The sequence below is a fragment of the Capsicum annuum genome, chromosome 1 (genome assembly GCF_002878395.1).
Source record: "Capsicum annuum cultivar UCD-10X-F1 chromosome 1, UCD10Xv1.1, whole genome shotgun sequence".
Classification (NCBI taxonomy): Eukaryota; Viridiplantae; Streptophyta; class Magnoliopsida; order Solanales; family Solanaceae; genus Capsicum; species Capsicum annuum.
Window position 1 is genome coordinate 28,055,809 of NC_061111.1, and position 72,089 is coordinate 28,127,897.

General features: G+C 34.8%; 2 long non-coding RNA genes across 4 annotated transcripts; both read right to left on the bottom strand.

Moving 5' to 3' along the window:
* Nucleotides 1-6,912: 6,912 nt before the first annotated feature.
* LOC107870317 lies at nucleotides 6,913-29,141 on the bottom strand. 3 transcript variants are annotated; one of them, XR_007052646.1, is made up of 6 exons: nucleotides 28,588-28,900; nucleotides 17,640-17,699; nucleotides 14,052-14,271; nucleotides 12,606-12,978; nucleotides 11,771-11,963; nucleotides 6,913-7,280 (listed from the first exon to the last, which is right to left on the bottom strand). It is a non-coding gene; the product is annotated as an uncharacterized LOC107870317 (long non-coding RNA). The 3 variants fall into 3 exon arrangements; XR_007052648.1 differs by lacking the exon at nucleotides 14,052-14,271 and having other exon boundaries at nucleotides 28,588-28,899; XR_007052650.1 differs by lacking the exons at nucleotides 11,771-11,963; nucleotides 12,606-12,978; nucleotides 14,052-14,271 and having other exon boundaries at nucleotides 28,588-29,141.
* A 12,185-nt stretch (nucleotides 29,142-41,326) lies between these two features.
* LOC107853472 lies at nucleotides 41,327-42,823 on the bottom strand. The gene is made up of 3 exons (XR_001669773.2): nucleotides 42,729-42,823; nucleotides 42,241-42,298; nucleotides 41,327-41,621 (listed from the first exon to the last, which is right to left on the bottom strand). It is a non-coding gene; the product is annotated as an uncharacterized LOC107853472 (long non-coding RNA).
* Nucleotides 42,824-72,089: the final 29,266 nt, after the last annotated feature.

The following is a 72,089-nucleotide window of genomic DNA, read 5'->3' on the forward strand; positions in this document are numbered from 1 at the left end:
TAGTTTTGTAACTGACTGAGAGTATTACTGATCGTGACATGACTGAGATTATTCTGTAACTGACACTGGCTCTATGTAATCAGCTAAATTATCGGGTATTAAATACCCCCAGAACTCTATAGCATAAAAGTAAAGCATCACATGACCTTGCATAGCATAGAAATGTACACTTGTTCATAATGCATCTATAGAGGCATTTTATCAAACACTTGAATGGTATGAACTAGTATACATGCTAACATGATATAATCCCACTATTTAATTCACATGAACAACTCATCAAAGACTTGGAAGGCATTGTACATGCACATAGTACTAATCAACACATAAGCATCACAATTTCAAGGCTTTAACATAAATTCACATGATACTACCTACATAATAATTGTTTTTACATAAATCTTGCACTTAATCATGGTATAGAAACCCAATCAACATTATAATCATGAATACACTTTAATCCAAATCATAAAAGTCATGAAATTAATTTACTTAAAGTTTAAAAGAGCTTCTTGGACTCCAAGGGTGGAAGGGACCCTTGGATGAACACTTAACATACCTTGGTATTCAAATTTACGAAGAATGATAGAGTGTTCTTGAAGGCTGACTCTTGAATTGAAGATCCTAGGGTTTGCTTCTTGAGAAATTTTGATAAAGATGAATGGATTTTGCCTCTAAATGGGCTTAATCTCGTGTTTTGGGGGCTGACATGAGGTGGTAAAATACCCAATTACCCCTGAGGATGCGACTTTTTAATGACTAAAAACTGATTTAGCGATGCACAAACCGATGCACCGCGTCATTGGTATCGATGCGATAACTAATGCACCACGTCGAGTCTACATCGGTTCACTAGAATCTGCACTGGGAGTTAGGAAAAATCCTCATCAATGCGATGGGCGACATAGTGTGTTGAGATTCCATCGATCCAGTGGTTTGAGCTTTTAAATGTGTTTCAAACGAAGTCCAAAAATCTGAAACTTGTTCGAGAATACCTACTGATATTCTTGATCATGATTCAATCTAAAAATCATTACTTTAAGGTCATGAGGGTCGTGAAAGAGAGTTGCCAACCTACGAAGGCTATAATAATAAGTCTAAATACTTAGCTAAAATTTTCTAAGTCTGGGACCCCTTAATAAGCTTTAAAGGACTAAGCTAAGCTTAGGATTTTGCAGGGTCTTATAGTCCTTTAGCAAGACAGTGTAGACTTCTTTTCAATCCTACTAGTAGTAGGTCTACAGAAATATTTCAATTAGTACACATAGATGCTTGGGGGCCTTACAAAGTTGTTACTCACCATGGAATGAAATACTTTCTTACTGTGGTTGATGACTATTCTAGATGGATCTGGACTTTTCTTATGAAATTAAAGTCTGATGTCGCTGTATTACTTAAAAAATTTATTGTCACGATCAATACTCAATTTGGTACATCTGTTAAGAATTTGACATCAGACAATGGTAGTGAGTTTTTCAACAGATGTTTTCATGAGTTATTTGAGAATTATGGAATTTTGCACCAAAGTTCTTGTCCTTACACCCCACAAAAGAATGAGGTGGTTGAGAGAAGACATACACATATCTTAGAGACTACTAGGGCTAATAAATTTCAAGGACATCTACCTGCATCCTTTTGGGGTGAGTGTATTAAAGCTATTATTTATATAATCAATAAAAACCCCTCTACTGTATTGAATCACAAGACACCTTATGAATTGTTTTTTCAAAAAACTCTTTCATATGATCATTTAAGGGTCATCGTTTGTCTTTGTTATGATACTAAATTACCTAAAGGTGAGAAGTTTGAAGCAAGGGCAGTAAAATCAATTTTTCTTAGCTATGGAGTGTCACAGAAGGGGTATAGACTCTTTGACCAAGAAGATAGAGTCTTCTTTATTAGTAGAGATGTGGTGTTCTTAGAACATAATTTTCCTTTTTTAATTTTTTCCTCAACATCATGATCCCTCTTTTATGCATCCTATACATTGTGATCCCTCAGTAGACACTTCTACTATTCCATTAGTTATTTCTACAGAACCCCTACCTGTTCCTATAATATCTCCTGTTGCTTTATTAACACAAGGTACTAGTGTTGTTCCTTATATTGAACTTTCTCCATTACCCACTACAACTTTATTAACGCAGATACAACTGAATGCTATGAGGTCAACTAGAATATCTAAACCTCCCATTTGGCAAAAAGACTATGTTCTTCCAAAAGCTCATAATTGTTTGTACCCTATTGATAATGTTGTATGTTATTCAAGTCTTTCTCCTGCCTATCAGTCCTACATTGCTAGAATCTCTTCAGATGTTGAACCTCATTCATACACTAAGGCAGTCAAGGATATTAGGTGGGTTGAGGCTATGAAAGCTGAGATTACAGCTCTAAAAGCTAATAATACTTGGATAATTGTTCTAGTTCCTCCCCATAAAAGAGCTATAGGTTGTAGATGGGTTTACAAGATCAAATATAAAGCAGATGATAGTATTGAGAGATTCAAGGCCAGGATAGTTGCCAAAGGGTATAGCCAGACCGAGGACATTGACTATAAAGAGACTTTTTTCCCAATTTTCAAAATGGTAACTGTAAGATCAGTTCTCTCTGTTGTAGAAACCAAGAACTGGGAAGTTCATCAGATGGAGGTTTATAATACTTTCCTTCATGGTAACTTAAAATAAAGAAGTATATATGACTTTACCACCAGGCTTTGCTTGTACTTATAAGGTTGGTAAGGCATGCAAGCTATTGAAATCTTTATATGGCCTTAAACAGCCCTCTAGACAATGGAACATTAAGTTGACTTCTGCCCTTATTTCTTTTGGATTTTCTCAAAGCCATTTGGATTATTCACTTTTCACTAAACATGTTGATGGACATATTATGGTAGTTCTTGTGTATGTAGATGATTTACTCATTACTGGTGATCATATTGACTTGATTGAAGAAACTAAAGATTCTTGTAGCTTGCTTTTAAAATCAAAGACCTTGGTCTTCTTAAATATTTTTTGGGCATTGAGTTTGCTAGGACTAGTAAGGGCATACTTATGCATAAAAGGAAATATACTTTAGAGATCATTTCTGATTCAGGTTTAGCAGGGGAAAACCTGTTCTTGCACCTCCTGAATTACATCACAAACTTACTTCAGTTGAGTTTGATGCCCATATTGGTGGTGATTCGGCAAACTCTTGGTTACCTGACCCCACCAGTTATCAAAAGCTTGTTGGTCGACTGTTGTATATTACCATGACCAGGCTAGATATTTCCTTTGCTGTTTAGAATCTTAGTCAATATATGCACTCTCTAAAGTTATCTCATATGAATGTTTCTCTTAGAGTGGTAAGGTATCTCAAGCTAGCTCCTGTACTTGGGATCTTACTTTCTTAAGCTGGTTCTCAACTTCAGGCCTTTTGTGATGCTGACTAAGGGGATTGTCCCAATATCAGAGGTCTATTATTGGTTTTATTATCAAATATTGTGGCTCTCCTATTTCTTGGAAGCCCAAGAAAAAATCTACCATTTCTAAAAGCTTTGCCAAGGCAGAGTACAGAAGTCTGGCTTCCACAGGTGCTGAGCTAGTATGGTTGGTTGGCTTATTCAAAGATCTTGGTGTCACTGTTACATTACCTATTTCAGTACATTGTTATAGAAAGTTTACTATGCAGATTGATGCCAATTCTGTGTTTCATGAGCAGACCAGACACATTAATATTGACTATTACTTTATTCGAGAGAAGTTACAACTTGGTTTGATTGAGACAGTGTATCTTGCTTTTGATCAGCAACTTCCTGACTTGCTTACCAAGGGTCTTACTTGTGTCCAACATCAGTTACTAGTATCCAAGATAGGCATGAAGAAAATCTTCATTGCTACTAGCTTGAGGGGGGATGTGAAAGTATTAGATAAGTGCACTAAGGTGCCTTGATAAAATAAATACATAGCTAAGTTTATATAGAAGTTAGTTGCTGTTTTAGCTGTTATTTGCTGGTATTAGTGGAGTTCGTTAAGAATCTTACAACTGTCAATTAGTTGGCACAGCTACCACTAGTGAGTCGGTTAGTTGGGCAGTATATATAGATATATGAGGGATCAAATATTTGTAACTGATTCATTTTCTGATTAGAATGAAAAAATCTTAGTTGTTTCTCTTTCTCCTCTTTCTTTCTTCTTCCAGTTCACCATAGAATATGTAAGTTTCATGTATTTTCTTCCGCAATTATATGAAATTTATCATTCTCTATGAAGCATTCATTACAAATATAGGTATAAAAATATAAACATCTAATACAGGAGCAACAAAAAGAGTTTTCTCACTTTGTTGGAGGCAAAAAAGATAGTATAAAGGAAAAAGACTCAAATATATCATCGAATTTTGAGAAAAGACTCATCTATGTCGTCCTTTTAAGTTTGGTTTATTCATGCCATTACCGTTACAAAAAATTCTCATTCATGTCATTTTTTTAACAGTCTAGTTTGATAGTTTTTGGCAAAATCATTTTGTACATATGGTCAACAATGATTCATCCACCTCATTAATCAAACGAGCCAAAAAAAATTAAGAAAAAAGGCTCAAATATGTCATTAAACTATCAAAAATGACTCATTTATACCATCAATTAAAAGTTTGGCTCATTCATGCCATTGCCATTATAAAAACAACTCATTCGTGCGCTTACTTTTTAACGGTGGATTTTCAAAAATAGCTTTGTCATATGTCATTAATTAAAATAAATCAATATTAATTTAAAAATATCTTAGACGCATTAAAAAGAACCGATCTATTTAATATAATCCGAGCCACACCAATTAAAGTATTTTTTTCTACAATAACAACTATTGTTCTGATCAGAAAAAATAGTGATTAGTGTATATCCTTTGACTCTTTCTTGTTGATCCTAAATCATTATAAATATTACGCTTAACATAAGCCTCAAAAGTTTCATCCTACAATAACTTTCTTTTTATCCTACTGTAACTGATTTGTTGTAATTCTAGTGACTCCAATATATACTCCAAAGTTGCAAGATAAGAAACTAATGAACGATTAGGGAAAGCAAGAAAAAGAAGGAGGCGAACTATTAGAACTTCTTCATTCTCCCATCATGAATTAGGGGAGTATATATTGTTGAAAAATTATTTTCAAATAATGGCTTAAAAGAAGTCTGTTGTCCTAATTATTACGTCATTTATATGGGATAACTTATTTCATTATTCTGGTATAAATGATGGAACAAATAATCCTGATACTAACTAATTTCATATATTTTAAAATTAATATAGATTTATTTTAATTAATAATGTGGACCTCTGATAAAAGGCCATATGACAAAACTGTTTTTCAAAATTCACCGTTAAAAATTTAATCGCATGGATGAGCTGGTTTTATAACGGCAATGACACAAATGAGTCGAGCTTTTAATTGATGGCATAAATGAGTCATTTCTGATAGTTCAATGACATAATTGAGTCTTTTCTTTTATTGTAATTAATGACATGATCCTCTAATAAAAGACCACGTGACAAAGCTATTTTTGAAAACCCACCGTAAAAAAGTAATGTAATGGATGAACTAGTTTTGTAACGACGATGACATGAATAAGCTAAACTTTTAACTGGTGACCTAGATGAGTCATTTCTGATAGTTCAATTACATATTTAAGTCTTTCTCCTAGTATAAAATATGAAAGTTATTTTTTCTTAATTGTTATTGCTGAGAATATGAATGATTATACCGACACTTAGGTTCTTTAAATACCCATCACTCGAGAGGTAAAAGGTGAATTTTTAGAGATAAGAACAGTTTTATCAGTAATTTACCAGTTAAGTACGAAGGAAAATAATAATAAATACCAGGTGAAAAAGGTGAAAAGGGAAAATTGTAATAACATCATCATAACAAGGAAGAAATCTACTCAGTTCTGAATTATTTCTAGCTTTTCTTGTTTTAAAAATGGGAAAATACCAGAAGACTCGTAAAAATATTCTAATTTTTCATTAAGATAATTTAAATCAAAATTGTCGATTCTATGAAAATATTAAGCAATTAATAATACTTTACTATATCCATTAATCAGTACATGATTCAATGAGTGTGGGAACAAGTAGTGATTGGATAAATGAATTTAACTCGTGCCGAAGGAATTAAAAATACTTTAAAAATACAAGAGGGAGTGGTAAACAATTTATTCGAACCCTAGGTTCCTTCTAACCATGAAGGTGGCCCAGTCCACCGGCCAGCCACCATTGGTGGTGGGTCAATCTTCTCTCTACCACTTTCCTCCTTTAACAATTTCTTCTACTCATATACCGTCTTCTTCTACTTCGCACGATATACCTTCCGACATGAATATTAAGCGTTTAGATTGCTGTAGGGTGTTCAGTGCACAAACATTAGAATCCAAATTTGTGTTGCCTAAGGATGTGGAACCAATTCCAGTGAAGCCTGTGTATACCTACAGTTGAATGGACTGAACCGAGGTCAAAAGGATGAAAAAGCTTGAATTTTTGCAATACGCCATTGTTAGTAAGTTTGTCCAGGCGTGGTCGTACCTTGATGACTTGAGGAAAAACCTTCCAATGCAGTGTGACATTAAAGGAGATTGTAAAATTGGCCTGATGTGTTAATAGTCATATATTAATAAGACGTGTCTTGGTGGAAGATTTTATTAATAGTTTGTCTAAAAATGTGTATCAAATAAAAAACAAACATGTTGTTTCTTTTTCAATAAGGCCTCTAATTTATAATCCCAATTTCAGGGTGGATGAAAAATTACTCAAGCTGTAACTTGGGTTTTTTTCCGGAATCTATTACCCACATATTTTGTTAAAGAGTTTTTTTTTGTGGCTTCTCTATTGGGAAGCCTCTCCTGTTGGATATGGCTGCGATTCATAAAATTAGACCCAAATGTACAAGAGTGAAGGTCCACGTGGATCTTGCTGCAAATTTGCACAAGTTCATACATATGGTCATAGTTGATGAAGCTACCGGAGAAAACGCATGACAAATGTTAAGAGTGCAATATGATGCCTTGCCTAAATATTGCAAGACGTATAGATTACAAGGACATAATGAAGAGGGGTGCAGAAAGTTGAACCCTAACTTGAGGAATTATTACAAGAATGATGAAAATAACAGGGAAATTGAAGTGAATGATCATGCAACTGCTCCAGCTGCATCAACACCTTATGGTTCCAACAATTACCCTCCAAGAACGGTATCTTGTTTCAAGGTAGTTGGTGATCTGGATGAATGGACAGTGGTGGAGAGTAGAAAGTCTACAATGGAGATGAAGACTGTCAACAAAACTGCAAGTAGCTCAACAAAACCAACTCAAGAAAAGTGCTTACTTCCAATAAATTCAATTCCTTACAGGAGGATACAAAAGATTTGGCGTAGGAGATTAAGATATTCAACATACTCATGCTGTTTTCATCCCAACAAAGAGAAATCCCACATCAGCAACACAAAGAAGTGGGTACAAAAGGCATTTCATAGCACCTAAGGGGTAATTAATACGGTTGACATGGAATTGATGGAATAAGAGGAACACAAATTTGAGTCACAAATATAAAAAGATATTTTATAGATATGTCAGGCAGGGCATACCAGGTGAAGCAGCAACAAGTTGGTAAGGTAGCATCATAAATCAGTCAGGCAAGTAGAGAAGTTAGCAACAAGGATAATCAGCTACAATGTTAGATTACAAGCCCTTCTGATTACTTATTTTACCCTAGCAGTTGCCTATCAATGGAACAGGTTGACTACCGTGTTCCTATCTGGCTAAAGCAGCAAGTAAATTTGCACATTGATGTTTAGGTGAAAAACACCCGGCTCAAAGAGGCTTGAAAAACCATGACATGTACCTCTACAGTATTTAATCCCAACTCCACTAAAGCAATTAAGCCTCAACAATCAACAAATTACAAGACTCTTGTAATCTAGGAATTAAACTCTAACTCCTATATCTACAAAAACACAAACCTTCCCAAGGTGAGTGTTCCCAAGTCTTCGAGTTCCCAAACTTGAAGACAATGCTCCTAACTCAGTTTATACTTTACTGAGACTAGAAAACAATATAACTCAAGAACCAACCTGATACACAAAGTCTAAGACTCCTTAACTCTAAGTACTAGGAACAACTTCAACTTTGATGCTTCAAGCTTTGGAACTTCACTGATAATTCGTTGATGTGTTTCTATCTTTTTAAGTGCATGAGTAACGAAATAAGTTACTCCGTTGATATATAACAACTCTTCAAAGAGTCTTTCAACGTCCTTGGTCTTCTACTTTGCTTTGAACTCTTTAATTCAATAGAGTTTGTTGTCAACTAAAAGTCCTTCTTCGAGTACAACTCCTTGCATTGATAAAACTCCTTCTTCAACTTGATCTCCTCGTTTAAGTGAAACTCTCTCTACAGCTTATCAATAAGGTGTTGCATTCAACTACAACTTCTTTTTTCTCACACGTGAGTATGATTTCATTGAGAAGGCTTATCCATTCCTGACTTTAAGCAAATTATTCTGTGTCATCCAGTGAGATCAACTTCTGTCTTCATGTGTTTGGAACAGCTTGAGTAACATGTTTTATTTATATGTCAATCATCAAAACTTTATTGATCTAACAAATTCCCCCTTTTTTATGATGACAAACTTTAAGTCCCTGAAACACTTAGTCAAGAAACAACACTAAAAAAATGATACTGATTAGGCATTAGGTTATAAACATTGAACAACTCATTTTTCCCCTTTTGACATCATCGAAAAGCTGATTCAAGATATACCTAGACCAAAACAGGCATTGGATAACTCATGGCCACTAGGACTATCACTAAAACAAGCAGAACCAGAAAGGCAAGACAATTCATGCATAAGAGTGCACAAAAACTGAGTTTAATCAAGCAAAAGAAGACATATTATTCAAATCACCAACATATGAAAACAAATAATCAATCCAAAAACAACTAGATAAAACAAAATATAATCCTAGGGCTTTAAGAGTTGGTGAAGGTGGAGGGAACAAGAACAACTAGGTGGTTCGGTGGTCACTGTAAGCACGTGCACGAGTAAGATCAGCTAGAAGGGAATTGATTTTGGCAAGAAGCAATATTTTCTCAGCCTCATGATGAGCCAATGCATCACTCTTCTTAGCAAGAACGCTCTGGAGAGCATCAATCTTAGAAAGAAGCTCCTCTTTTTCACTATTATGAGCAGTTCGAGCAAGGAGGATTTCAGTTTTAGCAACTTCCCAGGAAGTAGACTGACCTTTTCTCAATGTTTTACGTTTCACTGTTTTTTCTAGAACCAATTCCGCCAACATATTTTTCAACCATTGCACAGGATTAGCAGGACTCCCCATTAGTCCAGAATTTTCCTTAATTTTAAAGTTGGGTTCTCGCTGAACCATGCCATCTTGATTTTCATCAGAATCTGAGGAATCATAAGGAACAAGTTTTATAACTCGTTTCTTGACAGGAAGGATAGACTATGACTGATCCAACTATGAAGAAGGTTTAACTGTAGAATGCTTCACTGATTTGCCTAATCTTATTGAACCACACAACACTTCTGGAGTGAAAGAGGTAGGGGTAACAGGAGTTGCAACCCGCCTCCTTTTGCTGATTTGCAAAAAAGTAGGAGAGAGGTCTGAATGTAAATCATCGAAAAAAGATGAAGAGAAAGTCATTGAGAAGGAAGTGGAAACACACTCTTAATGGAAAGAAAAATAGCAGTGTGAGAGTTGATTGGTGAGGGAGTGATATATAAGATGTAGCGATGAAGGAATTTTAGATGAAGTAGATGTATAATGGGACAACGGTTGCTGTATTTTAAACGAAGATGGACTCTAGAGACTTGATTGTTACAGAGGCAATTAGTTCGGGGACCAAATAAGCTTAGCTGTTCCATCAGGCTAAATTTAAAAAGATTAATGGAGATCATACCTGGTGGATTTCAAAACACAGCTAAAATCACTTATATGAACTAGTATTTCTGCACAATTAAATACATAAATTTGTCAGTTCATTCAAAACTCTGGAATTAGGACACACAATTTAATGTGCAAGACTAAATTACTCAATATTTTAGCTAGGTCATAAACAAAACTAAGATTTCTAATCAATCGTCGAGGGGAGTTCATGCAATCTTAATCATCCCTAACTCTAATCTGTTCTTTTCAAAGTGCTCTCTACTCAATGCCTTAGTAAAAATATTTGCTATTTGGTCCTCAGTAGAATAAAACATAATTGATATAAGACCCTTTTCAACGTTATCTCTAAGAAAATGGTGTCTGATATCTATATGTTTAGTTCTTTTATGCTGCATAGGAGCTTTAGCAACATTGATGGCACTTGTATTATCACAAAAGATAGGAACACAACCTACATCCATAGCAAAATCCATGAGTTATTGCTTGATCCACAACAATGGGCACAACAAGAACCAGCAGCAACATACTCACAATGGACAAAACTACTGAGTTTTGTTTCTTAGTGGACCAGGTAATTAGACATATCCAAGAAAGTGTATCATACTAGTAGTGCTTTTCCTGTCCACTAAATACCCTACATAGTCAACATCAAAGTAACCTACCAACTTAAAATTTCTCCCTTTAGGGTACCACAATCCAAGATCAGTGGTTCCCTTGAGATATCTGAAGATCCTCTTCACATCCTTTAGATTAGACTCCTTGGGATTTGCTTGAAACCTTGCACACAATCCTACATTGAACACAATATCAAGTTTGCGTTTTGGGAGATATATCAGTGACCCAATCATCCGTCTAAACAACTTTTGATCCACAGATGGACCTGTTTTATCCATATCCAACTTAGTAGTAGTGGCAATTGGTGTGCTGATTTCCTTGGCTTCCTCCATGGAGAATTTTTTGAGAAGTTCTCTCACATACTTTGTTGATGAATCAGGGTTCCAGAAGGTGATTGTTGAATTTACAGGCCCAAGAAAAAGGTTAGGTCTTCCCATTATACTCATCTCAAATTCACAACTCATGAGTTTGGCAAAGTCATGAGTCGTGTCGATGTTTGTTAATCCAAATATGATATCATCAACATATACCTGCACTATCAACAAATCTTCCCATTAGTCTTTAAAAACAAAGTGTTGTCAATTTTACTTCTAGTATGTCTATGCTCCAACAGTAATTTTGAAAAACGTTCATTCCAAGCTCTTGGAGCTTGTTTCAATCCATACAACGCCTTATCAAGCTTGTACACATAGTCAGGAAGTTCCTTACATTCAAAACCAGGAGTCGGTTTCACATACACATCCTCTTTAAGAATCCTATTCAAGAATTCTCTCTTAACATCCATTTGGTACAATATGAATTCCTTGTAAGCAGCAAAGGCCACAAGAAGCCTGATAGCCTTAAGTCTTGCCACAAGTGCAAAAGTCTCATCAAAATCTATGCCTTCTTCCCGATTCTATCCTTGGACCCACCAATCTGGCTTTGTTCCTTGTAACTGTTCCATGTTCATCAACTTTGTTTCTGTATACCCACTTAGTTCCAATCACAGTTCTGTCTTTTGGAGGTGGAACTAAGTATCAGACCTTGCTTCTTTCAAAATGATTGAGCTCTTCTCGTATGGCTATGATACAATTAGCATCAAGGAGTGCTTCATATACCTTTTTTAGTTCAATCATGGACAAGAAGGCTTTGAAGGCACAAACTTCTCAATCCTGATCTTATGGTAATTCCTGAAATGAGATCGGTGAGAATATTTTCTATAAAATGAGATCTTTGATAGATGTACCTTTTTTGGATCAATTTTTAAGAAATGATAGGATCGCCATGAATAGTTTAAGCAGGAGTAGATGGTGATTCAGTTCCCCTGTCTGAATGCCTCCAGTTCCCTTTGTTGAGGTGCCTCCAGATTCAGTTTCTCCAATCGATAGACCTGAATGTGCATCATGTTTCATTGACTGTTCTTCAGAGTCACTTTCTTCCTGCATGTTAGTATTAGCATAAGATTCATCAAATACCATATGCACACTTTCCTCAACATAATTTGTTTTGTTATTTAAGACCCTGTAAGTTTTTCTATGAAGCGCATATCCTAGGAAGATTTCCTCATCACTTCTAGCATCAAATTTTCCTAAATTATCTTCCCATTGTTATGAATAAAACACTAGCAGCCAAAGGTTCTTAAGTGAGAAATATTAGGCTTTATTCTTTTTAGTAATTCATAGGGGGGCTTCTCTAGAATAGGCCTAATCATGCATCTATTTATGATATATGCAGCAGTAATAATTACTCCAGCCCATAGATTTCTTGCAAGATTTCCTGCAAGCATCATTGTTCTAGCCATTTCTTCCAAAGTCCTATTTTTTCTTTCTACTACTCCATTATGTTGAGGTGTTCTAGGAGCAGAGAAATTGTGATCTATACCATTTGTGGAACAGAATTTTAAAAATTTTGCATTTTCAAATTCTGTGCCATGATCAAATCTCATGGAAAGTAGGAAAGTGCCTAGCTTCTTTTCCATTTTCTTAATGATTACGGAGAAGACATCAAAAGCATCTTCTTTGGAAGCTAAAAAGAGTGTCCAGGTAAACCTAGAATAATCATCAACAATTACAAGGACATACCTTTTTCCCCCTGTACTTTGAATTCTCATTGGTCCACAAAGATTCATATGGACCAGGTCGAGGCACTTGACATTGCTGACCTGGTTCTTTGATTTGAATGAGGACCTTACATGCTTCCCCTTTACACAAGCACTGCAAACCTTCTCATCTTTGAACTTAGTTTTGGGCAAGCCCAACACTATGTCTTTGGAAGAAAGTTTGTTTAATTATTTTAGACTTGCATGTCCAAGTCTTTTGTGCCATTGGAGGGGATCATTTTCCATCACGCTCAAACAAGTTAGCCTTGTTGCTGGTATGTTTACTTTGTACACATTCTTCTGTATTTTTGCAGTAAGTACCACCTCCTTTGTATCTGCCCTTTTGACTTCAACACCTGCAGAAGTAAAAATGACAGTGTTACCTTTATCACAAAGTTACGATATGCTAAGAAGATTGTGCTTCAATCCTTCCACAAGGTAGACATCTTCCAGTGCCTTTGATTTAGAGGTCCCAATCTTTCTAACTCTTGTAATAGTTCCCTTTTTGTCATCACCAAGAAACACTTCCCCTCCACTTATTTTGGAGAGTGAAAGGAATTTTTTCTTATCACCAGTCATGTGTCTTGAGCAAGCACTATCGAAGTACCAGTGCTTCTTGCTTCCTTTCACTTTCTCCTGCAAAAGAAATAAGGGGTTACATTTTAGAACCCAGACAAGCTTGGGTCCTTTTATATGAGGAATAGGGTGGATCAGATTTCTTCTAGCCCATTGAGGCAACAGGTTGTGCAAACTCTTCCTCTGACCAGATCTGTTATTTATTTTATTTCCCTGGATTTTCATGAAGTCAGATTTCATAGCCAGCATTGTGATCCTAGATCTGCTCTTAGCGGCAATAGGACATTCAGTAGTATGATGATAATGGTTGCCACATATATAGCATAGATTCTTAGTGACATTGTGAATCTTATGAAAACCTAATCCAGCCTTTTCATTGTGAGTTTTTTCACTCAATTGATGAACAATTCTTGAGGAATTTGTCCATCTGGTAGCCATCTCAAGATCCAGTTTTAGTTTTGAAATTTGTTGACTTAACTTTTCTCCCTTGTTCTTTTCATCATTGCATTCTTGTTTGACCATAATAAACTCAGCCTCAATTTTCACTTGTTCAGCATTTTTCATTATTTTTTCTTTTTTTCAGAGAGAGTCAGTTTTAGGATTTCAAATTTTAGAATCAGATTTGAAGAACCAAGTTGACTGACTTGTTCCTTAAGAGTGTCATTTCTTTTTCAACATTGTTTTTGCAAGTTTCCATACCAATTAGATCAAACTTTAGACTTGCAAGACTGTTGAACAGCTCATCCTTATCAGAAGTTACTTCTTGGAAGTCATCAATTAAAGCACTCTTCAGAGAAACAAGTTTTTCTTTAGATAATAGTTGCAACTAGTTTTTAAGTTCAAGAACACTTACCTCAGAGGTGCTATTTCTTCTTCCATGTCTGAATCTCCAATGGCCATGAGAGCAGTTTCATCAATCTCTTCCTCATCTGATTGATTCTTCTGAGACTACTCCCCAAGTAGCTACCATAGCATATTCTTCTTTTTCTCTTTTCTTAGCCTTTTCTTTCAACTCCTTCTCAAATCTTTCTTTTCTCCATTCAACTTCCCAAGGGTCTGACCTTGCTCCTTTGCTGCTGAGTTATGGTGGACAATTTATTCAAGCTTCTAGATCTTTTAGATTCTTACAATTTTAGGTTGAAGCTACTGATTGTAAAAATGTGCTGAAAGAAAATTGGAGGTATACTGGTACAGAGGACATATTTGTTAGCCTGAAGCGGAAGATGAAGAACGCAAAACTTACACTAGCCAAATGGAGCAAAGGAAGGTTTGGAGATATTTTTAAGCAATTAATTATCAGGGAAGAAATTGTGATGATAAAAGAAGACTTGTTTGAAGAACTTCTCTCTGCAGAGAACAAGATGGTATTATAAAAGGCTAGGGCTGAATTAAGGAAGTATCTACATTATGAGAAAGAACACTAGAGGCAAAAAACAGGAATACAATAATTTTCTGAAGGTGATAGGAACATTCAGTTTTTTTCATAACTTGGTAAATAGTAGAAGGAAGAGATTACATATTAATAGAATTGAAAAAAAATGGAGGATGGGTTGAAGGACATGAGGTAGTAGCTGTTGAAGCTATTGAGTTCTTTCAAGATCAATTCTCTTCTGAAACTAACAATTATGAGTTACATCCGGTCAGCAAAATCTTTTCCATTGTTACAAAAGAAGATAACTAACTTCTTAATGCTATGCCAATAGAAAAAGAAGCTAAAAAAGTAGTATTTAAGCTAAATGGAGATGGTGCCAATAGGCCAGATGGATTCACATGGAAATTTTACCAGAGATGCTGCAGTATAGTGAGAGCAGACATTGTTGAGGTGGTAAAGTGTTTCTTTGTAGGTTGTACTTTGCCTAAATCAATACCGACACTAATTTGATTTTATTACCGAAAAAAGAGAATGTAGTCACTTTCTCTGACTTAATACCAATTAGTCTGAGTAATTTTTTAAACCAAGATATTTCCAGGCTGATTCATGATAGAATGGAGATGATAGTTCAAAAACTTATTTAACAAAAACAATCAGATTTTGTGAAGGGTAAGAGTATGATAGAGAATGTGTTATTGGCTCAAGATATCATTTACGATATCAGGAAAAGTGGAAAGCCTGACAATATGGTAATCAAATTAGATATGGCAAAGGTTTATGATAGGATGGACTGGAGGTTTTTGATGAAAGATTTAGAAGCTACAGGTTTTGATAATTTGATGGTAGATAAGATTTGGAGGTTATAATTAATACTCAGTGCTCACTAATGGCCAGGTACATGGTTTCTTTCACACAACTCGAGGAGTTAAGAAAGGGGATCCATTATCTCCTGCTTTATTCATTATTACTGCCGAGGTACTCTCTAAAGCCCTAAGTGATTTATTTTTAAACAAGGAGTTTAAAAGTTTTGGAATGCTTAAGTGGAGTGACAGTATCAGTCATTTATCTAATGCTGATGACACCATCATCTTTTGTACAGCTGAAAAAGGGATTCTGCAAATTGTGATGAACACACTAAATGAATACGAGAAATAAAAAAAAAGTTCTTTTTTTATATTTCATAAAACTGTTGGCACAATTTTCAGGAAGTAGAGGATGTGACTGGTTTTAGTAAAGGAAAATTCCCTTTAAGTTATCTTGGATATCCAATTGGACATGCCAAGAGGAGGAAGATTGATTTTGTTGAGTTGGTGAAAAAAGTGCAGAATAAACTTCAAGCTTGAAAGGGTAAGCTTTTGTCTTTTTGTGAGAAGTATGTATTAATTAATAACGTGTTGCAAAGCATTTTCATTTATTTACGTTCTATCATTATTCCTCCCAAGTGTGTAATTCTTGACTTGCATAGAATTTTTGTAAGGTTCCTTTGGAACTTTAAGGAGGATGAAAGGAGTAAACATTGGGTAGCCTGGTCTGAGGTCTATTTCCCCAAAGATGAAAATGGACAAGGATTCAGGTCTCTATTTGATGTGTCTAAATCCCTTTTTGATAAATTATGGTGGAATTTCGGGATAAAAAAGTCAGTGTGGATAAATTTTATGTGGATTAAATACTGCAAGAGACATAGACCACAAGTAGTAGAATAGAGGGGTGGTTCACAAACCCGAATGTATATGCTAGAAGCAAGAGATTTCTCTGGCCAAGAAATCTAGTGGGAACCATGGTGTGGGAGTTCTAGTAGATGGTATGATAACTGGACTCAATTGGGGGGGCGTTAAACTATGTTTTACCTATTACTAATGAACTGCAGGAAGGATTTGAAGAGATCAATCGACTAATGCATGAAGATAGTTGGAATGCACCACTCTTGTAGCAACTGCTACCTATTGAAATTTGTGCTCATGTTATTGAGAAACTGAAGGTAAATAGGGAGGGTGGAGAATGGGATATAGATTGGTGGAGTTTGACTACTAGTGGGTGATTCAATGTTGCAAGTGCATGGAACTTAGTGAGAGAAGAAGGAAAAACATGATGTTTTCTCCGACATTTGGGTCAAAGGACTCCCATTCAAGATTGTTTTTCTATTGTCGATAGTGTATAAGAGAAGAATACCAATTGGAGAGGTTCTAATTAAAATGAAGATGATGGAGGGCATAATATGTTGATATTGCAGTAAGAAGAAAAAACATTTGAACACTTGTTTTGAGAATGTTATGACACTAAGGTGGTATGGAAAAGCCTTACAAATGGTCCTGGAATTACTGTCCCATTTTCACAGTTGAAAAATACCATTTTAAGTAGTGGCAGGCTGATTGTGCTCCAAAATTAAAGCCCATTTTCAAATTTATTCCAGCTATGGTATTTGGCATGTTTGAAAAAGAAGAAATGTGATTTATCATGGTGGTAATGTCTTTGTAGGATTTGATGATTGAACTAAAAAGAAACATTCATTTGTTTGCTACAACAATACACCTTTAGTTGAAAGGGATTCATAACAGTTGGGCTTTGATGGTACGATACTATGAGGAATACACTCCTCTTCTGGTGACTAGAGAGGTTAGATGAAATATGCCTAATGTAGGTGGTTTTAAATGTAACTCTGATGAAGCTTGTAAAGGCAAACTTGGACCTATATTGTCACGATCCAAAAATCAAGGATCATGATAGCACTTGTCGCGACAAGTCTTGACAAGTAAGCCTATCACCCAAACTAATATAAAATGAAAGATAATCCCAAAATCCAAGACAAGACTCTTAGAACAGAGTCAAACCACACATATAGCAAAAATGGGAAATACACAGCTAAAGATACCATACAATATCTCAAAACCTGGTGTAACAGTGTAAGAACTAACTAATTGGGTCACAGTGTAAGAACTAACTAATATAATCCAAAGTAAAACTATACATAGGATATCTAAAAAGGAACAATTCTATCTCAGAATACAAATAAGATATAGTCTAGAAAAGAAAAGGTAGTAGTCAACTTTGGATGCAGGGATCAACTATTACCTCGAATAAACTCCTAGTATCGCCTGAATCAACTATCGTGCGCTGCACTCGAATCTAGATCTGCACTAAAAGGGCGCAGTAGGGATGAGTACCGTCCACTTGTATTCAGTAGGTATAATAGGCCAACTGAACAAAGTAGAAAATAAAGTATAAAAAAGACACACTATGGACACGACACCTATAATTAGAAAATGTCCCAAACGGTAGCCCACACCGTCTCCTCTAATAGTTCTATGATATTCACATATACCACACACAAACACGAGAAAGAAGCACAAGTATACAGATATCAAACAAACAATTATGAAAAAATAAGTAGATATAGACAGATGTCACATCAAGATGATAATACAATACACAATGAGCACAATATATATGATATGCAATGAAGAAAAAGATGATGATGATGATGTGATACACTAAGTTGTCGCACAACCTCCATATACACCTATCGAGTTGTGCTCACGAGGTAAGACCCATGGGGGTTCGTCAATTCATATACAATCAAATCTAATACAAATATACATAACTCCTCTCCGGCACATCCATCGATAGAGAATTTTTAAAGATGTCACATTTTCTATCAAAAAAAAGTGAGTGTTTCCAGTATTTTCATAGTGGTACCAATGTCTGATGAATGTATGTGATATGAGGATATAATGCTCAAAACCAAATAGAATGAGAATTTCCAAATCCAATCAATATACAAACCACGTAAGCCAAAATCCACTCAATATTCCAACCATCCATGAACCCAATATAATCCATATGCCAATAAAAATACACTGTAATACGCCATTGATACCACATAAAATCCAATTTAGGCTTTTTTTATCAAAAAAGATACAACCAAATACACATACACAAGGCCAACGATATCATATAAGGACCCACACGATCACACAGCAAATAATGTCTCAAAATCATTAAATAACAACAATATAGGCCCCCACACGGGCACAACATAATAACAATATTATTTTCATGATTGATTACTATACCCGTAACATGATTTTATACCAATATTAACTACCAGCCTAATTTGAAGAAAGTTAAGCCATAACCTACCCCAAATGAAGAAAATCGATCTAAAAAGACTTCAATCTAGAGCTTTTTCCTCACGAACAGAATCAGAATCAACTAAAACATACAAATGTAGAATTTACACATCAAAACAAAGCCAACGATATCTATGTTGCCTATTTCTAAGTCGGGATCAAAACGAACCCTCGAAATGGATTTTTAAAAAAGAAAGGTAAAATCATAATTTTATTTTAGAAACATGTTTTCCATACTCATAGAGGTCCACAACTAAAAACTCATGCGAGAATGAGTCAAAAACAAGGCTCAAATAAAAAAACACTAAAGCTTTACTAGCAAAACCCCCAAAACTCATTTTAAAAATCAAGAATTTGAAGTTGTTTTGAAGATGAAATAAAAATCAAGAACTTGAAATTGTTTTGGAGATGAAATCGAGATAAAAATGATAATTATAAGATTAGAAACTTACTCATGGAAGAAATCTCAAAACCCCCTTTTGAATTGTCTGAATCTGAGTTCCTAAGCCTTAAAAATGGTGAAAATGAAGTTTTGATAGCTTGGTTCAAAATCACAAAAAACAAAATAAAAGTTCTTGGGAAATGGGAAAAATAGAGCTCTAAATTATAGTCAGTGATTCTATCGGAAAGACACATCAAAAGTCGTCAAAGTCGAAGCTTCCTAGCTTCCAAAATATCAAAAATACGAATTTGGGTCTTATACTCAGCAATGGTCAAAGGGTCAAAATATTGCTTAAGGGGCCAAATTTTTGCTTAAGCAACCCGGTCAAAGGGTCGCTTTCACGAACCCACCAGCATCAACAAAATCAAAAACTTATTTCGACCCCTGAAACTCATTTGGAACCCTATGAACAATGATCCAATAGTGAATTTGATTGTAAAACACATTCCGAATCCAATAAAATCATCAAGTTTATGAAAAAAAGGTCATTGACACAAATTGACACCCGGGACCCTGTTAATACTATTTCGAATCAAGGGTCGAAATGGGATATAAACGCCGTAAATCCGAACCCACCCCGCTACAAATCTAAATTCAAACTTCTGACTCAAGTGCGATATCAAATTTTCAAAAAAATGTCATTTTCACAAAATTGATCCTCTTACCCAATTTCACAACTTTTCGAATCGAGGGTCGAAATGGGATATAACAATCATAAAATCATACCAACCATGTTACCAACTTAAAATCGATGTTCCAAATCGGCTGGCATAGTCCGTTTTATCATCCGATACACAAATTAATAAATTTTGACTAAGTCAACTACAGAACCTTTATAACCACCAAAAACCACAAATTCATATAAATCACACCGAAGGATATTGAAAAACGTGGCAATCATCCCACACTCTAGAAATATCATAAAGCAACCACGGGGAAGGGTAAAATGGTCAATCAAATAGAAATAAATATTTCAAAAGAATCACCCAAAATCAAGTTATTACATCATTCACCACTAAAAATATAGTTCGTCCTCGTACTAAAGGCAAGAGAAATACCGAAAACAATAAAAAGTTGGGGATAACTACTACGCATATCAAACTCGACCTCCCAAGTATCCTTATTATGGTCGATGTCTCCACTGGACCTTAACTACTGGAAATCTCTAGAATGCAATCGTATAACATCCCTGGCTAGAATAGAGATGGGCTCCTCAACAACGGACAACCTCTCATCCAACTGAATTGAGTCCCAATGAATGACATGAGACTCATCCGGAATATAACATCGAAGCATGAAAAAAAACTGGTGAATAGCTGATAGATCTAGGGGCAATGCTAACTCATAAGTCACATCTCCAACAGTCCGAAGAATCTCAAAAGGTCCAATATACCTAGGGTTAAGCTTGCCCATCTTTCTAAATCTCATCACGCCCTTTATGGGCGACACACGATAGAATACTCGATCACCAACACTAAAACTCAAGGCACGAAGTCTACGATTTGCATAGCACTTTTGCCTACATTGAGCCGCTTGTAATACATCCTGAATAACCCAAATTCTATACAAGGACTCACAAAACAAGTCCGTACATCGAGGTCTAATGTCAAAAACCTCAAACCAACCCACTGGGGAGCAACAACACCTACCATACAAAGCCGAAATGAGCTATCTCAATACTAGAATGGTAGCTATTATTATACGCAAACTCCGCCAAAGTCAAATGCAACTCCCACTAATAACCAAAGTCCATCACACAAGTGTGGAACATATTTTCCAAAACCTGAATAGTCCGCTCTGACTGACCATGGTGAAAGATGTGCTAAGATCACTTCGGGTACCCAACTCTTCTTGAAAAGCCTTTCAAAAGTGAGATTTGAACACTGAACCTCAATCCGAGATGATAGACATTGGCACACCATGAAGATACACTATCTCAAGAAAATAGATATGGGCCAACCACTCAGCACTGAAAGAAGCCTGAATAGAAATAAAATAAGCAGATTTGGTCAATTAATCCACGATGACCCAAACATTATCCAAACCACGAAGTATGAGGCAACCCAGTCACAAAGTCTATAGTGATCCGTCCCATTTCCACTCGGGAATGGGTAACATCTGAAACAAACCACCGAGTCTCAAGTGCTTTACTTTCACCTGCTGGCAACATAGGCAACAAGCCACAAAATCTACTACATCTTTCCTCATACCACCCCATCAGTAATGCTTCCTCAGGTCATGATACATCTTAGTCACTTCTTGATAGATGGAATAGCTAGAACAATGAGCCTCCTCTAAAATTAATCTAATCTGGCCTCCAATCCTCAAAAAACCATTTGAAGTAAGTGAGGATTCCTTAGCCTCACCAATCAACACCTTACCCTGAATCATTCTCAATCCAACATCATCAAACTTATGAGCCCGAATCTGCTTCATCAAAGAAGACCTAGCCTCCACTGATGCCAAAACACACCTAGGTTTTGAAATATCAAGCCTAACTATCTGGTTAGCCAAAGAGTGAACCTATAAGGCCAAAGGCCTCTCCCAGGTCAAAAGATGTGCCAAAATAATCATGCTTGTCGACTTTCGACTCAAGGCATCCGCAACCACAATATTCTTTCTCGAATAATAGAGAATAGTAAGATCATAATCCTTAAGCAACTCAAGTCAATGCCACTACCTCATATTAAGATCTAACTGGGTAAAGAAATATTGAAGACTACGATGATCCAAGAAAACATCACAACAAACTCCGTACAAGTAGTGCCTTTACAACTTCAAAGCAAAAACGTCCACACACTACTCCAAATCATGGGTACGGTAATTCCTATCATGGGGATTCAAATAACAAGAAGTATACGCAATCACCTTAGCCTCTTGCATCAACACAAGACCTAAACCAACACCGAGGCATCACAAAAGACGATAAATCACATACCCTCTTTGGGCAAAGTCAAGATAGGAGCTGATGTCAACAAATTCTTGAGCTTTTGAAAGCTCACCTCACAAGTATTGGATCACTGAAAAGACATCTTCTTTGGAATCAACTTGGTCAACGGAGTTGCGATAGATGAAAAACCCTCAATAAAATATCGATAGTAACCTGCAAAACCAACAAAATTCTGAATCGCTATAGGAGAAGTAAGCCTAGCCTAATCACGAACTGTTGCAATCTTGGCCAGATCGACCATAATACAATCCTTAGTCACCACATGACCCAAGAAAGAAATCAACTCCAACTAAAACTCACACTTGAAAAACTTTGCATACAAATTCTCATCCCTCAATCTCTGAAGCACAATCTGTAGATGCTCCTCATGATCCGCCTCACTATTGGAGTAAACCAAGATATCATCTATAAATACAATAACAAAGGAGTTGAGATACAGTTGAAATACCAAGTTCATCAACTCCACGAATGCTGCTGGGGAATTGGTCAACCCAAAGGACATGTCCATAACTTATAATAACCTATCGAGTCTGAGAAGTTGTCTTTAGAATATCCAAAGCTCTAATCCTCAACTAGCGATACCCAGACCTCAAATCCATAGTTAAAAACATCGAAGCACCCTGAAGCTGATCAAACAAATCATCAATACGAGGAAGAGGATATTTATTCTTAACCGTCACCTTGTTTAACAATTGATAATCAATACACATACACATAAACCCATCCATTTTCTTCATAAACAAAACAGGCGCACCCTAAGGTGATATTCTAGGTCGAATAAATCACTTACCCTATAGCTCCTGTAACTGATCCTTCAATTTCATCAACATGAATGGGGCCATCCTATAAAGAGGAAAAGAAATAGGCTTGGTGCCCGACTCAACATCAATGACAAAGTCAATATCATGATTTGGAGGCATACCGGACAAATCCATAGGGAAAACATCTATGAACTCACGGACAATACGACTAGAATCCAAAGAAAGAGGTGAAGCAATACCAGTATCACAAATATAAGCCAAATAAGAAAAACACCCCCTCTCAACCAAGCAACGAGCCTCAAGAAAAGATATAACTCTCTTGGAACCCAAATGAAGCACCCCCTTCCAAGCTATCCATGGCACACCTCATGGAGCTAAAGGCACAGTCTTAGCATACAATCTAGGTTAGAATGGTAAGGAGCCAACCAATTTATACCCAAGATGACGTTAAAATCTACTATATCGAAGACAAACAAGTTTACCTAAGTCTCACACCCATCAAAAGTCACAACACAGGATCGGTACACTCGATCTACCACTACAGAATCTCCTAAAGGGGTAGATATATGAATAGGAATGGCAAGAGGCTCACTAGAAGAATCAAAACTCGAAGCATAATATACAAACACATAGGAGAAGGTTGATCCCAAATCAAATAACACAGTTGTAGATTTGAAATAGACAGGAACAATACCTATAATAACAACGCCAGAAGCCTCTACCTCTAGTCTGGCGGGTATAGCATAGCAATGTCCACGACTATCACTTTGCTGAGTAGCCCCGCAACAACCACCACGGTCACCACTACCTCTGCCCCGCATATCTCTAGTAGCACCTCTACTTCTCACATCTGAAATAGAAGTAACTTTGAAAACATGACGGGGACAGTCCTCGGCCACATGTCCAACCTCATCACACACAAAGCAAACTCTGTGGCCAGACTCAATAGAAGGAGGTATGACTGAGCTAGAACAACCATCCGAAGTTGCTGAACTAGAAGACCCACTACTTGAGCTCTGCAAAGCTTCCTGCACGGGCCAACCATGATACCTATGGAAACCTCTAGAATCCCCACCTCAAGAAGTTCAACCTCTGAACTCGACCTAATGGCGCACCTTTTTGGCGTCTCTCTAAAATCCTCAAAGAATAGTCTCAGTCATCCTAGCTTGATCCACTATACTCCGAAATGATGAAATGATGCTCCATATAGTACCATCTGAGTCGTAGCTAGCTGAAGTGAAACATCCAACTCCTTTATGAACTTCTAAATCTTATCAGACTTGGTAGCAATGATGGCATAAGAATATCTAGACAAGGCATGAAAACATGTTTCATACTCTGTAATAGTCACGTAGCCATGCTCTAAGTGATCAAACTCATCTCTCATCTGATCCCTCAGACTGTAAGACACAAACCTCTCCAAAAACACCCTTAACAAATTGATCCTAAGTTATTTATGGAGAGTCAAGAGGTTTACAACTAACAAGTGACCTCCACCAATCTCTAGCTGCATCTCTCAACTGATAAGTAGTATAAGAAATCCCATGCGACTCAAGCGAACCAAGGTTAAGCAACTTCTCAAGATAGTCAATCAAGAACTCATAGGCATCTTCGCCTATAACACCACTGAACCTAGGAGGACCTAAGTGAGTGAATCTCTCAAACCTTTTCTGATCCTTAAAAGATATAATTGTACTCGCAATAAGAGCAGACATAGTAAATTTGGCTAGCTGATACCCAACATGAAGAGGTAACATAGACAAAGGCTGAACTCCTAATCTCAGAATACCATACTCAGATATAGGCACAAAAAAGAGTGAAACACTATTTAGAACACAAGGTATGAAAGATCTGCATAATGAGGAACAAAATAAGAGAAGTTTCCTAAAGACATCTTATAGCATCTCAATGATAGATACAAACTTCGACGTACTGATCCACAATACTCTATTAGATATCTCGTTCTTACACTGTTGAGACCAATGAACCTAGCTACTTTGATACCAATTTGTCACGATCTAAAAATCAAAGGTCATGATAACATTTGTCGTGGCAAGCCTTGACAAGTAATACTATCACACAAATTGATATAAAATAAAAGATATTACCAAAACCCAAGGCAAGACTCTTAGAACAAGGTCATACCAAACATATATAGCAAAAATGGGAAATAAACAACTAAAGATACCATACAATATCCCAAAACTTGGTGTCACATTGTAAGAACTAAGTAATACAACCCGAATTCAAAATATAATAAGATGTCTAAAAAGGAACAACTTTGTCTCTGAATACAAATAAGACATAGTCTAGATAAGAAAAGCTAGTAGTCAACTCCAGATGCATAGATGCATGGATCAATTGTTATCTCGAATAGACTTCCAATATCGCCTGAATCAATTATCGTACGACATACTCGAACCTGAATCTTCACCGAAAGGGTGTAGTAGGAAGAGTACGGTCCACTTATACTCAGTAGGTATCATAGGCCAACTGAGCAAAGTAGAAAATAAAGTATACAAAATACACACTATAGGCACATCACCTGCAATCAGAAAATGTCCCAAATAGTAGCCCACACTTCTCCACTAACAATTCGACAATACTCACATATACCACACCCAAATATGAGAAAGAAGCACAAGTATACAAATATCACACATACAAGTATAAAAAAAGTACACAGAGACATATGTCACGTCAAGACGATAATACAAAATAGAATAAGCACAATGATATGATATGCAATAAAGATGATAATGACGATGATAAGATGCACGAGATTGTCGCACAACCTCCGTATACACCAATCGGGTTGTGCTCCAGAGGTAGGACCCATGGGGTCCGTTAATCCATATTCAATCAAATCCAATACCAATATCCATAACTCCTCTCCGGCACATCCATCGATGGAGGGTTTTTAAAGAAGTCACATTTTTTGTCAGAAAAAGTCAGTGTTACTAGTATTTCTACGGTGGTACCAATATTTCATGAATGTATGTGATATTAGGATGTAATGCTCACAACTAACTAGAATGAGAAATTTCAAATCCAACCAATACACAAACCATGTGAGCCAAAATTCACTCAATATTTCAACCATCCATGAACCCAATGTAATCCATATGCCAATAGAGTAGAAATACACAATAATATGCCATTGATACCACATAAACTCCAATTTAGGTTTTTTCATCAAAGAAGATACAACCAAATACACATACACAAGGCCAACAACATCATATAAGACCCCACACGGTCACACATAGAAAATAATGTCTCAAAACCACCAAATAACAATAATATAGGCCCTCACATGGGCACAACACAATAATAATATCATTTTCATGATTGATTCTCATACCTATAACATGATTTTATACCAATATTAACTACCCATCCTAGTTTGAAGAAAATTAAGCCATAACTTATCTCGAATGCTGAGAACCAATCCAAAAAGCCTTAAATATAGAGTTTTCCCCCTCATGAACGGACCCTGAATCAATTAAAACATACAAATATATTATCTATAGGTCAAAAGAAAGTCAACAATATCCATATTGCCTATTTTTGAATCGGGATCAAATGGACCCATCCTGCTTCACGTTTCATTACCCTTTTTTTTATCTTGAGCAGAGGGTCTATCGGAAATAGTCTCTCTACTTCTTCGGGGATAGCGGTATGGACTACGTACATTTTATCCTCCCCAGACCCCACTGTGTGGGAATACACTGGGTTTGTTGTTGTTGTCGTTTGGGATCAAATGGACCCTCAAAATGGATTATTAAAAAAGAAAGGTAAAACCATAATTTTATTTTAGAAACATATTACCCATATTAATAGGAGTCTACAACTGAAAACCAATACAAAAACGAGTTAAAAACGAGGTTTAAATCGAAGAAAAACCTTTTTCAAGCGTTATCGGCAAACCTCCAAAACTCATCTTAAAAATCAAGAATTTGAAGTAGTTTTGAAGATGAAATTGAGAGAAAAATGATAATTATAAGATTAAAAACTTACCCATGGAAGAAATCTCAAAAATCCCTTTTGAATCATCCAAATCCAAGCTCACAAGCCCCAAAAATGGTGAAAATGGGAGTTTGGTTCACAAATTTGGATGGAATCACAAAAAATAAAATGTAAGTTCATGAGAAATGGGAAGAATAGATTTCTAAATTGATAGACAATGATTCTACGATAAAAACGCATAGAAAATCGTCAAAATCGGAGCTTCTTAACTCCCAAAATGTCAAAAATATGATTTTGGGTCTTATACTTAGCAATGGTCACCAGGGTCAAAATGCCGCTTAAGCAACCAAATTTCTGCTTAAGCGACCCAGTCAAACGGTTAAAGATTCGCTTTAGCGAACACACTAACACCAGCAATGTCAAAAACTTATTTTTAACCCCCGGAACTCATTCAAAATCCCTATGAACATGATCCAATAGTGAAATTAGATTGTAAAACACGTTTCAGATCCAATAGCATCATCAAATTTATGAAAAAAAGGTCATTATCATAAAATTGACCTCCGGGATCCTACTAATACTATTTTCGAATCAAGGATCGATATGAGATCTAAAGGCCACGAATCCAAACCAACCCCACTACTAATCCTAATTTGACCTTCCAGACTCAATGGCGGTATAAGATTTCAAAAACATATCATTTTCACAAAATTGACCCTCGATACCCAATTTCGCAACTTTCCAAATCGATGGTCGAAATGAGATATAAAAGCCATAAAACCATACCAACTAAGTTACCGATCTAAAGTTGACGTTCCGAATCAGTTAGCACAGTCTGTTTTGTCATCCGATACATAGATCAATAGGTGTTGACCGAAGTCAACTATAGAGCCGTTATATCCACCAAAAATAAAAAATTTACATAAATCACACCGAACGGCATTGTGAACGTTGTTAATCATCCCCACACCCCATAAATCCACAAAGCAACTACGGAGTGGGGTAAAATGATCAAAGCAAATAAAAATAATTATTTGACAAGAATCACCAAAAATCAAGTCGTTACATCTGGTCCAGTGCCTTTTATATCAAAAATGACATGGAGATATGGTGTATGCTGAAACAAAGTTAACCGGTGAAGGTTATGTGTTAGAGGTTGTAGTTATTGCTTTGAGAGATGGATTTGAATATTTTGTGGCACATAACATGCTACCTATTATTCTAGAGACAGATTAACTTACTTTAAAAAATGTCTTCGATGATAGGAAGTACCTTGAAATATTTCGATGGAAGTAAAGGGAATTAATCTTATTAGGAGTGTTCCAAGAATGATGCAAGTGACACATCTTGAGAGAGGGAAAATTGGCAGTTTTTTTTTTGCAATTCAAGTTTTTTGTTTGTAAAAGCTCTATTGGTTACACTAATTATTAGGAGGTACCAAATGGAGGAAAAACAATTATCAACATAGACAAGAATCAGATACCAAATTTACGCATAAGGAAGGGTCAAAATAAAAACTTTACAGCCAGGACATCAAACAACATACAATGACAGTAGACAAAATGGATTTGTATACAGTGGATCAAAGGCAAATTGTTAAAAGTAGCATACAAATACTTTGAGCAAGGGAAGGTTAGAGAGTTGATAGATCTTGTCCCTAAACAGTGGTATCAACTCCAATCGGAGCTCAACCTGTTAAGCGATGAGACCAATTATCTTCTTTGATTATCACAAGATCTAAAAAAGGAATTAGAGTGGCTGAGCTTACCAATGATTGAAAACGACATTGTTGATATGAGCAGTGCTGAAGGAGTGTTCTTCGAGATAGAATCATGGCGCTTGTGAGAGGTTTAAGTGCCCCTTGTGATATCTACTCGAGCTTGCTGCATTGTGAACCAACGACTACTAATTGGAGTGATTTAGCCAATCTATTACCTATCAATGTCGTGATTTCACCAGAGCATCGTCTGAGTTCCATCGTTCATCAAGGACGAAGGTGATGATTCAAGTGTAGATGCAACTTCCCCCTTCTCCTTTTCTCTTCACTTTCCTTTTTCATTTCTAGAACAAATAACGCTAAAAAAATACCACCGAACTATCTGAAATAACTTTAAAATATTTTGCTCGAAAATACTAGTTCGTTAAATATTTAGTTAAAAAATACCCCTCCCTCTAACAGAATTCAGAAAAATATCAAAAATACCCCTGAACTATCTGAAATGACTCAAAAATACTCTTTTATTAAATATTTAGCTCAAAAATACCCCTCCCTTTACGAAATTCCACCAAATATGTCACCTACATTGCTACATTACTATCCACATATAAAATGTTAGTATTTTTTAATTATATGACATTCCTTTTTTCTTTATTTTTATTTTTATTTTTATTTAAAAACGTCAGTGAAACAGACAAAACTTGAGTTTTTAATTTTTAATCAAAGTAGATAAATGGTGGTTACATAATACTTTTTTTGAAAAAATTTATTAAATGTAACATCGCTATTATCAAATTTCTTTGATCATATAAAAAATAAGTTTTTTTCTGTTAATAGGTTTAAAAGTGTGAAACCCAGCAAAAGAGTCTTATTAAACTGATAAACCCATTAATTATTAGCCAGTATAAAAGTTAAAATTAAGATTTACTCGTAAAAATAACAAATTTCAAACTAAACTTCAAATTAGTTACTCAAAAGATGTGTTTGGCTTTGCTAGCTTTTACTCAAAATGTTTATGTTAAAATGATTTAATAAATACCTCATCTAATCTAAAATTAATGAATCTTTGAATGTGACACACATCTTCAAAAAGTTAATGAATGACACAATTAAAGAATAATTTATCAATATTAAGTATCATTTTACTTGTTTTCAAACTTGTTCTAAAAATAATAAGATTATTTATCAAAAGTGAGTTTAGAAAAATGAATTCATTTCAAATGATTAAACAAGTGTTAAAAGGAATTGATTTATTTTGAAAAAGAATTTGCATGTAGTAAATTCAACTCAATTATTAGTACATCAACATTTGCTAGCTTAAAAGTTGAAATTCTAGCTCCTCCTTCGAATCAACATCAGATCAAGATCAAGCAATCCCTCATCCCAAACGACAATAACAAAATGAAATTTAGAACTTTTAAAACACTACTGAAAAGGTGAAATCTAGAACTTTTAAAACACTAATGAAGTAATTAGCAAAAGATTATTTTTTTGATTTTTTCATTTCACTGCTTTACAAAAAAATAAAAATAAAGAAGAAATGAATGTCATATAATTAAAAAATACTAACATTTTATATGTGAATGGTAATGTGGCATAGTCACGTGGTTTTTTTTATCTAGGTGGCATGTTTGGTAGAATTTCATTAAAGGGAGGGGTATTTTTTAGCCAAATATTTAACAGAGGAATATTTTTGAGTCATTTCAGATAGCTCAGGGGTATTTTTGATCCTTTTCTGAATTTCGTTAGAGGGAGGGGTATTTTTGAGCCAAATTTAACGGAGAGGTATTTTTGAGCCAAAAATCTAATGAGGGGCATTTTTTGAGCTATTTCAAATAGTTTAGGGGTATTTTTTAGCCTTTTCCGTTTCTAGAATGCTGACTCTATTTAGGCAACTGATTTTGTTGGACTTCTCGGGTTTGGACCACTTTTGGGCTTAAATCCAATGTTGTAAATGATTTCCTTTATAATAAAATGGCGAGCTTTGGCTTGTTTTAGGTAAAAAAAAAGGGGGGGAGGGGGTGAGGATGACAGAAACGACACTTCAAATTAAATTATTTTTACAAAAATGGCTATGAAATTTAAATTTCACTTTCTAGCCATTAAGTTTGTTGGCTTGTTATATGCCGTTTCTACACACCTTCTATACAATTTCTATACATATTTTATACATATAAATATTCCATACGAAAATTATACAATTTTGATATACAATTTATACAATATTTGTACATTTTTTTTTACATATTTTATACAACAATTATAAAATTTTTATACACTTTCTATATATTTTTTATATATATTTTACACATACACATATTTGAGACTTATATCTTATATAGATACATATTCTATATACCAATTATATCGTTTTTTATATAATTATATTTAATTATTATTTCTAAACAATAAAAAAAACAGAATATTTTTTCAGTTAAAAATTTATAGCAAAAAAAAACTAAAATATTTTTAAAAGGGTTGAATGACCCAAATTGAAAATTATATCAATATTGTGTATGGACTGTATCAATATTGTATATGGATTGTATCTGAACTATGTGGGTCAAAATGATCCAATTTAGGAAATGGCTATAAAGTGAAAATAGTATATCCGACTGGTCACTTTTTGGAAAGATATCAAATTTGGACTTTTTATTTTAAAAAGTTTTATAAAGTGGTCCTTTTTCCTAAAAAAAATGCACAAGGAATTAAATTCTAGATTCTGCAAGTTTCGAATTTACGGGTGTAATTATTTAAGTTTATTAGGTTCCAATCATTATTGTAATTAAAAAATTTAAAAGTTATTTTAATAATTTAACTAATAAAATGAAAGCTTAATCCATTTCTAGAACATTTTTTATATTTATAAATCAATAATCGATAAGATTCAAAATCAAAACTGAACCAACCAATAAACACTCGTACTCTTCACTTTTGCTTTTTATTTTCTAAAAGTGCAGGTGATGCCTAGCTCCCTAGAAGTTCAATATGAATCCTCTTGTGATGACATGAAAGGAAGATCAATAATATTTTCACTTATTTTTTGACAAGATTTGAATCTTCTATTTATATCAATGATATAGGTACTCAACTGTTTGAGCTATTTCAATAAAAAGCAGCACCATTAACAACTAAGGTAATTTCTTCTAATAATCTAATAATAAACAAACTAACTAAAATGCTTTGATATTTTGGGGTTATTTCTTTGCCCAAGGCAGTGACTAAGCTTCATTCACATAATTCAACAGAATTTGAGAAGTTTAACATAAACAATAACATAAGTCAGATACCAGCGAAAGATAGGTTTCCTATTCATCCTTGAGATTATTCTCTGTTGAATACAAGGATTTTCTCCATATTGAAACTTCTCACTCAGAATTTGAAGGAGCAAAAGATTATATGACTAGCAGGCAGACAAAATAAGTAGCCGAAATAATATAATACTATGAGTAGCGAGCATTCCACCGAACACAATAAACTTACATAGAATTCGAATAACCATAAAAGTTTTTGGCTATTTCAAATAAGAAGTGATCCTGATGATGACTTCTTGAAAACTCAAACTTATCAAAAATAAAATTTCAAATCAATTATTCTACACCACAGAGCCTGCGACTTTCATCTGCATGAAAGCAAAAGTTCAGTCGGTACAACATACAAGAGAGCAAAATTATAGAGAACAGAAAATAGATGGTACCGATTAAGATATCAATGAAATTATAGAGAATGATGCAAAAATGAAAAGAGTGAGTTATGATCTAGAGAACCATCAAGTAGCAGATAATAAAGCAATTAGAAGAATGATGTTATGGTAATTGTATGATGCGATGATGTTGCAATAAAGTTTCGAGCAGCATGGCTTCTTTTCCACTGCAAATAAAGAGAATTTGTTTGTTCTACTTTAACTTTGGATTTCTAATGAAGATTTGTGCAGATTCTTTAATGAAAAATCTGAAGAAGTAACAAAGAAAAAAAAGTAGTTTACAGAGAAAGAGACAGAGAGAAGAGAGTAATCAAAAAAGAGTTATCATTATTCATCTTGAGTGTTAATCTGATACATATGTGATATATATAGTAGGAGAAATAGGGATCTATCTGTCCAAGTGATAATTGAGTAATAACTAATTAACCATCTAACTGTAACTCACTATGTCACAATGAACAATAATAACTGAAATCCTGAAATCTTAACTAACTGTTGCTTCTTTCTTCAACACTACCCTTCAAACTTGGTGGTTTGAAGATGTTTAAAACACCAAGTTTGGAGATCAGATCTTATGTTGAACTTTGTTAAGGCTTTTTGTTAAAACATTTGCACACTGATCATGAGTAGGAATATACATAGGTTTGATCATACCTTGTTGGGCCTTTTTCATTACAAAGTGACAATATATATTAATGTACTTATTCCTTTCATGGTACACATGGTTGGCAGCTATTTGAACAGCTGCTTTACTGTCACTATGTATCTAACTAGTAATTGAAGATGAATTCCAAGATCTTTATTAAGTCTTATAAAGTAGGTTAATTCAACCACGGTTGATCTAAGACTTCCATATTCAGCTTTAACTATACTTCTTGAAATAATAGGCTATTTCTTAGACTAACAAGACACTATAAAATCTCTAATTTTGATAGAAAATTCTGTAATAGATTTTTCTAGACACTACACATGATTCATTCTACATCACAATATGTAGTTAGGACATTTTTCCTGATTGTTGACAACAATAACCCTTGACCAGATGCTCTTAATAGATCTTATGAATCTTAGAGAAGCATTTATATGAGACTTTTTAGGTTTCTGAATGAATTGACTTAGAGTTTGAACACTGTATGAGATATCAGATCTAGTTATTGTAAGATATATTAATTTTCCAATGATCCTCAAATATAAATCATGATCGGTTAGTTCATCCTCATTTGAATTTGTTATTTCTTTGTTGTGCTAATCATACTCTCTAGTTGTTAGCTTGATAGTTGTATCCATAGGTGTATTTGCAGGTTTAGCAACATTTACGTTAATTTCAGATAATAGCTCAAGTGTATATTCCTTTGATGCATAATACATTATTTTGACCTTGAAAACTCAATACCCAATAAATACTTCAAGTCACCTAAATCCTTTATTAAGGCCTTGTAAAATGCAATTTAGTCTCTGTGATTTCATCAATGTTGTCTTATGTTATTAGAACATCATCCACATAAACAAAATCTATCAAAATACCATTTTCAGTCTTTCTTGTGAACAAAAAGTGATCATACTACCTTTGTTTAAAGTCACAGTTGATGAGAGCCTCACATAACTTGGCATTCCACTATCTTGGTGCTTATTTAAGCCCACACAATGATATAGTAAGCCTGCATAGTGATTGCACTACCCCTTACTTCTAAATCCTTATGGGAGTTGCATATAAATATCATCATGCAAATATCCTTGTAGAAAGACATTATATATATTTATTTTATGTATATGTTAATGTCTTGAGGCTACAATAACTAAAACTATTGTTAAACTCACCATTTTTTCCATAAGACTAAATGTCACTTGATAGTCAATATCTTCTATTTGACTATATTCGTTGACCACAAGTCATGCCTTGAACCTCTCTATTTCATTTGTTGCTTTATATTTCATCTTGAAAGTCTATTTGTATCCAATGGCATTTGTTATGAGGTAGTGACACTATTGTCCATGTTTTATTATTCGCTAGTGCCTTTATTTCTACTTGCATGGCCTCTATCTACCTTGGTTATTTAGATGCTTCTGCATAAGGAGTAAGTTTAATGATATTAAAAAAGATAGTAAGATAAACTTGATATTTTGGTGTAATATCAACATATACGGTGATTTTAGATAATGCATAAGGAACATTATCATGAACATTTAAAGATACAAAGTTTTTCATCCAACTAGGTGGATGTGTGCTTCTTGATGACTTTCTTTTCCCTTCAGTAGGTGTAGAATGTCTGTTGTTAGGTTGAAACTAATGAGTAGAGGTGTTATGTCCTTTATGAGTCTCAGAAGTAGTTATAGGTGCAACAGTATGAGATGTGTCATGAGTTGGTTGCACTGATCTTGTGGCAGACATAGTAGTAACAGACAGTTGAACGACCTCAGATTTAGTACTCAGTAGTTAACTAAGTGTGCTAAACATTTGGTTGCAAAGGGAAAGATTTTCTCTCTGAAAGCTACATCCCAATTTTCAAAGAAAATCTTATTAGCTAAATCATACAATATATAGCTCTTCTATGTTTCAGAATAACCCATATGAACAAATTGTCTAGTTCTAGGGATAAACTTATCTGATTATTGAACTAAGGGTTCGTTTGGTAGAGCGTATAAGATAATACTGAATAGGTTGTATTAGTAATGCTGGGATTAGTAGTGCAGGGATTAGTAATACTGGGAATAGTAATACTAGGATTATTTTTTATGCAGTGTTTGATTTGATGTATTGAAAACAATATGTATTGTTATATTTTAAAAAGAATATTTGTTTGTTTACAAAAATACCCTCAACATATTATAACTTTGTGTATTTTCTTTGCAAAACTTTATTATTCTTTTTTTTTTAAAATAAAAAAAATGAACAATATAACTAATTATTTACTTTGAAATAATTTTAAGATTTAATCATTCACTTGCAATTTTTTTTTGGGGTTATCTTTTCTTTATTTGTTTATCATTTGCTTGTTGTTCCCATTTTGTGGTGTTTTTAAGTTGGAGGGGGTACGTGTAATTTTTGAATGAGATAATAGAATTATTATTAACATAAAGTTGTGTTCGGTAGAGTGTTAAAGCTAAGTAGAAAAGTTATTTTTATTTATGAATATCCTATTTACAAAATTAAGCTAGTATGCAATCATGCAATTTATTTTCGGATTTTCATCAATAAGTATTTTTTTTAAGTTAATGGAGTAATTTTTTTATGAGTAAAATTATTTGGAGGGATATTATTATCTTGATAAATTGAAAAGAAGTAACTCACATTGAATAAATTGAAAAAGATTTAGAAAAAAATTAATGAAATTTGAGGCATTTTTGTAAATAATAATAAAATTTGTAAATAATAATAAAATTAAGAAAATAAAAAAAATATTTAAAAGAATTTGAAGGATATTTTTGTCTTTACACATATTAGTCCATGGTATTAAAACTCATGTATTGCTAAACCACCATATGGGATGTATTAGTAATACACCCTATAATACCATATAGGGTGTATAACTAATGCATGGTATTAGTAATACATAGGTCCATAATTCTACCAAACATAGTATTAAGTAATACCACACTTAATACATAGACTATTTTTTTTAATACATCCTACCAAACGACCCCTTAGGTGAGCTAATAAAGGCTTTTTCTTGTGAAATCGCTCATAAGGAGACACATCATTAAGAATAATAGAAGGAAGCCTATTAATGAGATAAACTATAACTTTAACACAGTATCCCCAGAACTTAATGGAAATTTTCCCTTGAGATCTCAAAGTTCTAACAACTTCTAATATCTGTTTATGCTTTCTCTCACCAGTATTATTTTGTTGAGGAGTATAAGAGCATGCTTTTTGATGAAATATGCCTAGATTACTGAACAAGTCACAATAGGTTGCATTGATAACCTTTGTTCCATTTTCTGTTCTAATAGTCTTAACACAAATATTAAATTGAATCTGTACAAAGGTTGAGAACTATTTGATTACAGCAACAACATCATCAAATTTAACAATAGCAAGTATATCTATGTATATCTTGAAAGAACATCGACAACAGTTGAAAAAACTTATAACCATCACCAGTAGCAATCTTATAATGCCCCCACAAATTCATATGTATTAGATCAAATGCATTAGAGATACGAGATGTACTTAATGAAAAAGGTATTCTAACTTGTCTAGCAAATGGACAAACAATACATGCTTTAACTACATTACTTATATCATTTCTTTGTTCAGGAAATAGTTTCAAAAGAGTGTTAAAAGGACACATGTCCAAGTCTCAATGTGACAACGTATTTATTCTAGTTACTTTTAGTTTGAGCTAACAAGCCAGTTCCAGCCTTCTTAATCTTGGTAGCCTTTGATTGACTATGAAATATAAGTCTTCCTTTTCTTTATCAATCTCTTTTGCCTTTCCATCGTAGAAACCTTGAAATAGACAAGAATCAGAAAAATATAACTGAAATTGCAATTATTTGGTTACCTTAGATACAAAAATGAGATAACAAGTTATATTTGAACTGAGGAACTGTAACACATTTTTTAAAGTACTCCTAGTTGAGATATCGCTAGTGCCAATGTGTGTGGCATGAGAAATATCACTATTAGGTAGACACAGTTCTTGGAGTAGTCATTTTTACAACAAACTATTTGTTCAACAAATCAACCATAGATGTCATGTGATTAATGGTACTTGTATCAATAATCTAGTATTGTGAACCCTTTTCCATTAGAGTACCATTTTTAATTGATACATTGAATGAGATAGTTGAGGGAAAAAAGGGAATAGACTGATTTTGTTCAAGTATATTACAGATCTATTGATATTGGTCTTTAATAAACATTGGTGGCATTGCATATGTTCCACTTGTTGAGCTAGAACTAGGAAGATTGTATTATTTCTGAACGATCCGGTCTCGAGAATGCTTATGACTCAGCCATTGAGAAATTTATAGACTCTACTCTTCAGTTACTACGTTATTTGTACTAGGACCAGTCTATCTGTGATTAATCCTGTGGTATGAATGTTTCTGATACTTGTCATTTTCTCTTTGATTTGTACTCTTATGTTCATTATGTTTTGGATGACTAGAAGGATATCCAACCATCCTATAGCATTCCATCATTCAATGTCCTTGAAGTTTGCAATGATCACATATGCCATTAGGGTTGTAGTTGGGATTATAATTCCTTTTCCCTTTTTGATTCATAGTTTTGGTGTACATTGCATTGTTTTTGAGATTCCAAGAGCCATCCTCAATAACCCTGCAGTTCCAACAAATTAGTAAACTGTATTTGGTTCTCATTATCATAGTCATGGAATAAACTTGATTAATTATAAGCAAAGAGCACATAAGTAGAATCTGACTTCTTGCTTGGGCATATGTGTCATTAATTCCCATCAAGAATTGGCGCAATTTTTGTCTCTACAAATACATCAAGAAATCCATAGACCTTTCACAATTACATGTAGGTGGAGGTACCACAACTCAAATTCATCCCAAAGAGCTCTCAACCTAGAGTAGTACTCAGCCACAGATTGTACACTTTGTATTATAAAAGATATTTCTTGATGCAAATTAAGTATGCTTTATCCATCAATCTTATGAAATTTTTCTCTTAAATCAATTCAAACATCATGAGCATTAAAAGCATATACTATACCCCCTATATGATTGCTAGCAGCGAATTCATTAACCAGGATAATACAATAGCATTTATCATCTCTTATTGATTCAACAATTCAACTGGAAACCCTTTATTTTTCCAGGTGCTATCACTAAACCCATTTTATTTCTACCAATTAAAGCTATGCTCATGGTCTTACTCTATATGACATAATTCTTACTTCCTTTTAATTAAAAAGAGATGATAGTAAACACCTTTTACATCAACAGTAGTGAGCTATAGAGGATGATTGAGATCAATAATAGCCTGGCCTAAGGAGGTTCCTTGATACACAGATGTTGATTGTGAATGCAAGGATTTGCGACCCCCGATGTATTTTTAGTAGTTTCAGTTTAGTTAGCCTCTATTGATGGACCTTGAAATAGCTGATTGGAATCTCAAACCAATACCTTGAATTAAATAATTTCTTCAGAGAGAAACTATGGTATCACAAAAGAAGAATTGAATGATGAGCAGTTTAGAATTGATTTGCTCTGATACCATGAAGATTTATGTAGATTCTTTAATGAAGAATCTGAACAAGTAAAAAAGAATAAGAGCTAGTTTTTGGAGTAAGAGGCAGAGAGAAGAGAGTGGTCATAAAAGAGTTATCATCATTCATCTTAAGTGTCAATCTGATACAAATGTGATATATAAAGTGGTAGAAGTAGTTAGTGATTTATCTATCTAAGTCATCATTGATTAATTACTAATTAACTGCCTAACTGTAACTAATTGTGTCACAATGAATAGTAATAACTGAAATCACGAAAACTGTTTAATAGTCTTAACTCACTGCTGCTTCTTTCTTCAACAAAGATAAAGATTAAGTGGGCGTTTAACCATGAAAACTAAACTTTTTGAAGTTGGAGTTGGACTTGGAGTTGAAGTTGGAGTTGAAAGTGTGTTTGTCCAAGAAAATAATTAGAGTGGTTTTTAATTTTTTTGTGAGAGAAGGAAAATGGAAAAAAAAGTGAAAACAACTTTTTCTTGTTTTTCACTTTTCGAAATACAACTCCAAGCTATATTTGAATTCTCATGGCCAAATATCAACTTGAAGTTGTATTTAGCATAAAGTGAAAAAGATTTTCAGAAAAGTGAAAAAATTCTCATGACCAAACTAAGACTATTCTTGAAAAGTGAAAAAATTCTTATGATCAAACTAAGACTAGTCTTTATGTTGCATTCAATTTGGATACTAACACTGACATTGGAGAGAGAACAAAAGATAGCGAATATCATTGACATTTAGAGAAAAAATACCGAATATCATTGACATTTAGAGAACAAAAGGATTGAATATCATAAGCAAAAAAGTGAACCTTCCATTCCTTCAGCACAGAGAATTTATGTACAAGATATTTAACAGTCAAGATTGATTTTAATGAAACTCCATAAGAGCAAGCATAAAACTGCACAAAGTCTCTCTTCAAACCATTCTGGTTTTTGCTGATAGAGTTTGTCGTCGCTAAATTAATTTATTCGAATCTTCATTATCTTTCTGAGCTCTACCATCTATGATTGTATGTCAGCATAGAGAAATTTAAAGTTTTTGTGATGAAACTTTTCGTAGTTAAAATTTAACTAATTTAAAGACAAATAATATATTTATCACAAAATGGGTACATCATTATAGTGACAAAATAACATGTCACTGATAACTTCAAATTAATGATTAATGTTACTCAATAATTGGAGCTAACTATTTTTTGGAGGAAAACTTTAGTGGACAAAATCTTTACTACCAAATTTTGTATTTCGTAACTAAAAGTATGTGCATCTTATATTTAAACACAAAATGTAATTTTTGTCACGATGACAAATTTGTTTCTTGGCTGATAGTTTCGGGGTTAAATATAACATTTATTGTGGTGTTTGCAGTATAGCTACAAAACATATATGTCGCTAATTTCTGTTTTTTATAGTGATCTTCAATGTTAAAATAACCGATCATGTTAAAAGTAATAGTACAACTGTAAGTCCTTTACATTATCTTGTGAAGGTTATGGGGTTCTTATTTATTGCTTTATTTCCTTCGGACAATCCAATAGTTTGAATCGCTCAAAACTTTATTTGAAAGGTAGTAATAAGAAAGTTTTTAACCTAAGTGATTACTCAGAATACTCGTTTGAGAACTTTTTTATACCAATTTTAAGGTCAAGTTTTAAAATTTAATGGCTTACTAAAGCATAGAACTGCTGCAAGTAAAACAAAGGAAACTGAGTAAATTAAAGAGAAAATACTCTCTTTCACCCCTGAACTATAAGCGAAATTGCTGAGACACACTTGAATTTAAAGGGGATCCTATTACTTCCTGGATTAATTAAAATCATATTTTTGACAACCTTAGTGCCTATGTGGCACATACGTGTCCAACACATTGAACGTTCACGTTTGTGTCACGTAGTGCCACATAGGCACCAAAGTTGTCAAAACTACGATTTTAATTAGTTCAGGGGACAATAGGACACCCTTTAAGTTGGGGTGTGTCTCAACATTTTTGCATATAGTTCAAAGTGGAAATAGAGTATTTTTCCTAAATTAAATAATACTCCCTATATTTCTAAACAAGTACTCTTTTGGCTTGGGCACACTCTTTAATAAATTATTCACTCCTTGAAAATTAAAGATAATTTTACCAACTTACCCTCATTAAATTTTATCTCTTTCCAAGTTGACGTTGATTACTATATTTAAACTCAAGGTCATATCAGGAAGATTATGATCAAAGTATTCTTGAAAACTTAAATTTACACATATTTAGGAATAAAATCACAACTCCAAAAAAGTGTTTATAGAGGAATGAAGGGAGTATTTTCTTAATAAATAGCCAAGTAAATAAAAATACTTCTTCAAAATGGAATTGAACAACGGAGGAATGAAATACTAGTAGTGTCTTTCCGTGGCAATGGATTACGGTCCTAGGATTTTATCAAGGCAAGTTATCATGATCTAAAGTAAGTATTTCCTCTCGTTCAAAGTAAGAAAATTTTTGACTCAATGCACACCTATTATGAAAAAGAAATTAGAACATAAATTATACATTATTTTTTACTTTTACCTTTTTAGATATTATCAAACTAATCTTAAAATTTCAGGCACATTAAAATAATGTTAATTAATTCTCTTAGAACTCATAACCTAGAAAGTTAAATGATGGGTAAAATTGAAAGAAATTTTCAACATATCTCTTGAAAAATAAACAATTCATTTATTTTGGACATTGAAAAATAGTTCAACAATTTACTTATTTTGAAAGGAAGTATGGTTTAACATTGCTCATTTTAAAAAAACATGCATTTTTAAAATTTTTATCTTGTAACTCAAAATATTTAAATATTTATTTAAGACAATTTTGAAAATTTAGTCCCATTGATATGGGTACACGCACTTCGAGAAGCTAAAATAGTTGCATATCTATATTTTATGAGGCTTTACAACCTCAATAAACTTCTACTTTCAATACATAAATTTGTAACATTGTACTAGCTAGTTATTACATTTAGAATTGGGATGGGATGGGTTGTGCATTCGTCTTGGGTACAAATGATTCATCAGATGGATTAGGAGGGAAAAAGTTTGTGCATTTTTGGCACACACAAGTATTATGGATGCAAATTATTTTCCCATCTTCACCACAATCAACTTTGCAATCTCCTGGACTCTGACAAGGTCGTGTGGACCCTGCATTACCTGTAAATATTTGATGCGAATAAGTATTTATCTACGTATATAAAGGAGCAATCGATAGTATAATTTGTACATTCAATAACTTAAAAAATTCTTGAATGAACCTTTCCAAATGAGCCGGAAGTGAACACACCAAGATCACTTTGAAGGAAAGCATGTTCATCTTCTTTAGATAATAAACTTTGGTGACTATAACCTATCCAAATTCTTGCTATTATTTTTTATTTACTTGCTATAACTTTTAGGTTTGGAAAGATGGTTCTTGCTTAACAAGAGTTGTCTTTTTTTTTTTTTTTTTTTCTTTTTTAAAAAAAACACGTTTTGTATGGGCATTTATCTATCAATGTACTTTTATGTATGCACTTATCTTGATTTTTGTTAGTTATGGATCTCTTGGTTCAAAAAATTAAAACAAGTCTCAAAATATTTTTTTTAATTTTATTTAAAATCCAATAAATATGGTTGATTATATATTTCACTATAGTAATTATAGTTTACCATGTGGTTCACTATTTTTATTGTGCTAACACATGAAGATAAAAGATTTAATAAAGGATAAATTTTTCCGCCACGATAACTACTATAACTTCAAATACATATTGAATATGAAAGAGAGATTAACCTTTTCCAATCGACAAAAGCAAAAGGGCGAGAGCAAGTACCAGCTGCATCTTCTGCATCTGTATATCAATTATACCATAATTAAGGACTATATATCATTTATGAATAATTATTTGCATCAACTGTACACGGTGGTGAAATAAGGAATTATACTAAGGGGTATCAAAATATAAAAAAAATAAACACAAGTAAAAAACTGAAGAGAGTTAACATGGAGTAGTATTTATACATAAAATTAAAATTTAAAGTTTAGCTAAACATGTATCTTCAACGAAGGGATGTCAATTTGACACCATTAGCATAAGGTGACTTCGCCACATCTGCACAGTCTTATATACAGTGTTGTTGCTTTAATTATCAGAGAATTTTCTAAAATATAAAGAAAAATAGAATTGGAAAGTTGATAATTTCAACATAACCATTCTCTACGATACATTCATGACACATATAAGAAATCCATTACAAGAACAATGAAAAGAGTTTTCTAACCTTGTTGGAGGCAAAAAAGATACTAGTATAAAATCTGGAAGCTTTTTTAACAATTTTTTTTTAAATAATGATTGCTGAGAATATGAGGGATTATAGCGACAGCTAGGTTCTTTAAATATCCTTCAGTTTAGAGGTAAATGGTGAATTTTTAGAGATAAGAACAGTTTTATTAGCAATTTACCAGTTAAGCACGAAGGAAAATAATAACAAATACAGGAAGGAAAAAATGTGAAAAGGGAAAATTGCAATAACATCATCATAACAAGGAAAAAATCTACTCATTTCTGAATTATTTCTTGCTTTTCTTGTTTTAACAATAGGAAAGGTACTAGGTCTAGAAGACTGTAAAAAATATTCTAATTTTAATAAAGATACTTTAAATCAAAATTGTCGATTCTATGAAAATATTAAGCAATAAATGTAACAATACTTTATTATATCACATGACAGTCTCCATCAATTAGTGACATGATTCAATGCAGTGTCGGGTCCAAGATTTAGGGGTTGTGGGTGCCCGAAAAGTTTGAACACACATGTTGACGTCCAAAGCTTTAAGGTCCCGAAACCTAAAGCACCAAGTATCGGAGCATAACAAAATGAACATAGGTCCGCCTCTAATTCAATGAGTTTGAGAACAAGTAATTGATAAATGAATTTGATTCATGCGCAAGGAATTGAATTTTGGATGTTGCAAGTTGCGAACTCGCGGGTATAATTATTTACGCTTATTAGGTTCCGGCGAGGTTGGTATTTGTGGAGGTATAATATGGTCAAATATTGGGTGGTTGGGCAACAGGGTTGATGATATGTAACATGGATGATTTTGAAGTATGCTTTAGGATCTGGAATTGGGTTTAGCAGTGTATATAAGCTTATGCAATTTAACTACAAAGAATGGAGATGCATACCTGACAAGTCATAAGAACCAAGCTCTTTTAATTGTTCTTTTCTTGTGGTAAACATTCTTAAGGGTAGGATAACACTACCAACTGTTGGTAGCTTAGGATATATAAGGTGTGTTTACAAAAACTGCAAGGGGGCTTAATATTCTCAATATGAAAATATTGAATTCGGCAGTGTTAAGTCTTCGTTTTGATGATTCACAAACTATCAACTTGAGACTTGGTTCATAAGGAGTCATTAATTAACAAAACTGCAACTGCTCAGGGATGAGGTTGATCACGCACTCGTCACTTTCACTTGGTTAGCACTACAGTTGGAAAAGTACTATTTTAGATAGTGAGTTGGTTGCAAGACTACAACACCTTTTCGCCCCAGCCAATCAGAGTGTAATACCCCGTAAAGGTCTTAACTCAATTCAGCTCTCAGTTGCATGTTTAAAGGGTCCAAGACTTGAACATTTCACTAAGTGTTGAGGACTTAGTTACTTTCTAGACCCCTAGACTTTACGGATTTTTAAATTGACCTTCCCGATCCCAAAATATTGGTTTTTAAGTTGATTCATGTTTAGGGATGTCAAAAGTACATTTCGGATGAGTTTCAGAATTTTCAAACGAGCGTAGGGGCACGTTTGGAGAAGCAAACCAGTGAGGCCACTGGAATAAGCTTGTGTCGCCTGGGCAAATCCGCTGGGATAAGGCCCGCGTCGCCTGGGCTAGTCTACCGGGATAAACCCCGCGTCGCCTGGCACCTATATGTTCAACTTTTGATTTAAACGCCCAAGGGGTACTTGGGTCATTTTCCATCATCCAACTCATCCATAAACACGAATTGGGGCTCCTAAGGAGCATTATTGGTCCTTTTTCTCACAAATGCTCTCAAGAAAAGCCCTCTCTTTCCCCAAGAACAAACCCTAACCCTTCCACAAGAAATCAAGGAATTCAAGCTTCAAGTTCAAGAAGCCCTCAAGAAATCTTCAAGAAATCATCTATTAAGGTATGTGGGAGTTCATCCATGGGTCCCCTTTCATCCATGGAGCCCAAGAACCCTTTTTGGTTTTAAATTATTAGTTTTACATGTTTAAGTTGAACTATCTCCATGAATCTCTTGTTATTTTGATTTCAAGGTATGATTATAAGTGCTTTCAAGTGGAATAAGTCATATCATGTTTTAAATATTGTAATTTTCATGTCATATTCAGTTGATTCCGGATAAATCCCCAAGTTATGATTTTAGCCATGACATCCTATTGTTTCCTTATGTTTAAGATATTCTCATGTATAAATTTATGATTCACATGTTTGATGAAATGCCCATATTTAAGTCTTTAAACCATAATCAGTTAATACAATATTTCAAGTTTGATATCATATTTTATACTCATTTAGTGCTGGTGGGTTATGAACACCCGATACCTATATGATTCACATAAATTCAGCTTTTTAAGTACTTAGATAGTTAATCCATGAATCTTATCAATATACTCAGATATTCATATTCATGTTGAGCATTATTAGTTTATATGTTAATAATTACCCTAGAATCAGTTGCACTGTTATTTTTAGATACCATGGCCTGAGCTTATCAGTTATCAGTTATCAGTACATGCACCAGTTAGCATTTTAGTGTCTTCTAGTTAGGAGTAGGATTTAGGACCGAGTGAACCCAGGGATAGGGGCTCACCTTTCAGTAGAGGGTGTGACCCTTAGTAGCAATCGCTGCGTTTCAGAACTACGTAGCCAGCATAGGTTAGAGATATCAACATGCCAGTTGAGGGTTGATAAGGTGTTTACCTGCCAATTGAGGGTGACAGATATCTTATTAGAGAACTTTCCATTTGAGGGTGAATCCTTAGTACTTCAGGACATCAGTTTAGTGGAACCACACAGCTAGTGTTAGTACCCGTGGCACGGTACTGACCCCTTCGAATTGGGGTTACAGGTTGAACCACGATTAGCTCAGATTGGGGCATATCGGTTGCATGATACCTCCCACAGTTTCAATCAGTATTTAGTGTATTTTTAGTTCAGGTTTGTTTGACTAAGTGTACAAACTTTTAGATATTCAGTTATAGAGATTTTAGTTTTTCAGAATTATAAATTTTCTCAGTGACATAACATATATACACTTAGTCTTGCATTCTCAGATATTACAGTTTTCATGCATTCAGTTATATCATGTTGTTCAGTTAGTCCTCATCTCATATGCACAGTATCCCATAGTTTCAGTCTAGTTATTTAGACTAAGTACAATTCAATTTTACATGACCAGTATTCAATTATTAGTTAATCAGTATACAATTATTAGTTACTCAGTATATAGATACTATCTAACTAGTATACAAATTCCAGTTATCCAGTATTTAAATATTAGTTATTCAGTATTCAGCTATCAGTCATTCAGTTAATATAACACCCCGCATTTTGGGCTAGAACAAAAATCATCGTTTCTATGGGTAGATGATCCAAAATTCATAAATCCTATGAAAATTTGGCATGTTAATCAATTATGTAGTATGGGATCATATTTGAGCATAAATGAGATCATACAGGTCCCCAAACTCAAGGACGAGTTGAAAGCTTTCCTATCGTTGGAGTTTGAGTAAGCGTCGAAACTTGGGTCAAATTCAATCGACCATAACTCTTTGTTTATGAAGAACAGGGTGGTCTACTATATATCAAATTAAAACTATTCTAATTAGCTTTCCAACGATACCAATTTCACCAAATTTGAGATCAAAGCAAAAAGTTATACCCATTTTACTTTAGCATGTCTGTTTGTCGACAAGTGATGACCTGAGCTGATAAGTTATCACATATGTGATGACCTATCAGCCATGTCATCATCCCAAGGAAGTAACTCACAAAAATCAGCCTCTGAGTGATGACCTGGTGTGATAATCTATCACATATGTGACGACCTATCAGCCAAGGTCATCACCTTTAAAATTCAGCATTTCCTAAATGGTTTTAGAGGGATATTTTGGTATTTTCCCTTTACCCCATAACTTCATAAACACTGAATTCAACCCCCACTTCATGAAAAATACACTCCTTTCTCTTAAATCCTTAGAAGAACCAAACCCTAGGGCCTCAACCTAAGATTCAAGATCCCTCAAAATTTCACCATTAAATTTCAAAATTGATTCAAGAATTAGAATCCCCAAACTAAAATCTTCAAGAATCATCCATCAAAAGCACAATAGAGTCCCAAAAGCAAGTGTTCATCCAAAGTTCATAATCTAATATACGTGGGGTTTATCCTAAAAACTACATGGGCTTGTAAACACTAGAACATGATTTAAAGATTGTCAAGCATGAATTTAGAAAAGGGATTTTGAAATACATGATTTTATTAAACATTATGAATGTTTAATTGTACTGTTGATTTGGTCTTTAGGCCTTCTTCCCCCTTTAAATTAATTTACATGTATATGTATATGTATGAAGATTTAGATTGAAGATTGTTTGAGAGCACAACTTATGAAATCCCTCTCTTGTGATAACTTTAAGTTTATGATATTAATGTGAAGGATTTAAAATGCATGATTTATGGCTTGAAAATAGTTTACTCAAATACCATAGTATTTTGAGCATGATTTTGAGATTTTGAGAGGGAGTTTCTTGAAATAAATGTGCTTTGTTAATGAGAGAAAGATTTGCATAAGATTAAGAATTTTTGACATGACTACCTTGTATCATTGAAATATTGTCAAAGAGAGTTGCATATATGTGTTTACATGAGTATTTAAAGAAAGGGTCCTTTGAACTGATTTATCGATATGGTGGTCCTAAACTTTATATTTTAAAAACAAAGATTATAATAAACTAATAATGGCTCAGAGATGTGACTTGCAAGTCAATGGTATGACGATACCATACGTATGTATGCCATAACAAGTATGTTTTCAGAGTATGTTTTCAGAGAATGCACGTTTTAATAGTTAAAAATGGGAATAAAGAGAGTTAGGTGGTTACCCGAAGAAGGCTTGAGTTCAAGTAACTTTTAGCCTAAAACTGTATTTGTTGATATGGATAGATTATTATTATACACTGGTGATGACCGTATGGCATAGTAGATTCAGAGACTCTGACCCTAGAGGCATACTTGGGTTGGGGGCTTGGCTGCCGAGTTAATGGTAAATTCTATATTTCCCATGGAATTTCAGAGTTGTAAGGTATAACACCTAGCACAGAAGTAAAACAAAGAGTATCACAGAGTTGATATGATTTTACAGAGTCTTTCAAAATGTCCATGTGATTTCTTACTATATGATATGTTTATGAACTATTTTAAATTGCTCTCATATATGTTGAATATAAATTATTATTTTAGATTTTACTCTGCATACCGGTACATCTGTATTAACCCCCTACCTCCCAAGTTTGGAGGCTCAATCTAGGGGTCCAGCTAAGCAGTAGAGTATTTTAGAGAGATATGATCTGTGCAGTGCTGAGCCTTCTTTGTTTTAAAAGGCCTGTTTATTTCAGATTATGTTATTCCATTTGTTTTGGTCTATTGGGGGCCTTGTCCCAGTTTTCAGACAGTTGTCACTTGATTATATAGTAGAGATTTTACAGACTGTTCTAGATGTTGTTTAGTTGATTTCGGATTTTATTCCTTATTGTTAAACTGAACCAAGAGTTTTGACCATGTTTCCGTATTAAATTATATTTTTGTATTTTCTTTTATTATATGAATGTTGTGCATGATTACCAGATAGAGTAAGACGTCTGGGCCTTCATCGTTTGGGATGTCCATCATAGCCAGGGCCCCAGTTCAGGTCATGACAAACTTGGTATTAAAGCACGATTCATGGTTCCAGAGTGTCTACGAAATCGCATCGGGGAGAGTTTTATTTATGGGTGTGTAGCGCACCACACTTATAAGCAGGAGGCTACAAGGAGTTTAGGAATGTCTCTCTATCTTCATGTTCTAATTTGTGCTATGGAGTTTCCTCTTTCATACTCTAATTAATGCTATGGTGTCGCCCATATGAAAGTAAAGTTATCCCAATTCTTTTCTTACTTTGATGTGCTCAGATATATATCATTATTGGGGTAATTCAAGTGTAGAAGTTCAGAGTCTAAATGGTATGGTCCTTTCTGATTGAGTCATATAAGATTTTAAAAATTATGCAAGGGCTTGAGAAAAGTCCATTACTGCTTCAGAGTATACTGATTCTAGTGTAAGCTTTGATTCTGATAAGATCGTGCCTCTCAGTCTGCAGTATTAAGTGTATTCTACCCTTTTCAAAAAAAAATTATGTTGCAGATGTCATGCCTAGAAAGGTGAATGATGTGTACCAGAATGTTGGAACTGTATTTCCACCTGAATAGTAGTATGAGTTAAAGTGTTGTTGTCATGACCTATTGGTAGTGATATTGGACCAAGAAGTTGGTGATGTGAAGTCACAAAGTTAGAAGTCAGAGTGAGGGTGACTTTTGTGTAAACAAATATTTTAGTTAGATAATCGATGTTTGGGGATAATTTACCCCTTTATAGTGATCGACTAGTGTGGTAGTTAGTAGCATGTATGGATTGTATGGTAGTCTGTAGGGGAAGTATTTGACTTAGATTTTTATTTATATAGTGTAAGATGTGTATTCTTAGATTATTGAATATTATGTGTCAAGTTTCAATCTCTTGTAATCTTATTATCATTGTGTTGTTGAAACTAAAAGTCTAGTGAAGCTGTGTGGGGCTCTTTCGATTCACTAGCATAGTAGCCTTATCATTCATCTCATATCCTTGTTCAAAACACAAAATCAAAGTCTAGTAAAGCTATGTGAGGCCTATTTCGATTCACTAGCAACTTGTTGTTCTTGTGTTGGTTGGAACTGGGGGTTTAAAGGCGTAATAGTAAGAAAAGTGGTATGGAGGATTATGGAATATATGTATAGCCAAATTTTTTTGCATGAGATTGAGTTGGTAATGAAGTGATACGCCCTTGTGTGTTAGTTTAGTAAAATATAGGGAAGGAGTTATTAGTTAAGGTGAATTATTGTTGCTTGAAGTATGAAAATGGCTAGATTAGCCAGTAAATTATTATTATAGACTCATGGTTGTTTATGGAATTTGAAGGTAGACTAAATGTACACTTGGGTAAGTAAATGTGATGTTAGAAAGCCGTATAGTAGATAAGATTGTATGGGGTTATGATATAAGATTAAGGTTGACCATGTCTATTATGTGACTTTACCCCTTGACCTTCTTTTCGTTGGTAGTTGTAAACTAGTACTATTTGTAAAAAGGTATGTAGTAGATTTTTGAAGTATAGTAGTAATGTCATAAAGATGTTTTAGTTGTAGGTAGTAGCTAGATAAAATAAGGTATTTAGGTAGGATGTCCCAATTTCGTAGACTAGTATATTATGTTGCATTTTTCATTGATGGTAGAACTCCAAATTGAGGTCATGCAGCTCATGACTTATGTACTCATGCTTTATAGTGTGCTCAATTCCTATAACTCATGCTATACTCCTAATGATTGGCAAAAATTCAGCTTATAGAAATGTATGCCCTCAATTCAGATTTACTTTGATAAACCCCTGATGTTGATTTGTTATTCCTCAGGCCTCAGTTAAGTGTCAAGTCTCATATAATATCCTTCCATACTTCAAGGTTTTATGTTCTAAACTTTTGGTGACTCCTTATGTATTGATAGTGGTGATGAGTGAATATTTCTTGTTGATGGAAGATCATTGTATACTTGTTTTAGATAAGTCCATAAGTGTGAAGTGAAATTTGGGGCCAAGTTTTTTGATACATGTGATGGTTAATAGAAAATTTATGTGTGTATATTCTTGGGGTAGCGCGTGAGAGTTGTATTATGGTGCTTTAGATAATATATGAAGTACGTCTTGATTAATGTTGCCTTGAAGTTCATATGTGGTTATAACTATAAGCTTGAATGACATGTTGGGATGTAAGTGGAGGAACGCAATATGCGCTAGTGAATCCATAGTAAGAGTTTAGAGTTAGTCATTGAAGTGGTAGGGCACATTATGCTTAGGAAGTGATAAAAAAAATATAGAAGGTTGAATCATATGGTTTAGAATAATATCGTGGTGTAGCGTGTTGTATTTTGTGATTTAGAGTTAGGCTTGATAACGGTGAAAGGATTTCAGCTACTTTAGCTATTAGTAGAAAGATTTATCGATGCCCATATGAGAATTTTAAGCTGAATTGAATGAGTATGGTACTTAAGGGGGATAGTATGGTTAAGGGATTATTCGAGGAGTGTGCTAAGCTTGAAATTAAGAAGTGGCATTGCCTAAGGCCTGGTAATTCTATCCTAGTTTATGAGTTATATGTCTATATTCCATGCTATGGAGTAGTGTTATTTTTGTGATTCCTTAGTTGGATGTCTTGTGTAACTCATGACCAAGATTCTTTGCTCCCTAATACTACTAGGACTTTTTTAGAAAGAGTGTTGAAGAGATACTTCGGTTAAGTATGAGGGTCCAACAAAATTCAGTCTGTATAGCTAGTAATTCAGTTTAACAGTCAGATAGACAAGTTGCTGTGGTTTTCCACCTTTTCACGAAGTCCTACTATCTGAAGTTTTATGCATATGACTATCCCAAGAGATAATCTATTCTATCCTTGTAAGTTGAGATTTCAGTTCAGTCAAAGAATCATGTTTCAGATTCAGCTACTTAGTCATGACTCAGTTCATAAGAGTTCAGAGCATAATTTCAAATACTTCCAAGTATTTTAGCTCAGGCAGTACAGTACCCTGATACGATCTAAGTCATGTTTCCTCATGGTTCGTACTTGTATAAGTTATCACTTCTAAATTCAATATATATGATTGGATCATGAACACTTCAAGGAAATCCTAAACTCTTAGGATGAATCAGCTCCTTAAAGCAAGTAAAGTCAAGTAAACTCGGAATTCAGTTTCATGATAATAGTTTAAATATTTAAGCTCGGCTATATTCTTTCTTAGAATACATATCATGTCCACATTATTCCATACCTTTAAGACTTCAACATTCTTACCCATCATTGGGGGACGAATGATCCCAAAGGGGAGATAATGTAATACCCCGCATTTCGGGCTAGAACAAAAAATCATCATTTCTATGCATAGATGATCCAAAAGCCATAAATCCTATGAAAATTTGTTATGTTAATAAATTATGTAGTGTGGTAACCTATTTGAGCATAAATGAGATCATACAGGTCCCCGAACTCAAGGACGAGTTGAAAGCTTTCCTATTGTTTAAGTTTGAGTGAGTGTTGAAACTTAGGTCAGATTCAATCGGTCATAACTCCTTTTATATGAAGAACTGGGTGGCCTACTGTATATCAGATGAAATCTTTTCGAATTATCTTTCCAACGATACCAATTTCGCCCAAATCCTAGATTGAAGCAAAAAGTTATACCCATTTTACTTCAGCATGTTTATCTGTCGACAAGTGACAACCTGAGCTGATAAGTTATCACATATGTGACGACCTATCAGCCATGTCTCATCCCAAGGCAGTAACTTACAAAAATAAGCCTCTGAGTGACGACTTGGTGTGATAAGTTATCACATATGTGACGACCTATCTGCCAAGGTCGTCACCTTTAAAATCAGCATTTCCTAAACGATTTTGGAGAGGTATTTTGGTATTTTTCCTTCACCCCATAATTCCATAAACACTGAATTCAACCTCCACTTTACCAAAAATACACTCCTTTCTCTCAAATCTTCTCAAGAACCAAACCCTAGTTCCTCAACCTAAGATTCAAGATCCCTCAAAATTTCACCATTAAATTTCAAAATTGATTCAAGAATTAGAATCCCCAAACTAAAATCTTCAAGAATCATCCATCAAAAGCACAAATAGAGTCCCAAAAGCAAGTGTTCATCCAAAGTTCATAATCTAATGTACGTGGGGTTTATCCTAAAAACTACATGGGCTTGTAAACACTAGAACATGATTTAAAGATTGTCAAGCATGAATTTAGAAAAGGGGTTTTGAAATACATGATTTTATTAAACATTATGAATGTTTAATTGTACTGTTGATTTGGTCTTTAGGCCTTTTCCCCCTTTAAACTGATTTACATGTATATGTATATGTATGGAGATTTAGATCGAAGATTGTTTGAGAGCACAACTTATGAAATCCCTCTCTTGTGATAACTTTAAGATTATGATATTAATGTGAAGGATTTGAAATGCATGATTTATGGCTTGAAAATAGTTTACTCAAATACCATAGTATTTTGAGCATGATTTTGAGATTTTGAGAGGGCGTTTCTTGACATAAATGTGTTTTGTTAAAGAGAGAAAGATTTGCATAAAATTAAAAATTTTTGACATGACCACCTTGTATTATTGAAATATTGTCAAAGAGAGTTGCATATATGTGTTTACATGAGTATTTAAAGAAAGGGTTCTTCAAACTTCATTTATCGATATAGTGGTCCCAAACTTTATGTTTTGAAAACAAAGATTATAATAACCTAACAATGGCTCAGAGATGTGACTTGCAAGTCAATGGTATGGCGATACCATAAGTGTGTATGCCATAACAGAGTATGTTTTCAGAGAATGCATGTTTTAAAGAGTTAAAAATGGGCATAAAGAGGGTTAGGTGGTTACCCGAAGAATGCTTGAGTTCAAGTAACTCTTAGCCTAAAATCGTATTTATCGATATGGGTAGATTATTATTGTACGCTGGCGACGGCCGTGTGGCATAGTAGATTCAGAGACTCTTACCCTTGCGGCACACTTGGGTTGGGGGCTTGGCTATCGAGTTAATAGCAGATTCCATATAGCCCGTGAAATTTCAGAGTTGTAGGGTATACCACCTAGCACAGAAGTTAAATAAAGAGTGTCACAAAGTTCATATGATTTTACAGAGTCTTTCAAAATGCCCATGTGATTTCTTACTATTCGATATGTTTATGAACTATTTGAAATTGCTCTCAAATATGTTGAATATAAATTATTATTTTTGGATTTTCTCTGCGTACCAGTAAATCTGTATTAACCCCCTACTCCCAGGTTTGGTGGCTCAATCTAGGGGTCCAGCTTAGCAGTAAAGTATTTCAGAGAGAAGTGATTTATGCAGTGGTGATTCTTCTTTGTTCCAGAAGGCCTATTTATTTCAGATTATATTATTCCATTTTTTTGTTCTACTGGTGGCCTTGTCCCAGTTTTTAGACAGTTGTCACTTGATTATGTAGTAGAGATTTCACAGACTGTTCCAGCTATTGCTTAGTTGATTTAGGATTTCATTCCTTATTGTTAAACTGAACCAAGAGTTTTGACCATGTTTCCATATTAAATTATATTTTTGTATTTTCTTTTATTATATGAATGTTGTGCTTGATTACCAGATAGAGTAGGACGTTCGGGCCTTAATGGTTCAGAATGTCCGTCATGGCCAGGGCCTCGGTTCGGGTCATGACAGTTAATAAGATCGGCTTATTATACATTATGTTTGGTTTTTTATGTTTATGCATTCATGATCAGTATATTCGTATATTAAAATCCTCGGGTTATATTAATTTCTATCACGTAGTTTTAGATCCAGTATGTATATAGTATCCATGTTTTACTGTTTTCCAGCTTCAGTTCTACTATATTACAAAAGTATAGTTTTTAAGAAACTAAGTGTAGTGATTCACCATCTTATCAGATTTTGTTGGTTAATCATGTTTTAAGATATATCAGCTTTTAGCTTATTTCAGTCTCTTTGTGAGTCTACTTACACTTAGCATGCATGTCTAAGATTACACATGAAATCAGTTTTACTTATTATATTCACCCCCACTTACTCAGTACATTCCAGAAGTAATGATCCATATATATGTCTGTGTGGCTACATTGTTTCATAATGTAGGTACCAGTTATAGACCACACATCATGATTAGACGGTTCCAGTTTCCATCCAGTAAGTAATGAGTTCTCCTATTTCGAGGACTCTAGTCAGATGTTTACTATGTACTTTAATTTTATCATTATTCATATGTATTGATTAGTGGTAGCTGGAGATATGTCTTAGCTATCTATTGTTAGTATAGTAGAGGCTTCATAGATGTCAGTCAGAGCCAGTCATGTAATTTCAATTTCTCTCTTCAGATTTATCAGATTGTAAACTTTATCTGTTACATACTTATTCAAATTTCATTATGATTATGTTCCTGCACAGCAGAACTAGCAATTTAATACATATTAAATCAGTTACTCAAGAAATATGCCAGTTCATGGGTTAGCTTGGGATTACTTGTGGTTTCAACCACCATGTTATGACTAGGGGGTAGCCTTAGGTTGTGAAAAAATTGGTATCAAAGCCCAAAGTTCAAGTGTCCTAGGGTGTTTATGAAGTCGTGTCTAGTAGAGTCTTGTGGAATGGTACAGAGATGTTTGTACTTTTCTTCGAGAGGCTACGGGGCATTTAAGAAATGTCTCCCTTCTTTCATGTCTCAGTTCGTTCAGTAGAAGTGTCCTCTAAGAAATTTATATAGATTTTCACTTTGCTCCATTTATGTCAACTCTGCCTTATTTTTAAGGTAACAAAAATAATGAAGCTTAAGTCCTTACAGATAGAGTTTTTTCAGATAGTCCCCACAAACTATTATTAGATTATATATAGGCTCAAAAGTATCCCATTAGTGCCTTTATATTCCAAAGCATGAAGTATTTCATTCATATTCATGAAAATCATGCACTAATCCAAAGTTAGAGGTGCTTTCAAATCCCTTCTCAGAATCCTTTAATAGCATATGATGTTGAATTAGAAGCATGAACCCAGAAGTTTAGTAACAGTAAAGTGGGTATAATATTTATCTAGATTCAGTAGATTTTGTATCCATGGGGCTAGTTGAATGAAAGGTGAATCAGTAGGCTTGAAACAGTGTATACAAGAAATAAAGTTAAGTATGATGGTGTGGGTGTGCTTAGATAGTACCCTTGAGTTGCTAAGTGTGAATGAGGTTTGTAATGTAGTATGTAATGTTCTTACTAGCTATGTTAGGGGCTATAGAAAGTTAAGAGTTGCATATCAGAAAGAAGTACTAGCAGAGAGTCTTACACTTTCAGGTTTAGTCTTTCAGGGTGATTTTATCATTTATGTGTATTACCCCAGACTCTAGAGTAAAATGGTTGCAGTTTGGTTAGAGTTTTAAAGGGTCCCGCAGACTTAGAATGATGGCTTTAAGCAAAGGGGAGATGATAGAACAAGTAACCAAGTCATGCTCTCAGAATTTAGTAGTGATGCCAATGTATTATGGATCATTAGTAGAGGAGGAAGATGCCTGACCCATTCTTATCTTAGTGTAAAGTTTTTCAGTCTTTACGACATCTACTCATGCCTTATATGTCAGCTCCATGATCATAGTTTATATTCATGAACATCATAAAGAATTATGTACGCTTTTACTTCCTAGTATACAGAGTTCCAGTCCACTCAGTAGTACGAATAATATTCTATGAATTTACGAACTCCAAAATCAGTTCACACAACTCATGACTGATGTACTCATGTTTTACAGTATGCTTAGTCCCCATAACTTATGCTACACTCTTAATGACCAGTGAAATTCAGATTTTGTCATGTATGTTCTTAGATTAGATCTCTCTTTGATGAATCCATGATGTTGATATTCTATTCCTTAGGCTTCAGTTAGGTGTCAAAGTTATGCATAGTATCCTTTCATGTTTCAGTTCTTCAAGTTTTAACCTTTCAGTGAGCTCTACTTATGAAATGATAGTGGCGATGAGTAATTGTTTAGATGGGAGAGAGTTAGTGTTTCATGTAAGGGAAATATTATTGAATGCTTGTTTTATGCAAGATAATAAGTTTGAAGGAATATTGAGGTAGAGCTTTAAATATATGTCATGGTTAGATAAAAATTCTATGTGTGTTTTATTAGGGATAGTGCAGGAAAGTTGTTAGTGATAGAGGTTTTAGAGAATATGATAAAGATGCTTTTATGGGTGTTTGTTCAAAAGTTCATATGTGGTTATGAAGATAGGCTTGAATTTCATGTTTGTATATATGTGGATAAATGCATTGGGTGTTAGTGAATTCCTAGTAAGAGATTGGATTAATTGTTACAGTGGTAAGAGGAATTATTCTTTAAATGGAAGTTGTGAACATGCATGGGGTATTGAATTCATGATTCAGACTAGTATTACAGCGTTATGTTTGCACTTTTTAGATTCGAGTAGGCTTGAACATAGTGAGAGAATTCAATTCAACTCAAACTTCAGTAAATAGAGTCAGCAGTGCCCATATGAAGATTTTAAGTAGCCTCAAGAGAGGTATAGTATTGAAGTGGAATGTATAGTTCATGGAGTATTTGAGGAGTGTGTCTCAGCTTCAAAGTAGCAGTTTCATGGTCTAATACATAACAATTCTATCTTAGCTTATGTTTAATAGGCCTATGTCCCATGTTACAGAATTATAGCCATGTTGTGATTCCTCATTCAGATATCTAATTCAAATTATGCCCAAGATTCTTTGCTTCCTAATGTTATTAGAACTTTTTAGAAAAAGCGTTGAAAAAATACTTCAGTTGAGTATAAGCTTTCAATATGAGATAGTTTGTATAAACAACAATTCAGTTTAGCAGTCAGATAGACAAGTTCCTAAGGTTTTCCATCCTTCCACTATCCGAATCCGAAGTCTCATAAATATGGCTATTTCATGAGTTAAATTGTTCGTATCCATTCAATTTGCCAATTCAGCTCAGTTCATGCATCATGCATTAGTTTCAAATTCCAGATATTTAGTCATAATTTAGTTTGTAAATGTTTCATGCATCATCTCAATATTTCCTTAGTATTGCAGCCAAGTCAGTATGATTCGGGGGAACAAAATATCCCAAGGAGGAGATATTGTAATACCCTGAGTTTCCATGTCCTAAACCTCTCATCTTTTCTTTACCAACCCAGATCAAATTTGAGGTAATGTTTTCCATGAATTCACGAAATCAGTTCAGTTTATGTATCATGTTTCAGACTTAGTTATGTAATCATGTTTTCAGTTGAGTATATGATTTCAGTTTCCCCAGTATTCTTAGCTAACCAATCTTATTTGAGGATGAATATTTCCAAGGGAGAGATATTATAATACCCCATAAAAGTCTTAGCTCAATTCGGCTCTCAGTTGCATTTTTAAGGGGTCCAAGACTTGAACATTTCACTAAGTGTTGAGGACTTAGTTACTTTTAAGACCATTAGACTTTACAGATTTTTAAATCGACCTTCCTGACCCCAAAATGTTGATTTTTAAGTTGATTTATGTTTAGGGAGGTAAAAAGTACATGTCGGGTGAGTTTTAAAATTTCTAGAAGAGCGTAGCGACGCGTTTGGAGAAGCAAACCAATGAGGTACCCGGGATAAGCCCGCATCTCTTGGGCTAGTCCGGCGAGATAAGGCCCACACTGACTGGCCTAGTTCGGCGGGATAAGGCCCGCGTTGCTTGGGCTAATCTACCGAGACAAAACCCGCACCGCCTGGTACCTATATGTTTAACTTTTGATTTAAATGCCCAAGGGGTATTTGAGTCATTTTCCATCGATTAACTCATCCATAAACATGAATTGGGGCTCCCACGAATCATTATTGGTCGATTTTCTCACAAATTCTTTAAAGAAAAGCCCTCTCTTTCCCTAAGAACAAACCCTAACTCTTTCTCAAGAAATCAAGGAATTGCAGCTTCAAGAAACCTTCAAGAAATCTTTAAGAAATCATCTGTTAAGTTATGTGGGAGTTCATCCATGGGTTCCCTTTCACCCATAAAGCCTAAGAACCCTTTTTGGTTTTAAATTTTGAGTTTTACATGTTTTAAGTTGAACTATCTCCTTGAATCTCTTGTTATTTTGATTTCAATTTATGATTATAAGTGCTTTCAAGTAGAATAAGTTATATCATATTTTGAATATTATAATTTCTATGTCATGTTCAGTTGATTCCGGATAAATCCGTAAGTTATAATTTTAGCATGTATTCCTATTCATGTACCCGGGATACGCCCACGTCGCATGGGCTAGTCCGCGGGATAACTCACCATAGCATGTATTCCTATTCTTGTACAAGTTCATGACTTCCAAGTGGCCTATGAAATGTCGTAATGATTGCATTTTGGACAGTTAATCATTACCATGTTTTATGATTATAAATGCTATCGAGTCTTGGGGGTATTCAATACCCGATAATCTAGTTGTTTATCTAGAATCTCAGTAGCTATAGATTATTCTTAGTAGGGTTATGAACAGTAGTGCCCAGTTAGTTAACAGAACTCAGTGAACTCAGTCCAGTTCAATCAGTCAGCACAATCAGTAACAATTCAGTCAAGCCTAGAATAGTCTAGAAATCAATTCAGTGTCTATTCAGTTGGGAGTAGAAATCAGCACCGAGCGAACCCAGGGATGGGAGCATTTTTGCTAGCAGAGGGTTTGACCCTTAGTATCAATACCTGCGTTATAGAACTACGTAGCCAACGTAGGTTGAGATATCTTTCTGCCAGACTAGGGTTGATTCATCTCGTACGAGTTTTCCTGCCAGTGAGGGTGGATGAAATGTTTTCCTGCCAGAGAGGGTTAACTCATAGCCATTGTTAGTATCCCTTGGCAAGGTGCTAACACCCTTCCAACTGGGGTCACAGGTTGGACCCCAACCTAGTTCATAATCGGGGTATGTTAGTTAGATGAACACTCCCATAGTTACAGTTTTAGATTTAGACTCAGTATCAAGCCTCAGTTCAGTTCACATAATCAGGACTACCAGATAAGTCACCAAGCTCAGTACGGAAGTAAGTTTAGTTCCATAGAATCAGGACTCTTAGAAATAGTCACCTAATTATTAGTAATTTAGTTATCAGTGATCTCAGTTACTGTAAACTAGATTTACATACAGTACTGCATAATTAGTATTTACAATAGTTTCAGATTTATATGTACTCTTATTCAGTTATATTCATGTTACTCAACGAGTTATTATTTATGCATATGAACCATTTCATATCAGCCTACCTCACTTAGCAAACCAGTACATTCAAAGTACTGATGCATACTCTTTCTTTTATGCTATGATGTCTTATATGATAGGTTCAAACGTATGGACTCCTGACCGTACTTAGAAGCCCAGACTATCAGCAACAAATTTAGTAGTGAGTCCTCTTAGTTTAAGGAAAGAGTTATCATTTTAGTATTTTAGTATTCAGTATATTCAGTAGTCAGAGTTAGTTAAGGACTTGTCCTATCAACTCCATATTAGGACAGATAGAGGCTTTTAGATTGGATTATCTCAGACAAATGTTTAGTTCTCAGTATTTATTTATCAGTATTCAGTATTTATTTTTAGTTATGAACCTTATGGAAGATTCAACCTAATTTTTGCATTATTACAGTATTGTTATTCAGTAATTATAGTAGGTACAAGTCATGGGTTAGCTTGTGGTCCTTCGGGATCGTGAGCACCGTGTGGCATACGGGGTACAGACTCGAGGAGTTACAAACTTGATATCAGAGACTAAGGTTCAACAGAGTCCTAGGGAGTATGAAAGCCGCGTCTAGTAGAGTCTTATGTATGGGTGTGTAGCGCGCCACACTTATGGGCAAGAGGCTATGCGACATTTTAGGAAAAGTTTCCTTTCTTTCGGTATTCATATCGTGCGAGTGAGCATTATCTCAAGTTAAACTCTCTGTCTATTCATATTGTCACCTGGACTAGTCTGATAGGATAAATCGCCTTATCATGTATTCCTATTCAAGTACAATTTCATGACTTCCAAGTGCTCGATGAAATGTCTCAATGATTGCATTGTGAACAGTTAATCATTTCCATGTTTTCAAGTATTTCCATGTTTTATGATTATAAATGCTATCTTGTCATGGGGGTATTTAATACCCGACAATCTAGCCATTTACCTAGAATCTCAGTAGCTACAGATTAGTCTCAGTAGTGTTACAAATAGTAGTGGTCAATCAGTTAATAGAAATCAGTGAACTCAATCCAGTTCAATCAGTCAGCACGATCAGTAATAGTTTAGTCAAGCTTAGAATAGTCTAGAAATCATTTTAATGTCTATTTAGATGGGAGAAGGAAAGAACACCGAGCGAACGCAGGGTTGGGGGCATTCCTGTCAGCAGAGGGTTTGACCCTTAGTAGCAATCTCTACATTACAGAACTACGTAGCCAACGTAGGTTGAGGTATCTTCCTGCCAGACTAAGGTTGATACATCTCATACGAGTTTACCTACCAGTAAGGGTGGACGAAATGTCTTCCTGCTAGTGAGGGTTAACTCATAGCCATTATTAGTATCCCTTGGCAATGTGCTAACACCCTTATAATTGGGGTCACAAGTTGGACCTCGACCCAGTTCATAATCGGGCTATGTAGGTTAGATGAACACTCCCATTGTTACAGTTTCAGATTTAGTCTCAGTATAAAACCTCAGTTCAGTTCACAGAATCAGGATTGTCAGACACAGTCACCCAACTCAGTACGAAACAAAGTTGAGTTCCACAGAATCAGGACTGTCAGAAACAATCACCTAACTATCAGTAATTTAGTTATCAGTGATCTCAGTTACGATAAAGTAGATTTACATGCAGGACTGCATAATTAGTATTTATAGCAATTTAAGATTTATGTGTACTCTCATTCAGTTATATTCATATTGCTCAGCTAGTTATTGTTTATGCATATGAAGCCTTGCATATCAGCCTACCTCACTTAGCATACCAGTACATTGAAAGTAGTGACACATACTCTTTCTTTTATGCTATGATATCTTATATCATAGGTTCAGACGCACGGGCTCCTGACCGTACTTAGCAGCCTAGACTATCAACAACAAATTTAGTGGTGAGTGTTTTGCAGAGAAATTTTGACTTTTTTGAAAAGAGTCGCCACTTAATTTTGAAAAGGAATTAAGAAACCTTTATAAAATACTTAGACGATTCAAAATAGGAAAATCATTTAAGTTTGAAGATTCTGAGTAAGCGGTTCCTATTGATGTTTTAGGAAGGTGTTGGCACCTAAAACGTCCGCTAACTTGTGGTTATCCGGACTGTTTGAAAATCGTCTATGATTAACCTTTAAAAAAGTTGATTTTTGAAAAGAAAGCAATTTTAGAAATATTTTGGTGTTTATGCAATACCAATTTTTTAGCTACTTGACTAAGGATTTAACTAGGTTCGCAAAACACATAAGATAAACAATCATAAAGAAGAGGGGAAGGGGAGGAAGTAAGGGATTTAGGCCATTGGGCCCAAATCAATAAGACCTGTTCTAGTCTAATTGGGCTTTCGACCCATTTCACCTGTCCTAGACTAGTTTTTTTTTCTCTCGAACCCTTAGCTTGAGTTTGCATCACCAGTATTATATTTACAACCTTGGCTTCGATGCCTAAATGAAGGAATAAAAATAAATAACTAAATAAATAAAGACAACAATAATAAATGAATGAAATGGAAACCGAGACTTTCAAGTTTCTTGGCCGCTTCAAATATGGACTTTAACCTATTTCTTCTTCTTTTGACTCCCTGGTTTCGGTATGCCATGAGGTCGATATTTGGGCTTCCGCTAGAAATTGACTCGATGAGTAAAATGCAATCGAGAGTTCATGGTGAACTCAAACGCAACACATTCACATGCATCCAAAAATAAATGGAAAATGATTAAGACTCTGCACTAGACCATTTGGACTTGGTATAATTAATCATACATCATAATAAGCTGTAAATAGCAATTAAAAAGATTATATTCATGCTCAAGTTGGTCCTATAGGTTGACAGAAGACATAAGAAAAATTTAGCATTCATTGTCACAGCCAGGCCAACATTTCATAAATAAAATTAACACAAATAAAGACATCTTTGATGACTAAAATAAGGAGGAAACAGGATCTTCAATATAGCATTTACCCAAACATAAAGAAACACAAGTTGATGTAAATTAAGCAGTTTAGATCCAAAGAAACCTGGACAATAATTATTTCATAATACAGCTTAACAAAACAATTTTAATCCAAAAGAAAATTCCAAACTAGCTAAAGGCAGTGATGAGGACAAAACAACAAGAACAATTTTAGCAAAATTCTTTGCGGACCGGAGCAACGAGCCTAAGACTAATATGAACGCCATGCCATAGAAAGTCTGGTTCTTCGGTCTATAATAGTCCTTATAGACGAAGGCGATCACTAGTATTCTGTAAAACATGGTCTTAGAAAACTTTAAAAGTTTTAGACCGCGAAAACCAATACCTAAGTAGGAAGTGATACGAATCATGCTCAAAGAAAAAGAGGGTATAAACTTCATCGATTTTCGACATCAAACGTATAACAAGAGACTAAATCTGTTCCTAGATTTGGCATTTTTCAACATACAATTACGCTCCAAAATCTTCAATAGAAAGAGTACAATCTATAGGATAAAAATAAACCGGTGGGGCACATTATTTCTATCCTTCTCTCCTTCCCGACAAACTCAAGAATAAGTTTTTGACAGTCACATGGTCATTGGAGAATCATAGGATTTTTCTAATTTTACTGTTGGACGTTTTCTCATCATCCTTTTGGTATTTGAGAAGCCAAAGGACCTCAAGAGGTAGTCCTATCGATGATGCTATCAACTCAATAATTATGACAGCATTCCAACACTAACAATAGATAAGAAACATTATATATCCACTACAAAAAAGACAAAACATCAATCAGAAGTGTTAAACAGGAATAAAGACATGAATTTTGACCATGAAAAAAGGCAAAGACAGTGCACAAAATGAAGATCCAGATCGCAAACTACTTGATAATGTCAAGATTAAATGACGAGTTACAAAATCGGGATAAGAATGACAGAAACCACATATCATAAGATTCAAATAGGAAATAGCCTAGCGTAATAACACAACTGAATGTTCTTCTTTGCTAAAGAAAAAACTATGGCCTTCAATGCCTATACAGCGAACACACAACATCTCTACTATTATGATCATACAACAACGTCTACAGCCAACCATCCAAACCGACCTCAGTTTTATCGTTCAATTAAGAATACACAGCCCCTACAACAAACTTCATGTTCATCATTTAAACAAAAATCACAGCTTTGACAATAGACCTCATGTTCATTATTCAAACAAATAACCATCGCTACGGTTAAAAGAGATGAAGAAGAAACATGCCGATAAAATTAAACGAGGAATAAGGATATTTACCTCTCTCGGGGCAGTAAAATGAGAGAACGAGCTAGTTTCCTAAATCCTCCACCACTAGAAATCCATGTTATCAACTTAAGGGCATCCGATTAATCGACCAACTTCAGAAAGAAGAACGAAAGAGAAAATTTTCACTAAAAATAAACTATTTTGCTTTCAGAAGTTTTTGCCTCTCCTCTTTTCTCCCAACCAAAATTTTTCCCGACCCCAGATTTCTTTTTTTTTTCCCCTTTTTCGAACCAAAAATTCCCTGAAGAAGGGAAAAGACCCCAAAATTTCTATCAAATTTTTCCCTTCTTTAGACCTAGTTTTTCTAAGAAATCCCCCAATCCAAGTATTCTCAACCCCCTCGATTTTTGAATCCCTTTGCTTCCAAGATTTTGAACCCAGAAAGGAGAGGCCAGTCCTCCAAAAAAATCTCCCTTCCCATAGCTCAACCGAGCTCTTTATAGAATACAAATTAGGGTAAAAAGGAAATCTTTAGCCGGATTTTTAGGAACATGCACCTCAGCTTGACGAAGTATAGATGCTGCGCTAGATTTGACCGTTATTGTATTGTAGGTGTCGAATTTCTAGAAGCCTCATTGAATTCGGATGCAGATTAGAGCAGTGGATTCGGGTCTGAGACGGGTCGGGGCTGGAGCATGGTCATAGTGTTGCTGTTGAAGCTGTTATATGCTCTTATTGCTATTATTGAATTATAGAGGGATAAAAAGGAAAAAAAGGTAGGCCGGGTTGGTTATGTGTCTGGGCCAAGTGGAATTGGGCTATGGCTATTATTTGAAGAGAAGGGAAAACAAATGGGCCTGGGGAAGGATGGTTGCTTGAAGCGTGTTTTGGGCTTTGGAAATTGTTTGGGTTTAAATAAAAGGATGAATTAGATTTGGGCTATTTATTAAATATCCTATTGATAGGATTAAGTCAATTGTGTTTAAATTTTGGTCTAATTGAAGATTAATCGGCCACTTTTGTTGCAAATGTAGCCAAATCAACTTCAATTAAATCGAATTTAATAAATTGACCAAATTGAATCAAGATTTGAAATGAATTTAGCAACTAGTTTAATCCCGAGCCTCTTTGATTTGATAAAATCAAGTAAACATTTCTCCAAATAAACCATTTTTTGAAGTAGATCATTTTCAAATCAAGATTTTAATTATTATATTTATTTTCAAAATAATCTTTAATTAAAATCCGATATTCCATAGAATAAACATTTAGGTAGTCAAATTATATAATATCGTATAATTAAACACGATAATATATAATTGCTACTTAAAGTGACAAAATCACGTACAAATTATTTTGACAAAAAAATTTATTCGGATGAAATAAATATTTTAATTTTATTAACAACCGAAGAAGCTCAAAATTAATCATTGGTTGTGGAGGGCAAAAATTAGGTGTCAATAACTGCCCCTCCCTTTGGGTAGGGTGGATGCATGTAACCCTGGGCAAAGGGAGGTTGACGTTCCTAATTTTTGTCCGACCACCAATTCGAATTCGAAAGAGGTTAATCTTCGATCGATTTTCATGGAGTTATGGCCGAACCTCAGTATCAGGTTTCCTATATATCTTAGGTTTCATGAGAATTCAGGCCACTTGTAGTTCATAAATCTTGATTGTAAGCACGATTTTCAAGAAAATTCACCAACTATCACAGTTTTAGAGTTTTTGGTTAAACCAAAAATCTGGAGAATAAAAGGATTTGAGGAGAGGTTGGAATGCAGTCGAGTTTTCTACATAGATCCCAGCCTACATATCCCCGAGACTCAGGCGATTAGACTGTTTGTAGTTCGACTTAATCGGTAGAAAAAATGATCTTTTATTTCAGACGATCTTTGGTTCAAGATGAGTGACAAGTTGATCGAGTTGCAGAAAAGAGGATTGTGACCTCTTAAACATGAAAGTGGATCTCTTCACATCCATAGGTAAGAATTTATGTGGGAATAATTTCCAAAACTCTTGGAGTCCTAACACTCGAATTTGGAAAAAAGAGAAGGTTACCCTCGGCATGAGTTAAGAAATATCCCAGAGTTGAAGCTGAGACTTAGAACATCCCAAAAAAATATCCACATGCCTGACGTCCCTTACTAGACTATGTCCCATTTTGCTGCTAAGAAAGAGTTCCACGTTGTGCTGCGTCCTTTTTGGAGTCATCCACACCCGTGGGTTTGATTTGAGATTTTCATCCTCTCGGATGCTCTCGACAATATCTCAAACAAAATTGTTAGTGCTAAACATAATTCACAAAAGGGGCATATAGTTTTTTACCATATCTCCACGTGAGTTGTTGCCTAAGAAGCGAAGTCACCCTTCCATGTACCTGTTTATAATGAAATAAATGGCAACGAAAAACATGACAACCATATTGGTTGTTTAATAATTATTACATTTGTTGGTTGAATATGTCTTCAAAATGGGGTGGCCCCTTTAGACACCGGCGACACTTTATGCAGAACGGTCTCTGCAACCGTGTAATCGTGTGCTGGTGTGGCAACCCTTTTGGTTACCTATATTACTTGTTGTATGTGGAATGATAAACTCTCCGGTTATAGCCAATGATCGATATATAAATTTTCCTTAATTTATCAATCTTTGGATAATCTTGCGCATTATTTGATGTTGGATATGAGGCGACTTACAGATATCCTTTGAATTGCTAGCTTTTAGGTAATCGTGCACATTAGCCGACCTTGGATAAGAGATGGCTTACAGATGTCCCTCCAATCGCTAGCTTTTTCGTGTTCCTACACATCATCTGACCTTGGATACAATATGACTTATAGATATCTCTCAAATTGTTAGTCCTTGGGTAATCCTGCACATAATCGATCTTGGATATGGCGCGGCTTATAGAGAACCCTTGGATGTATCAATTTGATAATCTCGAATATTCTCTGGTGAGGATTTAGTTGCAACTTATGGATAACCTCCAGACTATCAATTTTTGGGCAATCTTGAACACTATTCGGTTAGGATGTTGTTGTAGCTTACGGATGACCTACAGGATATCAACTCATAGGTGATCTTGCACACTATCCTATTTCAAATAATATGACTTATAGATGACCCTTAAATTGTCAATTTCTAGGAAATCTTATATATCATCCATTCTTATATAGCAACTAAAAGACATCCCTTCAAATCATGTGCTCTTGATGCATTTAGATATTGATACATAAAATGATGAAATATCCTTGACGCCAGTGTTTATGTCTCACGTGTCAATAGATATGAAATGCTGATATATCCTCGATGCCAGCATTTATGTCTTGCGCATCAACAGATATAAAATAGGATAATATCCTAGACTCTAGCATTCATGTCTTTGCATGACAATAGATATAAAATGGGATGATATCCTTGATGCCAGCATTTATGTCTTGCATGTCAACAGATATAAATGGCCCTCTCGGCAAATAATATGAATGAACCTCTTGGAAATGATATGAAATGGCCCTCTCAGCAATGCTATGAAGTGGCCCTCTTGGCAATGATATGAAATGACCCTCTCGGCAATGATATGAATTGGCCCTCTCGGCGATGATATGAATGGCCCTCTTGGCAATTTGAAAACAGTTTCACCTGAGCTTGTTTGTCTGCATCTTGCTTTTTACATGTACCTGTACTCAAGGTAGATAATTAGTAGACACAAATTTGATTTTGCTAACGACTATTTTTAGAAAAACTCTAAATACAATATTTGTAAAGAAGACAAGACGCTTTTGTTTGTTTTCCATGATCTCAAGAAGTGAGATGGACAATTCAATAGGTCCTCAATAAATGGGTATTAAACCCATTTTAAGAGCTACCCAAAAATACCATTCTTGAACATTAGTGCTCTGGTATGTCTCCCAATATGCTCGGGGATTTTTGAAAGAGACTCTTATTTTTGTGTATTGGTCCCTACATCCATAGAAAAATGATTAGTTTGAGTGAAACTACTCCGTGTTGACCTTCTTCAATTCTCCGTTTGCTCCACACCATCTTTTGGGTACTCCACCATGTTGGTACCTCCACCCTGGCTCCCTGCTCCTATAGACGCCTACGCAATCACTAAGTAAAGATTTTGTAAAGAGTTTTCAAAAGTAGTCTTATTTTTAGCAAATAGTTTTAAAAGTTTCTATAAAAGCTTTCAAAAATCTCAGTCAGTCATGTCATGTACTAGCTCAACGAACGTATTCCTCTTAGTTTTGACTATATCCGATGGAGGAGTTCCAGAACTCATCATCATTGTTGGAGGGTTCTACAAATGGTTTTGTCATAGCCAAAGATTTAGTTTACCTAGATTTTATCACAGGTGGTGATTCTCAAATCTCGACTTTGACCTCTAGTGCCGGGGAATTTTGAAATATATTCTAGTATTTGGTGGAAATTTTGAGGCCTCCCTCAAAATTTCTTCCCCAGTTTAAAGTTGTTTGATATGATGCCAACTTAAGAGGATCCGAAGTCTTTATTGGTCTTCATTCTCTTTGTTGGATGGCGATCTTACTTTTATGAATTTTCGAGATTCCTTCTGGAAAATTCTACCCCAGTTTCCATTTCCTGGGGTTATATGACTGAGCTGTTGGGGCGCCTACGTATCCCGTTAAAGCAGGAATCAGGTCAAAATTAGTTAAAAACTATGCTAAGGATATATAGAAACATCTAATAGGTTGACCAAAGCCGACACAGGCCGCCTACGTATCTCATTCTTGAGAATTCAGGTCATCACGCAGTTCATACATAAAAGGAAAGGATAAATTTTCCTAAGGATTTGACCGAAGTCGACATAGGCCGCCTACGTACCTCATTCTTGAGAATTCAGGTCAAACGTAGTTCGTACATAAAGGGAAAGGATTCTAGGCAATTACACATCATGAAATTGATACTATTATAAAGGCGATTACAAATAAACTAAGAAACAAAAACTATAACATCTTTTAAGCACCAGATCTCTTTACCGCATCAGAATTGATTGGTTTGATCCACTCTTGACCATCCATCTCAGGTAGGATTAGGGCTCCTCCAGGATGGATTTCTTTTGATTTTCACATTTCTCTGTATCTACTACTAACTGCTTCTCATCACCTTTTCTGTTCATCATTATTTCCTTTGTTTTGTTCGTCTAACCCTTGACATGACATGATATTGGCAGGTTTTTAAATTATTGCTACCAAAATAAACCATTCTAGATAATCATATTTTTTAAAAAATAACTTCTTAAATAAAGGGAGGCCTTTTGGAAAATAAATAAAAACTATGGCTCATGACCTACACAAATGTGGTCCTATGCCTTTTTGAAAGTTGTAAAACAAGAAACAAAAATTTGAGACATGAAAGGTTGGATCACGGGGCCTCCTCCAGATCATCACCAATTTTAAAAACCATTAGTAATTGCCCTTTTCATCTACCACGATGGCTGACGGGTTATGAGTGGAGTGGAGGTCCAGTTTTGCAAGGCCTTCTCTGATGCAATCTTCTTCACCCCACAGGACTTTGGGAAATCATCTGGTAGAGCATAGAATCCTTCAAATAGATTTTCTATCCCATCCTAAAGACCATTATCATTTGACATCTCATGTATGGGAAACGACTGGTACAAGAGCGGCAAGGGCCTAAGCAGACTCTCCTTTGAATTATTTTCGATCTCATCTTCCTTTCTTGGTTGGTACTCTATTCCCTGCTTAAATGCTTTTTCTGGGACCATAACATGCTCAATAATTCCTTCCAAATCCTTACATATGGCGGACACAACTTTCTCTATCTTTTCCACTTCTTCTATTCTTTTGAGTCCTTCTGAATTTACCTTAGTGATGGCCTTGCTAGATGCCCATTCACCCTCTATTTCAATCATCTTAACTGTAGGTCCCCCGTTATTAGGCAATGAATTACTATTATTATTTGGTGTCGGCGACTAAAGCGTGATGACCTTCTAATCGATTAAATCTTGGATCTTATGTTTCAAGTTAATACAATCCTCGGTACTGTGCCCCACTACTCCTGAATGAAAGGCATAATTTCGATCGGTATGAAGAATTAAAAATTAAGATTGGTAGCCTTTAGTGGAATAGGCTGTAAATAACCAGCCTTCATCAATCTTCCAAAGAGCTGGGTACAACTTTCAGCCAATGAAGTAAATTTTCTAAGAGGCTTTTTTTCAAGGTTTATACATGGGGGGGGGGGGGGTATACTGATTTTAATTAGTAGGAGGAGGTACTTGATGATAGTTTGGAGGTGCTTGGAAGTTTATTTGATTGTTTGGAAGAGTAGCTTGAACATGAGACTGATAATTTGGCTGCAGAACTGACACTGGGGAAATAATGCTTGATATTGGGGTTGGGCATAGAATACAGGCTGAAGAATTGGTGACGGTGGTGAGGAAATAATATTCCTAGGCTTGAATTTCCTCTTGAATTTACTGAAAGAATCAGTAGAGACCTGACCTACGTCTTTCCTTTTCTTCTTTGGGAACATGGAAGTCCCAGATAAAAAATTAGGGTTTTGATAATCTTTCCTGTTCGAAGGCCTTCTTCTAAAGATTACCCAATTTTCACCAAATCTGCGAATGTCGCCCTGACCGCGGATACCATCCTTGTATAAAATTCTCCTTCCTGAGCATAAGAGAATACATATACCATCTCCTCTTCAGACATAGGAGCTTACACTTTAGCTGCCTCTTTCTTCCAACGGAAGGCATAGTCTCGAAAGCTCTCATCATTCTTCTTCTTAATACGATCTAGTAAGTATCGATCAGGGACTATCTCAATGTTAAATACAAATCTATTGAGAAAACTTTTAGCCAACGCCTTCTAATTAGACCATCTTTTCAGTTCTTGAGACATGAACCAATCTAAGGCTTCATCGCTTAAGCTTCGGCTGAATAAGCGCATCAATAATGCCTCATTTCTTCCTATCCCAACCATCTGATCACAATAACTTCTTAGATGGGCCATTGGATTTTTGGTACCATCAAACTCTTCAAATTTAGGGATCTTGTAACCTTCTGGTAGATCTACTTTGGGATGCACACACAAATTATCGTACCCCAAAGCATCATTATTACCTTTCCCGTGAGATTCCTTGATTCTCATGATCTCTTCATTCATGGCTAGCAACTTCTTTTCTTGCTCAGTCCTTTACTCCTTCTCTTTTTCCTCGTAATGTTCTATCTCTAGATTAGGAAGGGCATTATAAATGTCAGGGGATATGATAACTTGAGTAGGATATAGAAGAGCGACTTGATTTTGTGGATGAAAGGAAGTTGGTTGGTAGGTGGGGAGGGCATTTTGAAAATTGGAAAAGCTCTGTGGAATTTGAGAGTAGTTTGGTGGAACTTGAGAAGGATTTTGCGGATTTGGAAATGAATTTGGTGGATTCAGAGGTAGATTTGATGGATTTGGGGATAGATTTTTTAGATTTAACAATGGGTTCTGGGGATTTGGGATTGAATTTTGTGGAGTCGGAGAAGGGTTTTGTGGGGCGAGGGATGGATTTTGTGGATCGTAAGAATCTGGGTTATTTTCATGATTGGTATTTTGGACAAGTGGAGGGGTCCAGACGAATGATATAATATTTGGTTGATCCTCGAGAATAGGCGTATTGAGGGGAGGGAAGGGATTTGGAGGGGAGTCCTGTGTCCTCCTGGAGCGAGAGCATTGATAGTGATGTCCAGGTTAGCCAAATCTCGAGTACGATTTATTTCCTCCTGAAGCATTTCTAGCTTTCTAGCGAGTTCCACAATTATCTCACTCTATTACATTGTCCCTGATGGTCAATGTATTTTCTTTATCATTTCTAGTCATTATTAAATAATGGTCAGAGGATGGGATTTTGTTCGCTTTTGACTGGGTGAAGTAAGGATGTTCTGCCAGCTTATTTTAGCACGGAGTAGGTTTTCTATTATCTATAAAGTAAAACAACTCAAATGCAAATGTGTTAGTTTCCACATGTGATATGCAATGCAAAATACTTGATAAGAAATAGCCATGTAGAGTTGTTTGTGTCATAGCAAAGTCATCCATAGGAGCATAGCGGATAAAATTGCCTTTGATCCAAAGAAACACACATAAACACATAAGATAGTTATAAGAACATTATAATAATGTGTATCCTAACTGGGGTGCCCTTTTGAGACAAAGGTTTGGGCCTAACGATTTTTGAAGAAAAATATATTCTTGTTTAAAGTCAATACATTATCCCCCAACTTTTATAGACACTAAAAGGGCATAAATGCTTACAAAAGATAACAAAAGAGGGATACAATCTTTAGGGAAAGGGAAATAACAAGAAAGAAGACATG